This window comes from Akebia trifoliata, chromosome 2 (assembly GCF_017979445.1).
Source record: "Akebia trifoliata isolate Shusen 1 chromosome 2, ASM1797944v1, whole genome shotgun sequence".
Classification (NCBI taxonomy): domain Eukaryota; kingdom Viridiplantae; phylum Streptophyta; class Magnoliopsida; order Ranunculales; family Lardizabalaceae; genus Akebia; species Akebia trifoliata.
The window spans coordinates 5,137,848-5,199,753 of NC_141376.1; the positions used below are offsets into that span (position 1 = coordinate 5,137,848).

General features: G+C 34.3%; 2 protein-coding genes, 1 long non-coding RNA gene and 2 pseudogenes across 4 annotated transcripts; all 5 read right to left on the reverse strand.

Annotated features, from left to right (window-relative positions):
- Positions 1–6,077: 6,077 nt before the first annotated feature.
- Positions 6,078–22,023, reverse strand: LOC147409022 (cytochrome P450 CYP82D47-like; annotated as a pseudogene). Its single transcript, XR_015172369.1, has 2 exons — positions 21,046–22,023; positions 6,078–6,857 (listed from the first exon to the last, which is right to left on the reverse strand). The product of XR_015172369.1 is annotated as a cytochrome P450 CYP82D47-like (transcript).
- LOC147409023 (uncharacterized) lies at positions 10,854–15,040 on the reverse strand. Its single transcript, XR_015172380.1, has 5 exons — positions 13,986–15,040; positions 13,731–13,800; positions 13,049–13,198; positions 11,567–11,701; positions 10,854–10,990 (listed from the first exon to the last, which is right to left on the reverse strand). It is a non-coding gene; the product is annotated as an uncharacterized LOC147409023 (long non-coding RNA).
- A 5,390-nt stretch (positions 22,024–27,413) lies between the features above and the next one.
- Positions 27,414–28,429, reverse strand: LOC147409024 (tropinone synthase-like; annotated as a pseudogene).
- A 2,585-nt stretch (positions 28,430–31,014) lies between these two features.
- On the reverse strand, positions 31,015–44,694 carry LOC147409025 (cytochrome P450 CYP82D47-like). The gene is made up of 2 exons (XM_086424710.1): positions 43,713–44,694; positions 31,015–31,804 (listed from the first exon to the last, which is right to left on the reverse strand). The coding sequence occupies exons 1-2, from the start codon at positions 44,664–44,666 to the stop codon at positions 31,181–31,183; spliced, it is 1,578 nt and encodes a 525-aa protein (XP_086280836.1). The 5' UTR covers positions 44,667–44,694; the 3' UTR covers positions 31,015–31,180.
- Positions 44,695–49,471: 4,777 nt separating this feature from the next.
- Positions 49,472–53,608, reverse strand: LOC147409026 (cytochrome P450 CYP82D47-like). The gene is made up of 2 exons (XM_086424715.1): positions 52,624–53,608; positions 49,472–50,333 (listed from the first exon to the last, which is right to left on the reverse strand). Exons 1-2 carry the CDS (start codon positions 53,575–53,577, stop codon positions 49,710–49,712), a joined length of 1,578 nt encoding a protein of 525 aa, XP_086280841.1. The 5' UTR covers positions 53,578–53,608; the 3' UTR covers positions 49,472–49,709.
- Positions 53,609–61,906: the final 8,298 nt, after the last annotated feature.

Sequence of the window (61,906 nt, forward strand, 5' to 3'; positions counted from 1 at the left end):
TTAATTTCTTAATTTATTTATCACACCTTTAATGAAAACACACTTTTGAACCCATTACAAAAGTTTGGTTCATGTTATTACATCAACGTTACAAATTGAAACAATCATTTAAAATTAGGGTTAGGCTCATGTAAAATCCTAAATCTAACAAATAGAAATCTTAAAAAAAAAAAAAAATGAGAGAGAGAGAGAGAGAGAGAGAGAGGAGAGAGAGAGAGAGGAATTTATAGAGGCACATCAAATTTACTTATTTCAACCATTGATTATTTATTTTCATTCTAATTAGGGGTGTAAAAAGTAAAAATTGGAGTGCCAATATCAAATTTCTAGAAAAATCCCAAAATAATTGGTGGCTTCAATCCATTTATAACTCTGCTTTTGATAATATTTGTTTTTTTTTCCTTCTTTCCGTTTTGAAGCTTCTCTATGATAAGAAGATCGAAGGGCGCCACAAACATTCATAACTTCATCATTGAAGTCTAAAATTATGGTTAGACTTGTGTAAAATCCTAAATCTAACAAATAGAAATCTAAACAAAAAATATAAAGAGAGAGAATTTATATAGGCACCTCGAATTTTACTTATTCTAAACCATTGATTTATTTATTTTCATTCTAATTGGGGTGTAATAAGTAAAAGTTGGGGGTGCCAATATTAACTCTCTAGAAATATCTAAAATTGGGGACTTCAATCCATTTACAACTCTGCTTTTGATAGTATATGTTATTTTTTTTTTCCTTCTTTCCATTTTGATGGCTTTCCCACAATAAAGAGATTAAGGGGAAATTATATAAAATAAAATAAAAAACCTAGTAAAATTAAAAAAAAATAACAATAATTTGATAGAATTTGTCAAAATGAACCAAAACCAGTCTTTTAAGGGCCGAATGTTTTTTTAAACTAAAAAAATAAAAAAATTGACCCTTAAACCGTTGGTTTTTTTATTATAAAAAAAAAAAAAAAAACTGTCGGCCTTTATACCCTCGATTTTTTTTTTCTTTTAACTTGAGAACCATTGCAGTTGAACTTCTCATTTTCTATAATAAATTTTACTGTTTAACGCACGTGATCTCCAACTGCACAATGTTCTATAGAGTTTGAGCAAAGGAATACAACACATTAATACAAAAAAATTATGGTTTGTCTTGTCAACATAAAATTGTATATATTATACAATTACAAGTGCAAAGGTAATAAAAAAACTATGTAATGACATGTGGCATGATTTGGAACATAATACATGAGTTTTAGCTTAAAAAAGCTAAAACATAAAGCATGGTATTAAGATATTAAATAGGATATCGTGTTAATATCAATGTCTAGGATTTGTTAGGTGGTTGCAATTGTAGACTTTAAAAAAACATTATTTAAAAATTATGATCGAAATTATAAATTAAAAAAGAAAAAAAATCTACCCTTAAAAGGTCGATTTTGATTTCTTTTGACAAATTTTAAAAAATTATTACTTTATTTAAAAATAATTTTTTAAATAAATTATATATATATATATATATATATATATAATATATATATATATATAATATATATATATATAATTTTCTTAAAGATTAAATAGCAATAAAGAGTTACTTAACTTCATCATTGAAGTCTAAAATTAGGGTTAGACTCATGTACAATCCTAAATGTAACAAATAGACATCTAAACAAACAAAAAGAGATAATTTATGTTAGCACCTTGAATTTTACTTATTTTAAATCATTGATTTATTTTTCTTCATTCTAATTGGATTGTCAATATCAACTCTGAAGAAAAATCCACACAAAATTGGGGACTGGAATTCCTTTACGGCTCTGCTTTTGACAATGTTTGTTTTTCTTCTTCTTCTTTTCATTTTGATGGCTGGTCCATGATAAGAAGATTAAAGAGCACTAAACAATTCCTTAACTTCAACATTGAAGCCTAAAATCTAAAATCTAAACTAAAATCTAAATTATCCATATTAGCATATTTCAAAGTTCGGGACTAAATCTAAATTATCCATATTACCTAAAATCTAAAATCTTTGGTCAAATTTGTTACGTGCACAATCTTTGGTCAAATTGTCCATGTTAGCATATTTCATAGTGTTGAGATAGTGACATGCGAGAGAGGAAAGTTCTAGTATATATGAGTCATTAACATCCTGACTCAACCCTAAAGAGATGCCCTGCACCCTAGCCTTGCTTTAACCTCATGAAGAGATTAAACCCTAATTAGTTGGACGTTGGGTTACGTGGTCTTGTACTTTTCATGATCAGTAGGGTTATCAATGGGGTAGATCAAATTCAAAATTTTTAGTAGGATGCGATTGATATATATATATATATATATATATATATATATATATATATAATATATGGATCGGGTTCCTACGACCCTTATTATGACTCACATTGCGACACCATATTTTGTCTTATATGGGTAAAAATATTTAAAATGGGCTGATTTTTTGTGAGGATGATCTCTATGGTGAGGAGATCATCCTTGCCAAAAATCAGCTCATTATGAAACTTCTAGCCCCATGTTTACAAGTTGAAAAATTTTAGACCGTCCAATTTTTGTAAATCAATTTTGATGGGGTTAGAAGTTTTGGAATGAGATGATTTTTTGCAAGGATGATCCCCTCATCATAAAGATCATCCTCACAAAAAATCAGTCCATTCCAAACCTTTTTACCCATATAAGACAAAAACGATGTCACAATGTGAGTAGTAATAAGGGTTGTAGGAACTTGACCCTCTCTCTCTCTCTCTCTCTCTATATATATATATATGGGTCAGGTTCAAGGGCCATATGAGAAAACATATGTAAAAACTTTCGTTTTTAATAAAATTTTAAAATATAGGTTAGAAATTTTGGATTGAGCTGATTTTTTTGTGAGGATGATCTCTATGATGGGAAGATCATCAAAAAAAAAAAAAAAATCAGCCCAATCTGAAACTTCTAACCGCATTAAAAGTGATTTAGAATGTGGACCATCGATTTTTTACCAATTTTTATCACTAATTTGTAAATCACTTTTGATGGATTTAGAAATTTCTGATTGAGCTGATTTTTTGTGAGGATGATCTTTTCATCATAGTGACCATCCTTGCAAAAAATCAGCTCAATCCAAAACCTCTAACTCTTATTTTGAAAAACGAAAGTTTTTTCATATGTTTTCTCTTATGACCCTTGAACCGCCTCCTATATATATATATATATATAAGGTCACGTTCAATGGCAAACTTTTTGGTTAAACATTTTTCAAAACATGAGTTAGAAGTTTTGGAATGGGCTGATTTTTGGTGAGGAGATCATCCTCACCAAAAATCAGCCCATTCCAAAACTTCTAACCCCATAAAAAACAATTTACAAAAAATGGACGGTCCCCGATTTTTCAACTTGTAAAGATGGGTTAGAAGTTTTGAAATGGACTGATCTTTGGTGAGGATGATCTCTTCATCATAGAGATCATCATCACCAAAAATTAGCCCATTCTAAAACTTCTAACTCATGTTTTGAAAAATGTTTTGTCAAAAAGTTTGCCATTGAACGCGACCCATATATATATATGGGTCGGGTTCTTACGACCCCTATTACGACTCATATTGCGACACACCATTTTGTCTTATATTGGCAAAAATGTTTGGAATGGGCTGATTTTTTGTGAGGATGATCTCTATGGTGAGGAGATCATCCTTGCCAAAAATCAGCTCATTATGAAACTTCTAGCCCCATGTTTACAAGTTGAAAAATTTTAGATCGTCCAATTTTTTTAAATCAATTTTGATGGGGTTAGAAGTTTTGGAATGGGATGATTGTTTGCCAGGATAATCCCCTCATCACAGAGATCATCCTCACAAAAAATCAGCCATTCCAAATATTTTTGCCCATATAAGACAAAATAGTGTGTCGCAATGTGAGTCGTAATAGGGGTCGTAATAACGCTGTTCTATATATATATATATATATACACGACCCTTATTATGACTCACATCGCGACACCGTTTTTTCTAGGAATACTCAATTGCATATCATCATAATTATGTGTAGTGGAGTATCCTAAGAAAAAAGATCCATGTTTCTATGTACTGCACCATGACAGTAAGTTAGAGCAAGAGTCAATAAATCATTATTCAAATAAAAAACATAATCTATTGACGTGGCATGTGCACCGAGAATCATATATTTTTCCTCGATGTACACAAAGGAAAAATGTATGGCGTTGTTTATCTAACATAATATGACAGTTTACCTTGTCATGGCAGTCAGGTTTGTCTCTCCTTACCTAAGGAAGAGTAGACGCTCCGCTCACTTGCCCGAATTATGCCAAGTGGAGCTACTGTGCTTCATGGGTAACACAGGTCTCGGCTGTGTTAGATCAACTCGGTCATCGAGCCTCTCTTAGATCCAGACATGTGTAGGATATCTAGATTTAACTCCAGATTTACCCTATACCAAAACTAAGGTAATAGAAAAATAGTTAGGCTAATGTGACTAATTTAATAAGATTTCAAATCTTACTAAAGTCGTTGAACCCACATGGGTTGCCATGTTGGCAAAATAACACTGCAGCCCTCTAGAATTGGCATGGATCATATTTAAACAAAATTTAAAAAAAGAATTTTTTATTTATTTTAATCTTGATCCAAGTTGAAAATTAATAGCCAGGACACTTCCAAATTTAAAAGTAAATAAAATCCAACTATGGGAAATGACCTTTTTTTAATTTCTTTTTCAAGTTCTTGAAATTTGGTGGAGTCATGCAGTGACCTCAAGATCGACTTCATTTCGCACTTTCTTGACATGGAGGTGTGTATGAACCATAGATGTTTTACATATTGATGAAAAAATCCATGATTTATACACACCTCCACGTCAGGAAAGTGCGAAATGAGGTCAATCCTTGAGATCACTTTAGCATTATTAAATTTTGTGCTATACATGTAACACCTGATTATGTTTTTGTATTCAACATGGATGGGTGGTAAGGAAAGTTTTTTCATAGAAAAACTACTCTTATTCACGAACTTATATTTAAAGGCAATTCTTAGAAAGCCTCCCAACTTGTCTGTGAAGTTCTTGCTAATTTTATGAGCATAATTATTTAAGGGAAGTTTTAAGATAAATTAAGAATTAAGTCGTGATGAATGCACGCAATTTTGGTACACAGCTGACATGGCAAGGGCATAGAATCGTAGATGATTTTCATCGGGATACACAAGAAAAAGATGTGTGGTTATGTGCCCTTGCCATGTTAGATGCATATTAAAACCGCGTGCATTTATCATTATTCTTATGAATTTTCATTAGAGTTGTGATAAACTGAAAAAAAAAAAAAAAAAATTAAAAAAAACCAACCACACTTGACTGACATGACATGTGCACACAATCAAATATTTTTTCTTTTGAGTCCTGATAATATGACTCGCCAGGTGGCATACTCAAAAGACTCCATGACGTTGACAAGTTTGGATACTGTAGATTTTTACGCTTTGGGATACACGGTTCACTTGAGATACACTTTATTATGGGAAAGTGCGATGATGTATCCCAAGGTGTACAAATCTATGGTACCCAAACTTGTCACGTCATGTAGTCATTTGAGTATGCCACATGGTGAGTCATATTATCACGACTCTTTTTCTTTTTCCTCAATATACACACGAAAAAAAATCTATGGTTTTGTGCACATTCCACGTCAATTGAGTATCTTTTTTGAGTTAATTTATCATTGTTATTCTTTTCATTAATGTATACAGTATGATAAATGTTGTTATTACTTTTGATTGAACAAAAGATGTACAATGTTACTCATGTTTATTTTATAAGAAAATCTTATTTACTTTATGTGAAAAAGGGTAAATTCGATGCCATTGGTACATCAAATTTGCTTAAATTTAGCCAAATTGTACGGAACTTCATGTCAAATTTACCCTTTTTCACGTAGTAAAAAATTGAGGTTAGTTTTTGGGATCAGGATTTTATTGAAACTCAAATTCTTGAGTAATGTCCCAAGCAATTAATCATCAGAATATATTGAAATTTTGGGTCTAATCAAATAGATCAACTGCCCTAAAATCGCCACCAGCATTAGATAAGCATGTAGAGTTCTCTTTAGAGATAAGATCATCTTTTATTACATGCTACATTGTTTTATGGAGCTCATACACAACATAGGATTTCTTATACAGGTACATACAGCAGGTATCACAACCTGTCATCTGTCCCAGTATTTAAATAATTTAATTAATCATAAAGTTTAGAAGGGAGTCGTGGGGTGATTAGAACTTCAAGTGGGGTAACTTTGAGATTAGTGAGGCCGGCACTTTCAGTCATATCTACTGGTGCATTAGATGGGGTCGCAAACTCAAACGCGTGCAACAAACGTGCTAGAGTCAAGTGCACTACTTGGAGACCGAATGAGATCCCTGGGCACGCCCTTCTGCCAGACCCAAAAGGGATAAGTTCGAAATGCTGGCCCCTAACGTCCACGTTCGCTTGGCTTGTGAGAAATCTTTCTGGTTGGAACTCAGTAGGGTTTGCCCATACGCGTGGGTCTCGCTGAATTTTCCAAACATTTACTATTAGGCGTGTGCCTGCAGGGATGTGGTAGCCAGCTACGGTGCAATCCTCAAATGCCTCATGTGGTGCAGACAATGGAGCGGCCGGGTACAAGCGCAACGTTTCCTTGACAATGGCTTGGTGGTACACTAGTTTCTTTATATCTGCTTCATCCAAGGATCTATCCTTTCCAACATGGAAATCAATCTCATCTTGGGCCTTCTTCAGTATGTGACGATTGTTCAGTAGTAAAGAAAGTGCCCATGTTAGAGTGATCAATGTGGTATCGCTCCCACCAAGGACTAGATTCTGCAAATCCAACAAAAACAATGCATGAAAACAAAAGAAAATAACATAGCATGGGTTGGTTGGTATAACAATTCGGTTAGTCGAGATATATTTTTATATTTTTTCCCTTAATTTATTTTATTATAAGAATGGTACACCATATTTAATTATATGCCTTATATAAATTTTGAGAGCTACTATTACCACACCAACTTTTGCTAATCACCAAAGAATTGCACACAGTTGGTGTAGCTTTAACAAAAGTTGGCATGGCAGTAGCAACTCTCTAAATTGTTCTTTGGACAAGCCCTTTACAAAATTTAATTTCTCCGAATCCAAATCGTTAGCGGTGTCAATGAGTTCACTGGCCCATTATTACTTCGGCCCATACCATCTGGAATACAATGGCGAGGGCTTTATTTTGAAAGAATATATATTAAAAAATTATTTTTTTTATTGTTAAATTTAATTTCAATTTTGGGAGTTTGTAATGATTCATTTTCAAAAGCTTGGGTCAAGTCTACAATTTTATTTTCTCCCTTTTGAATATGAATTTTTTTTATGAAATCTAAAGGTTTGTGTTGTTGGATATGATGAATCATGTGGACTGAACGACCTTTCGTAAGAAATCTTACAAAGTTAGTTAGGATAACCTACCTTGTTTATAATAGGAATGGCAATGATCTGATTTTTATTCGGCACTTGATTTGAAAAAATAGGATTCAGATGTAGAAATTAGTATTTTGAATCAAGTTGGAATATAAATTTAAAAAATCTAATAAAATTTTGGATCAAATTCGAATTAACCTTAACCTAATCCGATGTTTTATTAATACAAAGCTACTCTCTTAAAAACTCCCTAAATCCCATCTTCCTCAACCTAATAAATTCTTCCAAACCTTTTCCCCAAATCCATCATCTTCATCGATTGTCCTCTCTCTCTCTCTCTCTCTCCCCCCCCCCCCCCAGGCCCTCTTCCTAAAATCTAATTTTTGAAAAGAAAAAAAAACAGGTGTCGGATTGAATGGTTTTGGGTTGAGTGAAATTTTGATGAGATCAAAGATTCAATTATCTAATTGGATCAAATCTGGATAATAGGCCAAAAATTTCGGATCGGTGACGGTTTTGTATTGATCTGATATTGAATCAATCTAATCTAGCCACTACAACATTTTTTATATTACAGCGGCGGATTTTTTCGCCGCTAAAAGGTAATTTTTCCGCCGGTAAAAGCTATTGCGGCGATGAGCAGCGGAACCAAAGATCCGTCGTTGTTTCCTCCGTCGCTAACTATAGCAGCGGATAATGTATTCCGCTGTTGCAGGTAGTATATTTAGCGGCGGATATTAAGATCCGCTGCAATAGGTCGAATTTTTAACAAATAGAATATAATACATGTAGCGGCGGATATTAAGATCCGCTGCAATAGGTCAATTTTTTTAATAAATAGTATATAATACATATAGCGGCGGATATTAAGGTCCGCTGCAATAGGTCAATTTTTTTAAAAAATATATAACACATATAGCGGCGGATATTATGATCCGCTGCAATAGGTCAATTTTTTAAAAAAAAAAATATAACACATATAGCGGCGGATATTAAAATCCGCTGCTATACACTCTTTTTTTATAAAAAAAAAATTATTATATACCCTTCAAAAACAATATATAAAGATGGAATTTGTATCCACTACTGTAATTTTTTTTCATATATATATATATATATATACATTTAACCTGTGTCCTCCAACCTGTACAAATTGAAAACTTTAAAATAAATAATATAAGAGAGCTGCTATTGCCACACTAACTTTTAATACTCCCGTACTAATACATAAGTAAATCACCAAAGAACTGCACATGTTTATAGTTTAAACTAACATCTTTATTCAGGAGTCAAGACTATATTGACAAAAACAAATTAGTTTTAAAAAAATAACAACATTAGAGACAGTTCAAAACCGCCTCTAATGTTATAAAAAAAATTATAAAATATTCATTACAAAATAAAACCTACAATTATATAAAGAAAAAAAGCTGTTATTGGCACTACAAATTTCACTTATCACTTGTTTATAAAAAAAATACCACAACCTGTAAATGAATATTTTACCAAACATAAACTACAATCTACCAAACATGCATCTACGAAATCGAAAAACAAATTACGCATTCACAAATATTTTCACTATAAATGCATATATGAATGTATGGCACCATAAATAAAATACAGATAATGTAATATACTATAAGCTTGCAACAGTAAGCTTATCATATTCACAATGTTCCGAAAAGCTTGTATTGACTATAACCAAACATTACAGGTGAATACTTAGATTTTAAGGTTATCTAAGCAGTCACCTAAAAAGTCAAGTATATAACCTAAGTTCCATAAAAAAAGCAGTCACCTTTGACAACACAGTTTCTTTTTATAAGCAAGCATGTTTAGTGGTTAGGTTAGTCATTAGTATGTGAAGGCAGGCATTGAACCCAGGTCGTGGTATCAACCCTCACATACTTAAACCAACTTTGCAAGTTGACGCATTCACCTTCGACAACACAGTGAGAAAAAATAAAGATTGACCTGAAGCCAAATATTTATGTTTCATTCAAATGTCAAACCAACATACACCACTAACAGACTCCCCTCCTTGGGAAGTTGGAAACTTAGAATGAAAAAAAAAAAGCATTATATTTCAAAAGAGGGCATGCATGCATCATTTCCTCTCTCTAGTTTCTTGGGTAGAAAAAGAAATCCATCAAAACTATAAACATGAAGAAAGAGATATCTCACCTGGTCCATCCCACCAGATTGTATTCCAATGTGGCGTTCACATTCACATGTAAGCTGGGCAATCTCTTTCTGTAAAATAAGGAACAAGTGAATTAATGGAAGTAGCAGGAAAGTAATGGGACAACAAGCAATATACAGTTGTTAACAAACTTTCAAATTACATGATGTATTTAGAATAAAATCCTACAAAATCTTTACATTATTTTCATAGTTTCCAGGAAAAAGAAAAGTAACAATAATAAATTAGTGCTCTTTTCTGACATTGGATACACGTGCAGGATCAATAATCTGAGACATTGAATCCTCTATATAAAACTAATAATTCTATTTTGTATATATTCAATCTTCTTTGGTAAAAAAATCATATAAAAACGAACTCTACAGCTCATCTTGTGGTAGACACACTCTCCTTCTCAAAGCAATGTAAAGAGGAGAATTTTACAAAAAAAATTTTGAAAAAGGAAACACAAAATAGAATAGGATATATAATATAGACTTACTCTTCTCCCACATCTCTGAGGATGTTAGTAAGTTGATTATCGATACCTAAATAGAACGCAGCTTCATAAATTGTGGATAGAAGTTGGAGATTCAAGTGCAATTCCCATAATAGGAACACTCATTAGGCCAACCATTCTAGCCACATAGTTGCAATAGAGATAAAGCTCTTGAAAATTCTGGTACCAACATTTCCTTGTATCCATTCGCAATCCTTCGATCATGTCCTTGAAGGGCTACAACACTCAAAATTTTAACTTCTTGTTCAGTTTAGAGTAATCTTTGTACAATGAAAAAAGATATTAAATTAATTTATTAGTACCTTGATGTCTATGGGGAATTGTTAGACAATAGCAGTTAATGTAGCATCGAACATATCGTAAGGGCGTTCATTGAAGATATCGTAAGGGCATTCATAAGGGCATCATCTTATTTATTTATTTTCTTACTAATTTGAACACAATAGGCAATTTTGATGGATGTGATAATGCATGGAAGTTTGCACACCACACTCCCCAAGCTAACTTACCATAAGTACATCTTTGTAAGCATCAAGGCTTTGGAAAGCCCCAAATGCTCCAAAAATCCCCTTACTTGGAGAATATCCTAGTAGTTTTTTCTCCATACAACTCTTCCACAAACTACACATGTAGTCAAGTTCACACCCATTGCATGTAAAAAACAAGTTCATGAGATTAAGAGCATGAGACGTACCATACACCAACTACAACTACAACGCCATGGATTTCTCAACCTGAGGGCCCAAATTTCTGGCTGCAAGTCCTTATCATCGAAATATGGATTTTCACTTGGGATCGAATAGTTTCCCCATAGACCAAGGTCATCTATTTCACTGGCACCTGAATATATGCATGACAAGGATGGAACACAAAAAAGGATTATAAATGATAAGTTAAGTAAGTAATAAGCATACTATTCCAACTTACTACAAGGAATGAGAATACTAATGATGTTTCTTCAAGCACCTACAATAAATATCCAATGCAATGTTCAAGGAATGAGAATACTAATGATAAGTTTTAATATAGTGCTCTGCAGACTTAACCCATCTTTGATTTCATCATCATTGAAGCCTAATAGATTTGGGATCAGCTACACAAATCCTATTCCTCCATTCAATTATGTCCAGAGCATTGCCTTCTGTAACATAACAAAATGCTAATTAACACAGATATTTAAATTATTGGAAAGAATCTGGTATCAGGTATTTTACAAACTTGTGCTGGGAATTAGTTGAATAGGTGCATCTGTAGTAGCCAACAGTATTCAAGCATTCAGACAAAAAGAGTTATATTTGCCATGACATATTGTGGGTGAAATTAATGTCCTTCAATGATGTTCATAGGTTATAAAGCCAAATGGTAAGTTTACATCTTTTCATAGAAGGAATTTTAACATGTGCAGCAGAATCTTACCATGAAGGAGGCCTTGCCTTAAGGTATGTTGAATATGACTGAGGAGCATCATCAATACATCCTTTGCTTTAGGATAAGTTTCATAATCCAGTGCACGATCAGGAGAAACTCCATTTTCACATATCCAAGGATGGCCTAAATTTTAGAAAGCCAACATAGTATATCTTAGAGAGGGTAATAGAACTCCAAGCAAGCATTTTAACTAGACCTAACAACACTTATTACCCAGGTCGAATTTAGAATTTATTTGAATTTTGTGACTTTTTATATGATGTGATAGTATTAGTTTTCCTCAAATTAGGGGATAAAACATGAACATAGTAGGTGGTGAGGAGGCACAATTGGCTAATTAAGCTTAGGGACCTACACCTCATAAAGCATCACATGGGTTTTCTCATTTAGTGTTCTTATCCATCCATCAATTGATGTTGCATCAGAACCACTTATGCATTTGAATTCATTAATCAAATAAACATTAGAGCTTCATAACAAATAGATTAACTTATAACAACAAAAAACCGGTAAATGTGATGGTGTTGGGTGTACAAACAAAATGACCATGAAGATGATATGAGCACGGGCCTACATCTAAGATTCCAAAAAAAAAATGGAAACAGAACAATAAATGCTTGTATTGTTCTAACATGGCATGATGAATTTGTATATTAGCACAAGTTATTATGTTAAAAACAACTAAAGGGCTGTAAAAACATCAACGCCCCACCCACTAAATGTTATCAGAAATTCTATTCTCTTCATCTTCATTTGATTTTGATAGTCGGGATACTTTTTTGCTCATAATTATTACAAAGAAAAGTAGTTGATACAGGTTCAATCATTGTTAGTGTTTTATGACCAACCATCCATAGTCTTACACTTCCATTCAACCACCATTTCTCATGTCGGAGACAAAGATACATTTCTACACTGCAAATCATCGAGAACATGATGCTTATATGAACAGAACATTTAGATCATCATTGTCGTCAAATTGTTAGCCCGCAAAATTTAGTGTAATGTAGATCAGAACCCAATTTCACAACAAGAAGGTGATATAAATAAAAGGAAACATGAAATGATTTATGTTGTTTGGCAACACCCAAATCCATAGATGAGATGAGAGTGATTTACCATGTTTGGCAAAGAAATTACAGCCTCTTGCATGTAAAGCTATAACATGCAAGAGACAAGTCTTTGCCACACTTCCAACGATGGAAACATAAATTCTAGTATTAATTATTCACGACTTTAAGTGCTTATTATGCACTCTATAATAAGGGGTAAGATCATAAAATCCTAGACTACACTTAACAATGCATCCTATTGTAAATGTGCAGAAAAATACAGATATCCATCAATATTTTTTACTATGAACCTACACCACAATAGCTAAATTTCTGATATTCAATGCACATGTTGCATTAATAGTAGTATAAGCATTGATCCCTCTGAAATTTCAAAAATGTCAAGATAAATACTAACCACAATCTGTCGTCCGGTACCGGTTCCAGGCTCTGCATAAAATCAGAAATGTTTATACTTTGGTCCCTTGAGAACTTTTTGGTTAGCTTAAATTAGCACCCGATCGGATTTTTTTTATATGGTTCACTGTTCCTTTCGCTCTAGGATAACCTTAGCAATGCGTAGAAATGGAAGCAAATTAAAGATAATCTTTAAAGTATAGTTGATAGGAATCAACACACCATAGGTTACCTCACGGAAAATGAATTTGAGGTATACAATCAAGAAAGCAACCATCTTGGGTAATAGGTAGTGAGTAATCTATATTTTACCACAGAGGAAAGTCTAAATGCCTCAAAGAAGGCTACTATCACTAACTATTTTATGTTTTTTGGGTAACTCAAGGTGTCCCCACCCCTTACGAAGCGGGACTATTCCCTGAGGATGCACATTGACCGCCAACAGACCCCTCACATCAATTTCATTCAGGGAGTGGTATTGAACTCACGACCTTGGACAAGAAGTCCAATGCCTTGTGCCAACTCCACCGTCCCCTGGTGGGTCGCTACTATCACTATAGTTCTCAAACAAATAAAAAATAATGCACACATCATGTATGCATATGCGACAGTAAGGGAATACATAAAAGTAAATCAATATTGATAGGTGTGCATCTATGTGATATATTAAGTTTTAAATGTACCAATTCTCCAGCAAATATGGTTGCGAACGCATCAGCAATTTGACCCGAAAGCATAACAGTTGATGCATCCCTATAGAATAAAACAGGGATTTCAAAATACAAATCTCACTTACCTTCATCAAATAATTGATAATTTTTTTCTTTTTGTACGAAACACTAATGGGCTTGTGTTCTATGTAAACTCTTAACAGGAAAATAATAAAAAAAAACAGAGGCATGAATGTCAATATGTGCAATGGCTAAGAAGCACAGTACCTTGGGGACCCAAAACAGGAGCTTTGCATTCAAGATAGAGATCTTGGTATCGAAGCCACACAATGGGAGCAACATAAAGTGTCAAAGTCATGCTGAAGAGAACAATCATGAAATGATATACCATCTCAAAATCAAGTAGTCAAGATACGGGACCATAAGCTTCTGTTTGCAAAAAACTACTCATTATTGCAAAAGACTCCCAAACAATAACTTAACCAAAGATCGATAGCTAGAAAAGAAAATTCAACTCATAGGTACAAAAGAAGTCCACTCTATCTAGTTAGAAAATAAAAAATAAAAAAATCCAAATGAAAATTCCTAAAACATTATGAATCCTAAGATCACCTATCGGGTGAGGCTGATAATCACCCATAAAAAACTACTCATATTGCATTGCAAAAGACTCAAACCTAAAAGCAATTTAACCATCTTATAATTCAAATCAAACTAATAATTATTAATTTCCTAATTCCAACTTTTCTTCTATAACTAAAATGGGTCCTAAGACATTGAGATCTTTCTAAAACTAATAATTCCACCTTATAACTACAGCTTATATATTTGATCATAACTTGCTCCATCCAAGTCCAAATTGTGTAATTAGTCACGTTGAAAAGCTAATTGAATAAACTTTCCAATATGCCAAAAGATAAGCATTTAAAAATCTATTGAACAAAAAAACAATGGATGTAAATAAAGTGGCGAGATCATAATTTCAGACAACTCAACCTATGGCCAATGAACCTTGAGTTTGACCCAAAGGTGGAAAGGTGAAACCCAACATTAGGCACTTATTACCATTGAAACATAGATATCCTCCCCAATTGGACTTCCAACTCATTGAAACATAGATATTTGAATGATGATTAGGATTGACCAATTAATGAAAATTTCAAAAAAAAAATAAAAAACAAATAAGGCACTCCCATTCTTAGCACATCTCTATTTTTTTTTTCTTTTCTTTGCTAAGTAGACAAGGGATTTTATGATATAGATAGATATAAGTGTGTGGGCGTGGGCGTGGGTGTGTGTGGGGGGGGGGGGGGTTGTTGGGGAAATTCAAGACAAGAAAGCAAAACATCAAACAAAAACATATTCAACAAATATGGAGACAGCAGATTAAAGCCACAAAAAAGAAGGCCAAAAGGTGAAGTAAAAGTAAAAGAGAAGAACTTACAGCCTCTTCAGCTTGAAGTTTCTCTACCCATCCATTCAAAGTATATGGATCATTCACAACTATACAAATTACGGAATTGATACCTTTGGCTTTGAATTTATCAATATTGTTCTTGTAACTTGGTACATGTTGTGCTGAACAAACACTAGTGTATGCACCCTATAAAATGACAAATGCAAGCATACATAAATAAAATTACACAAAGAAAGAAAATAATCATCAACAACTTTGCTTAATGGGTCAACAAAAAATAAGGCTTTTTCCATGATAATAATAATAATAATAATAATAATAATAATAAAGACCTTATGAAAACATTGAAATTTTGAGAAAGAAAACAACCAACCGAATTACATCCAATTAAAAAACAAAGACAAAACATTAATGACTCCTTAAATTCTCAATTATAACATTAGTTGATATTGACATAAATCAACAGATACCCATCAACAATAGCTAATAAAATCAAATTCACAAAATCAAATCTAATAGATAATAATACCCAAATATTTTCCAGTCCTATGAAACCATAGATGAAGACAAAGCATTAAAATGGAATGTAGATTGATTTTCATCTCTGCTCGTGGGATGTGCAGAATAAATTCTTTTCACACCCTAAAATGGTGTGTTCCAAATCTGGATGGTAGGAAGATGGCTCATAATAATTCTACAACAATAATAACAACACCTTATCCCAAAGATATAAACAAATCATGTTCTTCCATGTAAAGAAAATTTAAAAATAAAAACAAGTTCATATACACATAATGAAGAAGGGGTTACAAAAAAAAAGGATACCTTAAACAAAATTCCCCTCCTTTTGAGTCCAAAAAGGATTCCCTTGGATTGATTGTAAGGTTTCAGGTGTTATGAGACGATCCACATATAAAACCAAATGATCACCCATTCCCTCAACAAAATTCCCCTCCTTTGAGTCCAAAAATTTCTCTTTTTGACCTCTAATTACTAATAAGCAGATAGAGAAGATGAATGCTTTAAAACCCCTATTATAAAAAACTCAAATTCTTCGTTCCAACAGCTCTGTTGAACCAGAAATTAAATCAACAAAGAGCAACAACAAAAAGCCTAAGAAAATACTTCAAATCCATTATAAAACTTTCAATACATCTAATTTGATTCTTTCAAATCCTAAAAGACCCACAATTTTAACCAAAAAATTGATTTTTTTCTCCTTTCAAAACAAGAAAAGCTCCACAACTATACAAAGATTTTTAAATAAATGTAAAAAAACCATAACACAACTCAATCATGAATATCAAACCCAATAAATCCACTATTTAGCTGAAAATCAGAGCTAATCAAATGAATCCTTCTAGAGAAACAATCACAGAAAGAGATTCAAAGGAAAAAAAATTGAAAATTGCATCAAATCATCTAATGTACCTTAAACGCTCTTCTTCGATCGCGTGGTTGGTCTTCATTTTGAGCTTCAAAGAAAGAACTCAGCGATGCTTTGAAGCCCGTCAAATACGAAGAGTTCAATATATACTGAAACATGAGAGAGAGAGAGAGAGAGAGCTCTTACCTTACAATCCAGCTTGTCGAAGAAATCTCACAACCATTCACAGATGAGAGAAAACGGGAGAGAATGATAGAGAAGTAAGAATGAGGGGGAAAACGAGGGAGGGAAAAGGATTTTCGCGGCTCTCTTTCACAAGTCAAATTTTGGTCCGTAGGTTAGTACATTTAGTGGCGGATTTTATTTTCCGCTGCCATTACTAAATAAACGCATTTTATTTTCCGCTGCCATTTCTAAAGAAATTGAGTTATGTATGAGTCCCTGTAACGGCGGATATAGTTTTCCGCTGCTATATGTATTGGATAAGCTAGGGTGAATTTTTGGTGTGTATGCATAGGTCCTTATAGCGGCGGATACAATTATCCGCTGCACAAAATTCACCTATAGAGGCGGATAAAATTTTCCGCCGCAACAAATATACCTATAGAGGCGGATAAAATTATCCGTTGTTATAAACCGTCGCTGTAGATAAAAATGTTGTAGTGAAACAATTAAAATAATTATTTTTTAGTGGCGGATACCCTCATCCGCTGCTATATTAATTTAAAAAAAAAAAATTAATACAGACGAATTCATAAATCGAATTTTTTATATTAAAAAAACTAATTTTTTAGTGGCGGAACTATTTATCTGCTGCCATACTCAATTTTAAAAAAAAGAAAATAATTTTTTCACTATTTATCCACTCTCAATAAAAATGAATTATTTTTTTTTTTAAATAAAAATCATTCTGTAGCGGCGGAAATAATAATCCGCTGCCATATTCAATTAAAAATAAATTGATAAAGAGCTCATCAACATAACTTTTTATACTTCAAAAAAATAATAAAATAAAATCTGATTTTTTAGTGGCGGATACATTAATCCGCTGCTATAGTAAATTTTCATTAAATATTTAAAATAGTCATTCTATAGGGGCGGATATCCAAATCCGCCGCTATATTAAATTTTATAACACATTAATAGATCGTTTTATATTAAAAAAATTTGAATTTTTTACTGGCGGATTCTCATATCCGCTGCTATATTCAAATAAAAACAATTTTATAAGCAAAACTCACTAAATCGAACTTTAATATAAAATAAAATTTGGTTTTATAGCGGCGGACATACTGGTCCGCTGCTATAGGAATTGAATATACAAGGTTGGTATTTGCTTGGGTATCTATTGAGGCGGATAATTATATCTGCTGCAACATGTATATATATAGAGGCGGATAAACGGATCCGCTGTTATAAAACGCCGCTGTAGGCCAAAAATGTTGTAGTGAGCTCTAGTCTATTCTCAAGCCAAAATTGAGATGCTTGGATTTCCAAGAAAATACATATCCTTAGATGACTTGTACTAATCCAGAGGATTACCACAAATCTCTAGAAATTCTGTGTTTTTTTTTACTTGTCCTCCTATAGTTGTAAAGAGGGGTGAAAAGTAAGAAAAAGCTGCGATGGGAGGTAAGGACCGTTTTTCTAGAGATGAGTATCGGTCCCATAAGGATTAGAAAAAACTTTGAAGCGGGCAGCCTGCTTCAAAATGTTGAAGAAACCCTCTCCATTGGATGACATGTGGCATTCCCTCTCTCAAGGAGGTGTTTCAAATTTTGATGAAAATGTAAGAGTGTAAAATTAATGCAAAGCACCACGTGTCTGATATCGAGGAACGTTTCTTCAAAATTTGATTCAGGCTGCCCGCTTCGAAGTCGGACTCATAAGGATCCGTGGTCCTCAAGTCCTAACTAATCCCTGTAGGCACGTGTAGGGGTGCACATTGGATTGGGTAAATCCTAGAACCGAACCAATCCGAAGCTTTTGGATTGGATTGGTTCGGATTAAACACACCCACGGTTCGAGTACGGATCGAAAAAAAAAATCCGGTTAATTTGGTTCGGTTCCAGATTAAGAATATAACAAACCGAACGAATCCAAAATCCGAACCAATATATATATATATATATATATATATATATATAATGATTTTAAAAAAAAATTTCTTTTCTTTATTTCTCTCTTCTCCTTCGAATCGAAGTTGGGGGAAGTCTGAAAATCGCAAAACCTAGCCGCCGTCGTCTTGGTCGTCTCCCTCGCTCACCTCGTCGGAAAACACAGAGGTCTCTCTCTCTCTCTTTCTTGAAACCACGCCGCTGTCTGTCCATTCTCGGTCGTCTCCTTCGCTCACCTCGTCGGAAAACACAGAGGTCTCTCTCTCTCTCTCTCTCTTGAAACCTAGCCGCGGTCTGATCAATTCTCGGTCCTCTCCCTCGCTTACCTCACTTCGTCGGAAAACATAGAGGTAACTCTCTCTCTCTCTTTCTCTTGTTGCCGTCGTGCTCGTTCGTTTCGAAAACGAAGAGTTTCGTTCGGATGTGTGAGATTCTCTATAACTTGAATGGAATAGAATATAGATTTTTGATGTTCCCTTCTATTCGAACATAAATTTTAGTAAAAGAAATTTTAGAACATAAAATTTATTTTTAATTTTATTCGAACATAAATTTTTAGTGTTCCTGTTTATTTGAACATAAATTTTATATTAGAAATTTCAAACATAAATTTTTAATTTTATATTTTCGATGGATCAGAGAAATGGAGAGGTGGAATAAAATAGAAACTTCTGATGTTCATTTTCATTCGAACAAAAATTTTAGAATAGAAATTTTATTTGTTGTTTGATACTATATTATATTTGTTTTTGTTATGCCTTTTGATTAAAATCATTGATGATTGTGAATTTATTTATTTATTTAATGTTTTTACTTTATGATATTTAATATTAATTAGCATAAATGCATAATTGTGTTCTTTATGTTGTTGTAGATTGATATATTTTCTTGATTGATGATGAATTTGACTTTAAATAAGCAACATGCAACAAGCAACAAGCAACATTTGATTTTAAGCATGCCTTTGATCTTCGATCATCCCTTACAAGGTAAGTGTTAAATGATTTTTATTTTCTAATTGTTTTCATGATTTTTATTTTTAATGTGTTAAAAATAATAAGTATTTTGGATTGGTTCATGATTTTTATTACTATTGGATTAGTTAATTATTTTTTAATGATTTTTATTACTATTGAAAATATTAAGTATAAGAACCGAGAACCGATCCGAACCAATCCAAACCAAGATTGGACTGGATTTGTTTGGTTCCAAAGTTGTAGAACCGATCATGTTTGGTTCAGTTCCAATTTTGCCAAAATCCGAATCATGTGCACCCCTAGGCACATGTACTAACTAGAACGTTCCCAAAAAAGGAAAGAGAGAGCCACTATCCAAAATCCGTAAATATTGAGTGATTGTTTATTGACAACTCAACACTAATTTGACATGTGGTGTTGATACGTAAGTAATAAGACAAATTTTCTCTCTCCACTGTTTAGAAACCTTAATTTTTTACATTTCAAATCTTAAAATGTACTATGAGATCAACATGGATCATTAAATTGGCAAGCAAATTCGACAGCCTTTAAGATTTCAAAACTTACAATAGAAAAAAAAAGTTTTTTACATTTGATCAAAAGTGTGAAAAATGAATGATTACTGAGCACCCAAATTTAAAATTAAAATTTAACGATGGAAAATAACTTTTTTAATTCATAGAATTTCATCTTCTACGACATTGTGGTAAAAGATCATGTTTTTGAATAATACAAGATGGTATAATTAGGAAATTTCAATTTTTTTCATTATGATGGGAGAGAGAAAAGTTTTTCTCTTATTACTCATGTCATCAACACCACGTGTCAAAATAGTGTTGAGCTGTGAGTAAACAATCACTGATCCTTCAATTTCCCAATTATTAAAAAAGAGTAATGATTTTCGTACTCCACCACGTGGCATTCTCAAAATACTCTCCTGATTTGGCATATGTTACAACCATAAATCTTTTTCTCAAGGGATATACAATTGCACATATTTATGGGGATGCATATCCCAAGGCATAAAATCATGATTTTAGCACATGACATGTGACAAGAGTATTTTGAGTATGTCACGTGGGGGAGTCATTTATCACGACTCATTAAAAAATGAGTCATGATTTTCTAATTCTCCCCTTTGCCAAACTCCCCCCCCCCCCCCCCCTTGACTTTGCATAGAACTATAGATTTTTTCCTAGGGATACACAACTGCACATTCTCATTAATGTGTGTAGTTGTGTGGCCTGAGGAAAAAATCTATGTTTTTTCATGGTTCTATGCACTGTAACATGAGGAGAATTTGTATAGAAGGAGTCAATTTATCATTATTCTTTAAAAATAGAAGAAAATTCTTATCCTCAACGGCCCCCCTGAAATGGGAAGCATTACTTAGAAATTCTGTAGCGAAACTAATTCGAGTTAAACGTACCAAGCTCGTGGACTTGATCACAACATCGGCCTCGTAACCAAAGAGCTTTTCATCATTAAGAGTTGAAAGCATCACATCCATGAAGTCTCTATCGCTCTGTGTCTTAGTTGACAATTTGTTTCATCGATGCTCCTGTAACCATCTCTCAAGAAGATCATCTAAATCTTTTGCAGCTTTCTTCATGGTTCTTTTGTGACCTTGCACGTCCAACCAGCCTAACCATGGCAAGTAGTCCGACACCACGAACAATCCCACCAAGTAAAAAAAATCTCTCATGACTTTTTGACACCGCCGCGCCTCCTCCTCGTCTGCACATGCAGCACTAGCACCAAAATAGCTCTTCCCAGCAACCATTCTAACAACCAAGTTAAGTGTCATGTCACCCAACCATTGCTTCATCTCTACCAAAACACCATTGCCTTTGTTATTTTTCGCCCACAATTGGTACAACTCCTTTATACACATATCAACCTCAGAGACCCGTACATGCTTCAACAACTCAAGCCTATGGTTCGAGAGAAGCTCGATCATGGCTATTTTGTGCACTTCGCGCCAGTAAGGCCCGTAAAAACCAAAGCCAAACATGGCGTTGTTGTAGCCCATAATCTTCATGGCCATGTAGCTTGGGCGGGTGGCAAATACTTTATCGTTGGTAGTGAAACATTCCTTTGCTACCTCCCAACTGCTCACCACCAGTGCTTGACACACACCTAGCTGTATCATTAAGGCCGGTCCGTACTTGTTGGCCATGGTCCCCAACCTAAAGTGGGGTGGTTGGTGATCTCCTAACATAGGAAGGTGACCGATGATGGGCCACGCTCCACCCGCTTCGGGAGCCATTTTACCCTTACCAATTGCACTTCTTCTCCATGAGAATAAATAATAGAGAAAGAATAAGAAAGCAAAGATGGTGGTAATAGTAGCCGGGGATGAGAAATATTGAAGGGACTCCATGGCTTTCAGTTTTCGTACTACTTCAATATGGCACAACTTTACATTCATTTATAGACTTGGGAAATAATTATACTTAAGAAAAAAAAAACATGGAAAACAGTAATCTCCATACAAACGGTTGAGATGGAACAATAGTAAAGCTGTAATTAGCCCTTGAGTCGTGATGAATGCAGGTGGCCTTGGTACGTGACTGACGTGGTAAGGGCATAGAATCATAGATCGTTTTTGTCGGGATAAACAAGAAAAAGATGTGTGGTTTTGTGCCCTTGCCATGTCAACATGTATCCAACTGCATATCAAGATTGCGTGCATTCATCATTATTCTTATCCCTTTAAATGTGCTGGTCTCTATCGGTTACTCTCTATTAAAGAGTCGTGATAATCGGACCGCCCCACGTGGCACACTCAATCAGTCTCCTAACTTGAAAAGTTTGGGAGCCGTAGATCTGTAAGCCTTGGGCTACACAGTTCTCTCGGGCTACACATTTTTATGAGGAGGTGCAGTTGTGTATCCCAAGGCATACTGATCTGCGGCACCCAAACTTGTCACGTTAGGAGAGTAGATTGAGTGTCACCAGTCACCACAATCTCCTGGATTTCATGAAAACTCAGATTAAAAAAATAAAATTCAGGAAAAAAAATCTGTTTTGATATTTATCTAAGGTGTTGAAAATAGATGATTACCGAGCTCTACAATTTAAAATCAAAATTAAAATATATATTAATGTCCTTAAAATTTTGTGCACTACATGCACCTGAGTAGTATTGTATCATGTTTTTGAATGCCACAATGTGATCTCATGACTCTCAGTAAGATTTGAAATCTTACTAAGTTAGTCAGGTTAGCTTGACTAAGCTATTAAATCATTGTTTTCCACTTATCAAGAAAGTATAATAATCTTTGGAGAATTTAAGAGATTGTGATTACAAATTTCAAAGGTTCTGAAATTATTTCTACAATCCATAAATTATTTCCTATGATGCAATTCACAAGGTACCCACAAACGATAGGTGACGTCAAATTGAGATTTGAAGCCACACACTACTGAACCTTATTTAGTGGAGAGCCTCAGAAGTCTTTGTGTGGTCAGTATTTTACCTTAACAATTGCTATCCAATCGCTTTTTTCCATCTTTCGATTTTGATGGTCAGTATTTTACTTTAACATCTAAATTGTTAGCCATTAAAGTCAAAATCTAAATTGTCCATATTAGCATGTTGTATATGGGACCATAGATAGATACTTGAATGCAGAAATTTCCTTGTCCAGATTTGTTTGGTGCACAATCAGCTCTATGAGATAGTGACATGTGAGAAGGAAAATTCTAATATCAGTCTTAACCTCCTGACTGCACGTAAGTACTCAACTCTAACGAGATGGCCTGCACGTAAGTATGGCTTTAGAAGGGTGATAATCTGACTTACCCACGTGACATACTCAATCGACACTCATGGCATGAATTATTTGGGAATTCGAGATCTACACTCCTCTTGAATAGAATTGTGTTTCCCCATAAAAAGTGCAGTTTTGTATTCTGAAAAGTGCAAATCTACGGTTCTTGAACATGTTTTGCCAGGGATGTTGATTGAGTATGCCACATGTGTAAGTTAGAATGCCACATGAGTAAGTTAGATTATCGTGACTCGTGGCTTTAACCTCTTATTAGGCGCGAACATACCAAACCCTAATTGATTGGCCATTGAGTTACATGATCCTTGTACTGTTTATGACCAGTACTTTATCAATAGGTTAAATCAAATCCAAAATTGGAGTCATTTTCGAATATGGTTCAGGCATTTGGGTTTTGACAATTAAGTATCCAATTTGATAATATATTGGATAGGTATTGGATCAACCATAGTTCTTCCACTTATATGTTTGCCTAGTGCAGAGCCTCAAACATTGCTTAAAATTAGGGGAAGGGAGCTGTTATTGATTCCCTAAATTTTACTTATTACATCATTAATTTCTTAAATTATTTATCACACCTTTAATGAAAACACACTTTTAAACCCATTACAAAAGTTTGGTTCATGTTATTACATCAACGTTACAAATTGAAACAATCATTTAAAATTAGGGTTAGGCTCATGTAAAATCCTAAATCTAACAAATAGAAATCTTTAAAAAAAAAAAAAAAATGAGAGAGAGAGAGAGAGAATTTATATAGGCACATCAAATTTTACTTATTTCAACCATTGATTTATTTATTTTCATTCTAATTAGGGGTGTAAAAAGTAAAAATTGGAGTGCCAATATCAAATTTCTAGAAAAATCCACAAAATAATTGGTGGCTTCAATCCATTTAAAAACTCTGCTTTTGATAATATTTGTTTTTTTTCCTTCTTTCCGTTTTGAAGCTTGTCTATGATAAGAAGATCGAAGGGCGCCACAAACATTCATAACTTCATCATTGAAGTCTAAAATTATGGTTAGACTTGTGTAAAATCCTAAATCTAACAAATATAAATCTAAACAAAAAATATAAAGAGAGAGAATTTATATAGGCACCTCGAATTTTACTTATTCTAAACCATTGATTTATTTATTTTCATTCTAATTGGGGTGTAATAAGTAAAAGTTGGGGGGTGCCAATATTAACTCTCTAGAAATATCTACAAAAAAATTGGGGACTTCAATCCATTTACAACTCTGCTTTTGATAGTATTTGGTTTTTTTTTTTTTTTCCTTCTTTCCATTTTGATGGCTTTCCCACGATAAAGAGATTAAGGGGAAATTATATAAAATAAAATAAAAAACCTAGTAAAATAAAAAAATAAAAAAAAACAATAATTTGGTAGAATTTGTCAAAATGAATCAAAACCAGTCTTTTAAGGGCTGAATTTTTTTTTTTTAACTAAAAAAATTAAAAATTGACCCTTAAACCGTTGGTTTTTTTATTAAAAAAAAAAAAAACTTTCGGCCTTTAAACCCTCGATTTTTTTTTCTTTTAACTTGAGAACCATTGCAGCTGAACTTCTCATTTTCTATAATAAATTTTACTGTTTAACGCACGTGATCTCCAACTGCACTATGTTCTATAGAGTTTGCGCAAAGGAATGCAACACGTTAATACAAAAAAATTATGGTTTGTCTTGTCAACATAAAATTGTATATATTATACAATTACAAGTGCAAAGGTAATAAAAAAAACTATGTAATGACATGTGGCATGATTTGGAACAGGATACATGAGTTTTAGCTTAAAAAAGCTAAAACATAAAGCATGGTATTAAGATATTAAATAGGATATCGTGTTAATATCAATGTCCAGGATTTATTAGGTGGCTGCAATTGTAGACTTAAAAAAAAAATTATTTAAAAATTATGATCAAAATTATAAATTAAAAAAAAAAAAAAATCTACCCTTAAAAGGTCGATTTTGATTTCTTTTGACAAATTTTAAAAAATTATTTTTTTTAAAAATAATTTTTTAAATAATTTTTTTTTTATAGATAATTTTCTTAAAGATTAAATAGCAATAAAGAGTTACTTAACTTCATCATTGAAGTCTACAATTAGGGTTAGACTCATGTACAATCCTAAATGTAACAAGACATCTAAACAAACAAAAAGAGATAATTTATGTTAGCACCTTGACTTTTACTTATTTTAAATCATTGATGTATTTTTCTTCATTCTAATTGGATTGTTAATATCAACTCTGAAGAAAAATCCACACAAAATTGGGGACTGGAATTCCTTTACGGCTCTGCTTTTGAAAGTGTTTGTTTTTCTTCTTCTTCTTTTCATTTTGATGGCTGGTCCATGATAAGAAGATTAAAGAGCACTAAACAATTCCTCAACTTCAACATTGAAGCCTAAATTCTAAAATCTAAATTATCCATATTAGCATATTTCAAAGTTCGGGACTAAATCTAAATTATCCATGTTACCTAAAATCTATAATCTTTGGTCAAATTTGTTACGTGCACAATCTTTGGTCAAATTGTCCATGTTAGCATATTTCATAGTGATGAGATGGTGACATGTGAGAGAGGAAAGTTCTAGTATATATATGAGTCATTAACATCCTAACTCAACCCTAAAGAGATGCCCTGCACCCTTGCCTTGCTTTAATCTCATGAAGAGATTAAACCCTAATTAGTTGGACGTTGGGTTATGTGGTCTTGTACTTTTCATGATCAGTAGGGTTATCAATGGGGTAGATCAAATTCAAAATTTTTAGTAGGATGCAATTGATATATATATATATATATATATATATATATATGGTGACAACCTAATGGTAATTAAGTATAGGTATGCCTTGGGAAGTCTTACATTCCTAAGAAGCAGGGGCAGAGCTAATAGGGAGACATTGTGGGCAATTGCCCCCACTCAACTTTTTAGGGCATTTTAGATACCCTTAAATTTATACTTAAATTTGAAATATCCTTGTATTTTGAACTACTGATATGCCTCGTTTGACCGTGTTGCCTCTACTCCCTCTTCTCCCTCCAATTTTTGCCTCCTCCCCGTCCAATTAACTATAAGTTTGCCCCCTCTAAAAGAAAATCTGACTCCACCTTTGCCAAGAAGACTGTATCTCTAGAAATAAGTTATTAGTCCTTAGAAGATTGTAATTATCGTCTCACAATGTTAGTGTCGGCCCAATAAAGTGCTTTCATTATTGGTGTTCTTTCCGATCTCTACGTAATTCACCATTCCACCAGATATTAATACCCTCTACTCTTATCGTACTCCAACTTGGTAGTTTCCACCGCTTGTCCAGGGTTGAGCCCTGAGATTTAATGATGGACTTGATCTCAACTCAAAACTGTCATGTTGATGGAAAGCCTCAATCATGGTTTGAAACTAGAAAAGGCCAATTTGACTGGATGACCTCGCTAGTTTCTATGAGCATATCCTTATCTTTATTATATTTATGACAGGCAACAATGTAGAATTGGTTCGACACTAAAATTTGGATTCTCAAAATGCCCTTGCAACTTAATATAATCAAAAGTCATTTTGGTCAAAAATCAAGAAAATTACAATGGCACATCCCTATAATGACATTGTATTGTTTTTTTTAATTACAATTTACTATTTAATCTTCAAAACCACTATTTAGTTATATTTTAAATTATAAATATGCCCTTCAGGAACACATGTGTTTGCAGATGCCACCTTCTAATCAGGTTTAAAGATTGGATTGTTGGATCTAATCAGATAGATCAACATCTCTAAAAATCAGATAGATAAGCATGTTGAGCTCTCTTTAGAGATGAGATAACATAATTACTTCTATAACATGCTACATTGATTCATGAAGCTCACATACAATACAGAATTTTCAACATACATGGCATGTAGCCCAATGTGTTTATTCTCGAATAAAAATGAGCCACATAGACACTGTAATTTGTTATAGGTATGAAACATTAAGTTCTAGATCACAACTCTTTAATTAATCATAAAATTTAGAAGGGAGTCGAGGGATGATTAGAACTTCAAGTGAGGTTACTTTGAGATTAGCAATGGTGGTATTCTCGGTCATATCCACTGGTGCATCAAATGGGGTCACAAACTCAAATGCATGCAACAAACGTGCTAGAGTCAAGTGCACAACTTGGAGGGCAAATGAAATCCCTAGGCATACTCGTCTACCAGACCCAAAAGGGACGAGGTCAAAATGTTGTCCCCTAACATCCACGTTTACTTGGCTAGTGAGAAATCTCTCTGGTTGGAACTCAATAGGGTTGGACCAAACTCGTGGGTCTCGCTGAATTTTCCAAATATTTGTAATTAAGCGCATACCTGCAGGGATGTGGTAGCCAACTACGGTGCAGTCCTCAATGGTCTCATGTGGTGCAGACAATGGAGCGGGTGGGTATAGGCGCAACGTTTCCTTGACAATGGCTTGGAGGTACACAAGTTTCTTTATATCTGTTTCATCCTAGGCTCTATCCTTTCCAACATGGAAATCAATCTCATCTTGGGCTTTCTTCAATATGTGTCGATTGTTTAGTAGTAAGGAAAGTGCCCATGTTAGAGTGATCGATGTGGTATCGCTCCCACCCAAGATTAGAGCCTGCAAAGCAAATGAAAATAATGCTCGAAAAAAGAAAAAGAAAAGAACATAACATTTCTTTTGGCACTTCATATTGGTAAAAGAATGGTACATTTTTCTTAAAGTCTTGTCCTTGGTAGTGAAACATTCCTTTGCTACCTCCCAACTGCTTACCACCAGTACTCGATTAAGGTCGGTCCATAATTGTCAGCCATGTTTCCTAACGTGAAGTGGGGTGGCTGGTGACCTAACATGGGAAGGTGACCCATTATGTTCATGCTCCACCCGCTTCGGGAACCTTGTTACAGCTACCACTTGCACTACTTCTTCTCCTTAAGAATAGATGATAGAGAAAGACTATAAAGGAGGGAAGTTACCGTAGCAATGGATGGGTAATGTTGGAGGGACTCCATGCCTTTTCATTTTTCACTACTTCAGGATAGGCATAATTAACTTTAGCTTTAAACTTAAAAAATAAAAAACCTGTTCTAAATTGACTTCCCATGACACTGCACCCCTACACTGAGCTGATGTGGTGTGGCAGTGTGCATATAACCATAGGTTTTTTACTAACACTTTCCTGACCCTTGTTAGCATTTCGGAATACGAAAAAAATTCATTTAGTGAAAAATTCAAGTTCTATTCGATTTTGGATTGTAAAAGTCCGATTTAAAATTCGATAAATGAAAAATATGCGGCATATACTTCATACGTGTATTATCCGTCTCATTTAAAAATTTGGTAATATGATAATGATGTTAACAGTGATGGTGATGATGAAATTGGCGATGGTAATGGTGAAGGTGATGATATAGTGGTGATGATAATAATGATGGTGGTGATAATGAGGGCATTGACGTTATTATTCCATTGATTTATAAAAGAAGACCAAAGTCAAGGGTCAAATCATCAATTTGGAAAATTAAGATGTAATCTCAAATAAATGTAGAGAGCCATGTCATTATTTTTTTAAAGATAAAAGAGGTGCTTGTCACCTAAACAAGTAGATTTCTCCCATATTTTAAAGCATGGGGAGCAGATCCTCTGTAGTGCAGTTTTCCTATAATTCCCTGTAGTGTGGTTCAACGGTTGAGAGAACGTCATTTGTAAAAAGACATCAAAATCCTACTTTTATGTTGATCATTCACTTTCAATGCTTCTGATCAGGTTTTAAAAATATAATTTTTTTTTTCAAAATTAATCTAAATCATGATCATAACATGACTGATCTGTTAGTTTTTATCTGTTAGTTTTTATTTTTCAACATGTATTCTTCACTATTTCAAATGTACTACAGGAAAACTGCATTACAGAGGATCCGCTCCCTAAAGCATGGCCGCTTTAAACCCGACTTGTGTTACACATCACAACTTACAAGTTTACATTTTGCGACATACAACAAGTTACAAATGCATTTTTTTTTTCCACAAAGTTTTATAAAAATCCGTAAAAGAAAAAAAAGAAAGCATTTTAATCTTTTTTAACTTAAAATACGTGAATTATTGATAATAATTCAATGGCCCGGAGAATAATACTTTCATTGAAAAAAAACGAAAAAAATCATGAATTTTTCAAGAATTATACAAGAGATTACTAACAAGGTTCTTGACTAACTTTGTAAGGATAAAAAAAAAAAAAGCCTTGCTAATCTCATCCACCCTCAAAACAAAACCTCTGAAGAAAACGAAAATGTTGAATTGGACTTTCTTTGACACCACGCTAAAAACTGTGCTGCTGTAGCAGCGCAGAAATCCGTTGATTTTCTTCAATGCATCCCGAGAAAAAAGATCAACAATTTTTTGTAGAGTACTGCCACATCAGTACAGTGTAGAGCACAGTGTCAAAGAAAGTCAGTGTAGGACAGACTCAAAAATAGAGAACATTTCTATCATAGCTAAGCATAGAGCTGTCATGGGAAGTCTTGTATTCCATTTTATAATTAATCATGCGCTTAACAAAGTGATTCATGCATGTTCTGCCCATTACACCCAAGTCTTTATACATTTGGGCGAGGAATGAGTAGAACCGCTGGTCTTATGGAAACTCAAATTCTTTGTTAAGGTCCCAATCAAATATGTTGTAATAATGCGATTGCAACTAATCTCAGGGAATTCTGTGGTTTTCCTCAAATCCTAATGGTCATGTTGATGGAGAGCCTCACCTGTGGGTTGAGGCTAGAAAAGTCCGATTCGATTAAGGGTTGTTCGTCCCGTCTGGATTGTTTTGTTGGCTATAACCATGGTTTAAAATCTCGTTTCGATTTCTTCAAAAATAGAAACAAAATCGAAACATACCGAAATATTCACAATAAATAAATAAAAAACATTTTTTTTTTTGACATATAAATGTATATAATCATATTTGAACTGCTGAAATTATAATTTAAAATTAAAAATAATCTTTTTCACATTTACACACTTTCAAAACATTCTAAAATGAATTTATAAATCTTAAAACATTTAATTTTTACATAATTATTAGTAATATTATTTTCCTTGAAAATCGCTGTCTTTTTTACATAGAGTTGTATTTTTTTTATTTTTTATTTGGATTCTCAGGTTTGTAATGGTTTGTTTCGGACGAAACAAACCGATACAAACAATACAAATCGAAACATTGATTGATTGATATATTCTTACATGTTTCGTCTCAGTAATCTGAAATTCCGAAATGTTTTGTACAAAACATTACGAAACGATACGAAATTTTAAACCATGGATATAACAACCCTTCAGAGTTCAAGCATATATATGCTTTAAAGGGGGAAAAAAATCAATTTTCTTCTTAAAATGGACATCCCAAATTATTCCATTAAGAGTGCTATATTAAATTACGCTTAAAATCGAATTTACCCTTTTTTTCACGTAGTAAATTAAGGTTAGTTTTTTGGATCAGGATTTTATTGAAACCCAAATTCTTGAGTAAGGTCCTAACCAATTAATCATCAAAATATATTGGAATTTTGTGTCTAATCAAATGGATCGACCGCCCTAAAATCACCAACAACACTTGATAAGCATGTAGAGTTCTCTTTAGAGATAAGATCATCTTTTATTACATGCTACATTGATTTATGGAGCTCATATACAACATAAGATTTCTTATACAGGTACATATAACAGGTATCACAACCTCTCATCTGTCCCAGTATTTTAATAATTTAATTAATCATAAAGTTTAGAAGGGAGTCGTGGGGTGATTAGAACTTCAAGTGGGGTTATTTTGAGATTAGTGAGGCCGGCACTCTCGGTCATATCTACTGGTGCATCAGATGGGGTCGCAAACTCAAACGCATGCAACAAACGTGCTAGAGTCAAGTGCACTACTTGGAGAGCGAATGAGATCCCTGGGCATGCCCGTCTGCCAGACCCAAAAGGGATTAGTTCAAAATGTTGGCCCCTAATGTCCACGTTTGCTTGGCTCGTAAGAAATCTCTCTGGCTGGAACTCAGTAGGGTTGGCCCAAACGCGTGGGTCTCGCTGAATTTTCCAAACATTTGTAATTAAGCGCGTGCCTGTAGGGATGTGGTAGCCAGCTACGGTGCAGTCCTCAATGGCCTCATGTGGTCCTGACAATGGAGCGGCTGGGTATAGGCGCAACGTTTCCTTGACAATGGCTTGGAGGTACACAAGTTTCTTTATATCTGTTTCATCCAAGGGTTTATCCTTTCCAACATGAAAATCAATCTCATCTTGGGCCTTCTTTAGTATGTGTCGATTGTTCAATAGTAAAGAAAGTACCCACGTTAGAGCGATCAATGTGGTATCACTCCCACCAAGGACTAGATTCTGCAAAGCCAACAAAAACAATGATTGAAAACAAAAGAAGATAATAATTCGGTTAGTCGAGATATATTTTTATCTTTGTTCCCTTAATTTATGTTGTGTGTTATGTATAGATAATGGAGAATCTTCGGATCACCTTCTTCTTCACTGCAAGTTCACGCATGGAATTTGGGTATATTTTTTGAAGTTGTATGGAATTTTACTTGTTTACCTAAAACAATAAGGGATCTCTTCACTTGTTGGTTGTCAATTGGGCACTAGTTTGGTGGCGCGAAGAGATTACTGTGGAGTATTACATCATTGGGGGGTGTGGTTTGAGAGAAATATGCATATCTTTGAGGGAAAACTGAAAGATTGCACATATATATTCATTTTGAGTCTTAGTTTTTATTAGTTAAAAGTTTATAAGGAATTCATGGGGTTTTCTTTCGAAGATTTTATATATAATTGGGATGGGATTCATTGTATTTCTTGTGAGTAACGTCTTTTTGTAAGGTCTTGCTAGGTTGGTCATCTCGACTGGCCTAGTTCTGTCTTATGCATGAACTGCTATTTATCAACAAAAGATAAATAAATAAATAATGTTTAGTTATATGCCTGAGATAAATTTTGAGAGCTACTATTGCCACAACAACTCTTGTTAATCACCAAAGAATTATATACAGTTGGTGTAGCGTTGAGTTCACTGGCCCATTATTACTGCGGCCCATACCATCTGGAATACAAGGGTTAGGGGCTTTATTTTGAGACTAGAAAGGTAAGGTTGGGCTAAAAACAATTCAACCCATTAAATCTGGGCCAAAATAGGGCTAACAATTGCCACACGGTCCAGCCATATATTATGCACAAATAAATGTAACCAAGTCCAAATATTTTTCAACTATAATATATAGTAGAACTCTATTTTAATGGAAAACAACATCCAATGACTCCAAATTATCTTTTAAATTGAATGATTTTTATTTTATTAATATATATATATAAAATCTGAAAATCAGCTTGAACCCATCCAACTTAGGCCTGAACCTGTAGGACTGATTTAAGGTATAGCTTAGCTCTTTAGGGCTAGGTTGGGGCCCAACCAAGCCCAGCCCGAACCATCTGTCCACTAACAAAATTACAAATCGTATCTAAGAAGGGTCGACAACAAGTCGGTAGGTCACTTTACCTTATAATTTCAAGAAGCACAATCCTCAAGTAAAGGGACCCATGAATGTTTTCCCCATTCACAATGAATCTATATATACAAGCAAAAAATCTACTAGATTAGTGAGTTATAGTTGTATGTTTTTAATTAGATAAGTATGGAATTACATAGTATCTGAACCTAGGTCATGGGATCATACTCATAAATCTTTAAGTTAGTGTCGTCCCATACTTATTTATAGAAAAACACTTTCCTTATTGAGAAAAGTGTCATGGCTGCATCACCTTGTGTTATCCAAAAACATGATCGGATGCTACACGGATGCAGAGAATAAAATATGAGGAACTTTGAAAGAATATATATATGGGTCCTGTTCAGCAACAAACATTTTGGCAAAACATTTTTCAAAACATGGGTTAGAGGTTTTGGAATGGGCTGATTTGTTGAGGATGATCTCTACAGTGAGGAGATCATTCTTACCAAAAATCAGCCCATTCCAAAATTTCTAGCCCCAGTTTACAAGTTGAAAAATCGTGGATCGTCCCTTTTTTGTAAATCATTTTTGACGGGGTTAGAAGTTTTGGAATGGGCTGATTTTTGGTGATGATGATCTCCTCACCATAGAGATCATCCTCACCAAAAATTAGCCCACTCCAAAACCTCTAACCCATGTTTTGAAAAATGTTTGTTGCTGAACATTTCCCTATATATATATATATATATATAGGGGGCGGTTCGTGGGATGTCCCCAAAACCAGTTGAGAAACAGATGCGTGGGAGTCGTTCGATACGACGAAAACAATGGTCTGGATCTGTTGAGATGTCAAGTCATTCCTTTTATAACAAATGTAATAAATTTCAAATACCTCATTCTATTTTGTTTTTATGATTTTTTTTAAAAGAAATAAATTCTGTATTCTGTCTCTGTCTCACTGTCTCACAAGAATCAACGAAGCTCTCTCATTCCTCATTCTCTTCTCTACTGATCTCACAAGACTCTCTCTCTCGATCAACGGTTTCAAAGGATGTTGAGGAATCATACAACCGATTGAAAGAAATGAGAAATGAAGGAGTTCGATGACATGAAACTGGAGTGAAAGGACTCGTAGATTCCAGTGTGGTCAAGATTCCTAGGTTCTTCATCCATTCATTAGAAAACCTACCAAAACAGTCCACATTCACTGGTGATAGTAATAGCAACATTCAAATCCCGATCATAGATCTTGGAGGTGTCAATAGTGATCGACGAAATGTGATTGTTGATGAAATCTGTAGGGCGACAGAGACATGGGGTTTCTTTTAGATGGTGAATCATGGGATTCCAATAAATATTCTAGATGAGATGATTGAAGGTATTTGGCGATTTCATGAGCAACCCAATGAAGTGAAGATGGAGATATATTCGAATGGCTTCAAGCAAAACACAATACTTGACAGTTGTGGAGGTCGTCTTTATAAACATGAAGCTACGGTTTGGAAGGATACGCTACAATGTAATTTCAAAGACAATGATCATCAGCTGGACTCAAAGAGAGACTTTGAAGTCGTCGTTGATCGATCGATCGAGAGAGAGAGAGAGAGTCTTGTGAGATCAGTAGAGTAGAGAATGAGGAATGAGAGAGCTTCATTGATTCTTATAAGATCGTGAGAGAGAATACAGAGTTTATTTCTTTAAAAAAAAAACAATTAAAATAAAATGGAGGGAGGTATTTGAAATTTATTATATTTATTATTAAAGAAACGCCTTGATGCCTCAACAGATCCAAACCATTGTTTTCCCTATATCGAACGACTCCCACACATCTGTTTCTCAGCTGGTTTTTGGGACGTCTCATTATTATGCACCCATATATATATATATATGAAAATGTTCAACACCTTAAGCTTTACCCTACACTTTAACATACACTTTAACAAACGTATTTTGTCCTATATGGGTTAGAAGTTTTGGAATGGGCTGATTTTTGGTGAGGATGATCTCTGTGATGAGGGGATCATCCTGGCAAAAAATCATCCCATTCCAAAACTTCTAACCCCATCAAAATTGATTTACAAAAATTGGACGGTCTAAAATTTTTCAACTTGTAAACATGGGGCTAGAAGTTTCATAATGAGCTGATTTTTGGCAAGGATGATCTCCTCACCATAGAGATCATCCTCACAAAAAATCAGCCCATTCCAAACATTTTTGCCCGTATAAGATAAAACGGTGTGTCGCAATGTGAGTCGTAATGTGAGTCTACGGAACCCGACCCTATGTATATATATATATATATATATATATATATATATATATATATATATGGGTCACGTTCCTAAGACTCATATTGAGACTCACATTGCGACACACCGTTTTGTCTTATATAGGCAAAAATGTTTGGAATGAGCTGATTTTTTGTGAGGATGATCTCTGTGATGAGGGGATCATCCTGGCAAAAAATCATCCCATTCCAAGACTTCTAACCCCATCAAAATTGATTTACAAAAATTGGACGGTCTATAATTTTTCAACAAAAATTGGACGGTCTAGAAGTTTCATAATGAGCTGATTTTTGGCAAGGATGATCTCCTCACCATAGAGATCATCCTCACAAAAAATCAGCCCATTCCAAATATTTTTGCCCATATAAGACAAAACGGTGTGTCGCAATGTGAGTCCCAATATGAGTCTTAGGAACGCTGTTCTATATATATATATATATATATATATGGGAAATGTTCAGCACCAAACATTTTGACAAAACCTTTTTCAAAACATGGGTTAGAAGTTTTGGAATGGGCTGATTTTTGGTGAGGATGATCTCTATGGTGAGGAGATCATCATCACAAAAAATCAGCCCATTCCAAAACTTCTGACCCCATAAAAAATGGTTTACAAAAAATGGACGGTTCATGATTTTTCAACTTGTAAACATGGGGCTAGAAGTTTTGGAATGGGCTGATTTTTGGTGAGGATGATCTCCTCACTGTAGAGATTTTCCTCACAAAAAATCAGCTCATTCCAAAACTTCTAACCTATGTAAGACAAAAATGATTGGCTAAAATGTTGGCCAAAATGTTTGGTGCTGAAAGGGACCCATATATATATATAGGGTCAGGTTCAAAGGACAACCATTCTACACACATATAGACAACGTGTTTTGTCTTATATGGGCAAAAATGTTTGGAATGGACTGATTTTTTGTGAGGATGATCTCTGTGATGAGGGGATCATCCTGGCAAAAAATCATCCAATTCCAAAACTTGTAACCCCATCAAAATTGATTTACAAAAATTGGACGGTCTATAATTTTTCAACAAAAATTGGACGGTCTAGAAGTTTCATAATGAGCTGATTTTTGGCAAGGATGATCTCCTCATCACAGAGATCATCCTCACAAAAAATCAGTCCATTCCAAACATTTTTGCCCATATAAGACAAAACACATTGTCTATATGTGTGTAGAAATGGTTGTCCTTTGAACCTGACCCATACATACATATATATATATATATATATATATAATATATATATATATATTATATATATATATGGGTAGCGTTCAGGGCAAACATTTTGGCAAAACATTTTTCAAAACATGGGTTAGAGGTTTTGGAATGGGCTGATTTTTGGTGAGGATGATCTCTACGGTGAGTAGATCATCCTCACCAAAAATCAGCCCATTCCAAAACTTCTAACCCATGTTTACCAATTGAAAAATCGTGGACCGTCCATTTTTTGTGAACTGTTTTTGATGGGGTTAGAAGTTTTGGAATGGGCTGATTTTTGGTGATGATGATCTCCTCACCATAGAGATCATCCTCACAAAAAATCAGCCCATTCCAAAATCTCTAACTCATGTTTTGAAAAATGTTTTGCCAAAAAGTTTGCTAAAAAGTTGGCCATTGAACGCCCCCCTATATATATATATATAGGGAAATGTTCAGCACCCTAAGTTTTACCACACACTTTAACAAACGTTTTTTGTCCTACATGTGTTAGAAGTTTTGGAATGAGCTGATTTTTGGTGACGATGATCTCTATGATTAGAAGATCATCCTCCCCAAAAATCAGCCCATTCCGAAATGTTTAGCCCCATGTTTACACGTTGAAAAATCGTGGACCGTCCATTTTTTGTAAATCAATTTTGATGGGGTTAGAAGCTTTGGAATGAGCTGATTTTTGGTGAGGATGATCTCCTCACCATAGAGATCATCCTCACCAAAAATCAGCTCATTCTGAAACTTCTAACCCATGTAAGACAAAACGCGTTTGTTAAAGTGTGTGGTAAAACTTAGGGTGCCGAACGGGACCCATATATATATATATATATATATATATATATATATTATATATATATGGGAAATGTTCAGCACCAAACATTTTGACAAAATCTTTTTCAAAACATGGGTTAGAAGTTTTGGAATGGGCTGATTTTTGGTGAGGATGATCTCTATGGTGAGGAGATCATTATCACAAAAAATCAGCCCATTCCAAAACTTCTAACCCCATAAAAAATGGTTTACAAAAAATGGATGGTTCATGATTTTTCAACTTGTAAACATGGGTTAGAAGTTTTGGAATGGGCTGATTTTTGGTGAGGATGATCTCCTCACCGTAGAGATTTTCCTCACCAAAAATCAGCTCATTCCAAAACTTCTAACCTATGTAAGACAAAAATGATTGGCTAAAATGTTGGCCAAAATGTTTGGTGCTGAAAGGGACCCATATATATATATATATATAGGGGGGCGTTCAATGGCCAACTTTTTGGCAAAACATTTTTCAAAACATGAGTTAGAGGTTTTGGAATGGGCTGATTTTTGGTGAGGATGATCTCTACGGTGAGGAGATCATCCTCACCAAAAATCAGCCCATTTCAAAACTTCTAACCCATGTTTACAAGCTGAAACATTATGGACCATCCATTTTTTGTAAACTATTTTTGATGGGGTTAGAAGTTTTGGAATGGGCTGATTTTTGGTGATGATGATCTCCTCACCGTAGAGATCATCCTCACAAAAAATCAGCCCATTCCAAAACCTCTAACTCATGTTTTAAAAAATGTTTTGCCAAAAAGTTTGCCATTGAACGCTACCCATATATATATACTTTACCCTCTGTGTTTTGTCCTACGTGGGTTAGAAGTTTTGGAATAGGCTGATTTTTGGTGAGAATGATCTCTATGGTGAGGAGATCATCGTCACCAAAAATCAGCCAAGTCCAAAATTTCTAATCCCATAAAAAATGATTTACAAAAAATTGACGGTCCACAATTTTTCAACTTCTAAACATGAGATTAGAAATTTCGGAATGGGTTGATTTTTAGTGAGGAGGATCTTCTAACTGTAGAGATCATCCTTATAAAAAATCAACCCATTTCAAAACTTCTAACCCATGTAGGACAAAACACGTTTGATAAAGTGTAGGGTGTTGAACATTTCCCATATATATATACAATGTAACATTAATAAATTTTCAAAATATGAGTTAGAAGCTTCGGATTGAGCTGATTTTTTGTGAGGATGATCTCTATGATGGGAAGATCATCCGGAAAAAAAAATCAGTCAAATCTGAAACTTCTAAGCCCATTAAGGGTATGTTTGATTGCATGGAAAGTCACTTTCCATGGAATTTGAAATCCATGGAAAATTAGTTGTGGAAAATAGGTAGGGTTGGAAAATCAAATTCCATTGTTTGATTTCGCATGGATAAAATCATGGAAAAATATAAGAAAAAAGAAAAAGAGGAGAAGGAGGAAGAAGATGATAGGAGGGGGAGAGGAAGAAGAAGATGACGAGGAAGAGGGAGGGGGGAGGATGTGGCGACGAAGGTGGTGGCGACGGTGGCGGCCATGACGACGGCGACGGTGGCGGCCACGACGGCGATGGTGGCGGCGACGACGGCAACGACGGTGGCGGCGGTGACGGTGGCGGCCACGACGGCGATGGTGGCGGCGACGACGGCAACGACGGTGGCGGCGGTGACGGTGGCGACGAAGGTAAGTGAGGAAGATGGGAGGGAGAACGTGGTGGTAGTGGTGGCGGATGAGGTGAGGGATGGAGAAGAATGAGAAGAAGAAAGATAGTAGGTGGTCGGAGACGGAGCCGATGGCGACGGCGATGGTGATGACGACGATGACGAGGTTAGTATAATGGTGATGGTGATGGTGGTGGTGGTGGTGGTGGTGGTGGTAGTGGTGGTGGTGGTGATTGTGGTGGTGGTGGTAGTGGTGGTGGTGGTGGTGGTGGTAGGGAAGAATTGGTGATGGAAAATATGGGTGGATTTCATTTTCCCACCCATATGGGTGGGAAAGTGAAATCCATGATTTAGTGGACTTTTTGAATGGGGTGGAAAATGAATTCCATTTCCATGTGCAATCAAACACTTGAAAAATATCATTTTCCATGGAAATTGATTTTCCACCCTATTTTCCATGTGCAATCAAACATACCCTAAAAGTGATTTAGAATGTGGATCGTCAATTTTTACCAATAATTTGTAAATCACTTTTGATGGATTTAGAAGTTTCAGATTGAACTGATTTTTTGTGAGGATGATATTCTCATCATGATGACCATCCTCACAAAAAATCAACTCAATCCATAATCTCTAACTCATATTTTGAAAAATCATTGTTTTTACATATGTCCGATGAACTGCCCCAATATATATATATAGCAAACTTTTTGGCAAAACATTTTTCAAAACATGGGTTAGAGGTTTTGGAATGGGCTGATTTTAGTGAGGATGATCTCTACGGTGAGGAGATCATCATCACCAAAAATCAGCCTATTCCAAATCCTCTAACCCATGTTTTGAAAAATGTTTTGCCAAAAAGCTTGCTAAAAAGTTTGCCATTGAACGCTACCCTATATATATATATATATATATATATATATATATATATATATATATATATAGGGTGACGTTCAAGGGCCAACTTTTTAGCAAACTTTTTGGCAAAACATAGGTTAGAGGTTTTGGAATGGGCTGATTTTTGGTGACGATGATCTCTATGGTGAGGAGATCATTCTCACCAAAAATCAGCCCATTCCAAAACTTCTAACCCATGTTTACAAGCTGAAAAATCGTGGACCGTCCATTTTTTGTAAACTGTTTTTGATGGGGTTAGAAGTTTTGGAATGGGCTGATTTTTGGTGATGATGATCTCCTCACCGTAGAGATCATCCTCACCAAAAATCAGCCCATTCCAAAACCTCTAACCTATGTTTTGAAAAATGTTTTGCCAAAAAGTTTGCTAAAAAGTTGGCCCTTGAACGCCCCCTATATATATATATATATAGGGTCACGTTATTACGACCCCCTTTGCGACACACCTTTTTGTCTTATATGGGCAAAAATGTTTGGAATGGGCTGATTTTTTGTGAGGATGATCTCTATGGTGAGGGGATCATCCTGGCAAAAAATCATCCCATTCCAAAACTTCTAACCCCATCAAAATTGATTTACAAAAATTGGACGGTCTATAATTTTTCAACAAAAATCGGACGGTCTAGAAGTTTTGGAATGGGCTGATTTTTTGCCAGGATGATCCCCTCACCATAGAGATCATCCTCACAAAAAATCAGCCCATTCCAACCATTTTTTCCCATATAAGACAAAAAGGTGTGTCGCAAAGGGGGTCGTAATAACGCTGTTCATATATATATATATATGAACAGCGTTATTACGACCCCCTTTGCGACACACCTTTTTGTCTTATATGGGAAAAAATGGTTGGAATGGGCTGATTTTTTGTGAGGATGATCTCTATGGTGAGGGGATCATCCTGGCAAAAAATCAGCCCATTCCAAAACTTCTAGACCGTCCGATTTTTGTTGAAAAATTATAGACCGTCCAATTTTTGTAAATCAATTTTGATGGGGTTAGAAGTTTTGGAATGGGATGATTTTTTGCCAGGATGATCCCCTCACCATAGAGATCATCCTCACAAAAAATCAGCTCATTCCAAACATTTTTTCCCATATAAGACAAAAAGGTGTGTCGCAAAGGGGGTCGCAAAGGGGGTCGTAATAACGTGACCCATATATATATATATATGCATCGGGTTCAAATGACACACATTGCAATACACATTGCGACAACGTGTTTTGTCTTATATGGACAAAAATGTTTGGAATGGACTGATTTTTTGTGAGGATGATCTCTATGGTGAGGAGATCATCCTTGCCAAAAATCAGCTAATTAGGAAACTTCTAGCCCCATGTTTACAGGTTGAAAAATTTTAAACCGTCCAATTTTTTTAAATCAATTTTGATGAGGTTAGAAGTTTTGGATTGGGATGATTTTTTGCAAGGATGATCCCCTCATCACAGAGATCATCCTCACAAAAAATCAGCCCATTGCAAACATTTTTGCCCATATAAGACAAACACGTTGTCGCAATGTGTGTCGCAATGTATGTCGTTTGAACCCCCACCCTATATATATATATATTAAAAAATTATTTTTCTATTGTTAAATTTTATTTTCAACTTTGGGAGTTTGTAATGGGTCATTTTCAAAACTTTGGATCAAACCCAAGATTTTATTTTTATCATTTTAATATGAGTTTTTTTCCATGAAATCTAGAGGATTGTGTTGTTGGATTACCAATGTGGTGAATGACTCAACGACCTTTAATAAAAAATCTTACAAAGGTAGTTAGGATAGCCTAACTTGTTTATAATAGGGGACTGGCTATGATCTGATTTTTACACCTGGTTGGAAAAAACAGGATCTGATGTAGAAATTGGGATTTTGAATCAGGTTCGAATATATATCTAAAAAATCCGATAAAATTTTGGACCACATTCGAATTAACCTCAACCTGATCAGATGTTTTATTAATACAAAAGCTACTCTCCATAAAGATCTTATGAAGGTAAATCCTTTCATATATTTCTAGAAAGTAATATATGTTTTTTATTCTCTCTCTCTCTCTCTCCCTCTCCTCCCAACGCTAGGCCTTTCTTCCTAAAATCTAATTTATGAAAATAAAGAAAGAAAGAAAACAGGTGTCGGATTGAATTGGTTTTGGGTTGAGTGAAATTTTGATCAGATCAAAGATTTATTTATCTAATAGGATCAAATCTGGATAATAGGCCAAAGATTTCAGATCGGTAGCGGTTTTGTACTGATCCGATATTGAATTGATCTATTCTAGCTCTAGTCTATTCGCAAGCCCAAGTTGAGCTGCTTGGATTTCCAAGAAAATATATATCCTTCGATGACTTGTACTAATCCAAAGGATTGCCACAAATCTCTAGAAATTCTGTGTTTTTTTTTCCTTGCCCCCTCCTATAGTTGTGAAGAGGGGTGAAAAGTAAAAAAAGCTGCGATGGGAGGTAAGGACCGTTTTTATAGAGATGCGTATTGGTCCCATAAGGATTACTTGTGGGAGCATTTTTGGGGGAGGTGTTTCAAATTTTGGCGGAAATGTAAAGACGTGAAATAAATGCAAAACGCCACATGTCTGAAAACGAGGAGGATTTCTTCAAAATTTGAAGTAGGCTGCCCGCTTTAAAGTCGGACTCAATAAGGATCAGTGTTCCTAACTAAAACGTTCCAAAAAACAAAAAAAGGAAAGAGAGAGCTTAGTATCCAACATCCGTCAATATTGAGTGATTGTTCACTGCAACCCAACATCGATTTGACATGTGGCGTTGAAATGTAAGTAATAAGACAAATTTTCCCTCTCTACTACCCGCACATCCACTGTTTAGAAATAAATTAAAAGAAATTGCTGGAATGACACATGCCTTTTAGTGCGATTCTTACAATTTTGACTTGGGATGTGCAAATAATCATAGACGTATTTTCTTGCAATACGAGTAAAAACCATCTATGATTATGTACGCATCTCCATGTCAGAATTGTGAGAATCACAATAAATCTAGTGTCACCCCAGCACAACTCTAAATTAAATTTCAAATCTTAAAAAATATTGTGAGATCCACATAAATGATCAAATTGGCAAACGAACTCCACAACCCTCTAGATTTCATGAACAATTCAGAATGAAAAAATGTTTTTCGAATTTGATCAAAGGTGTTGAAAATGAACGGTTATCAAACACTCAAATTTAAAATTAAAATTCAATGATGAAAAACAACTTTTTTAATTCATAGAATTTCATTCTCTACGACACTGTGGTAATGAATCATTTTTTAGAGAGGGGTTTTCCTCTTATTGCTCATTTCATCAACACCATGTGTCAAAATATTGTTGAGCTGTGAGCAAACAATCACTAATCCTTCAATTTCCCAACCATTCAGAAAGAGTATGATTTTCTAACTCCACCATGTGGTATACTCAAAATACTTTTCTCATTTGGCATGTGCTAGAACCATAAATCTTTTTTCCTGGCGATACACAATTGCACATATTTATGGGGATGCCTATCCTAAGGCATAAAATCATGGTTCTAGCACACGACATGTTAGGAGAGTATGTTGAGTATGCCACGTGGGGGAGTTATGATTTTCTAACTCTCCCCTTTGACAAAATCCCCTCAAACTCTCCTCATGTGACTTTGCATAGAATCATAGATTTTTTTTCTAAGGATACACAACTGCACATTCTTATTAATATGTGCAGTTGTGTGCTCCACGCAAAAAATCTATGTTTTTATGCATAGTCACATGAGGAGAGTTTGTATAGAGGGAGTCAATTTATCATTATTCTTAAAAAATAGAAGAAAATTCTTGTTCCATGTATCCCTTGAGATGGGAAGCATTCCTTAGAAATTCCACAGCGAAACTAATTTGAGATAAACATACCAAGCTTGTGGCCTTGATCACAACATCGGCCTCGCAATCAAAGAGCTTTTCATCATTAAGAGTTGAAAGCATCACATCCATGAAGTCTCTATCGCTCTGTGTCTTAGTTGACAATTTGTTTCGTCGATGCTCTTGTAACCATCTCTCAAGAAGATCATCTAAATCTTTTGCAGCTTTCTTCATGGTTCTTTCGTGACCTTGCACGTCCAACCAGCCTAACCATGGCAAGTAGTCCGACACTACGAACAATCCCACCAAGTAAAAAAAATCTCTCATGGCTTTTTGACACCGTCGCGCCTCCTCCTCACCTGCACATGCAGCACTAGCACCAAAATAGCTCTTCCCAGCAACCATTCTAACAACCAAGTTAAGTGTCATGTCACCCAACCATTGCTTCATCTCTACCAAAACACCATTGCCTTTGTTATTTTTCGCCCACAATTGGTACAACTCTTTTATACACATATCAACCTCGGAGGCCCGTACATGCTTCAACAACTCAAGCCTATGGTTTGAGAGAAGCTCGGCCGTGGCTATTTTGCGCACTTCACGCCAGTAAGGCCCGTAAGAACCAAAACCAAACATGGCGTTGTTGTAGCCCATAATCTTCAAGGCCACGTAGCTTGGGCGGGTGGCAAATACTTTGTCGTTGGTAGTGAAACATTCCTTTGCTACCTCCCAACTGCTTACCACCAGTGCTTGACGCACACCTAGCCGTATCATTAAGGCTGGTCCATACGTGTCGGCCATGGTCCCCAACGTAAAGTGGGGTGGTTGGTGATCTCCTAACATAGGAAGGTGACCGATGATCGGCCACGCTCCCCCTGCTTTGGGGGGCTGTTTACCCTTACCACTTGCACTTCTTCTCCATGAGAATAGATAATAGAGAAAGAGTAGGAAAGCAAAGATGGTGGTAATAGTAGCAGCGGATGAGAAATATTGAAGGGACTCCATGGCTTTCAGGTTCGTACTACTTCAGTATGGCACAACTATACATTCATTTATAGACTTGGGAAATAATTATAATTAAAAAAAAAACATTGAAAACAGTAATCTCCATACAAACGGTTGAGATGGAATAATGGTAAAGCTGTAATTAGCCGTTAAGTCGTGATGAATGCCGTGGTTGACGTGGTAAAAGGCATAGAATCATAGATCATTTTTGTCGAGATACATCAGAAAAAGATGTGCGGTTCAGCACCCTTGCCATGTCAGCCATGTATCCAACCGCATACCAAGACCGCAGGCATTCATCATTATTCTTATCCCTTTAAATGTGCTGGTCTATACCAATTACTCTTTATTAAAGAGTTGTGATAATCAAACTACCCCCACGTAGCACACTCAATCAGTCACCTGACATGACAAGTTTGGGAGTCATATATCTGTAAGTCTGGGGATATACAGTTCTCTCAGGATACACATTTTTATGGGGATGTGAAATAGTGTATCCCGAGGCATACAGATCTGTGGCTACCAAACTTGTCATGTTAGGAGAGTAGATTGAGTATCACTAGTCACAACAATCTTCTGGATTTTATGAAAAATTCAGATTTAAAAATTTTAAAAAAATGTTTTGATATTTATCTAAAATGTTGAAAATACATGCTTACCGAGCTCTAAAATTTAAAATCAAAATTAAATAATAGTTTTTTTTAATGTCCTTAAAATTTTATGCTCTATATGCATCTAAGTAGTATTGGATCATGTTTTTGGATGCCACAATGTGATCTCATGACCCTCAGTAAGATTTGAAATCTTACTAAGTTAGTGAGGCTAGCTTGACTAAGCTATTAAATCATTGTTTTCCACTTATCTTTGAGAAAGTATAATTATCTGTGGAGAATTTAAGAGATTGTGATTACAAATTTCAAAGGTTTTGAAATTATTTCTACAATCCATAAATTATTTCCTATGATGTAATTCACAAGGTACCCACAAACGAGAAGTGATGTCAAATTGAGATTTGATGCTACACACTATTGAACCTTATTCAGTGGAGAGCCTCAGAAGTCTTTGTGTGGTCAGTATTTTACTTTAACAATTGCTATCCAATCTATCTTTTTTCCATCTTTCGATTTTGATGCCTTGTCGATGATAAGATTAAACGTTATAGTCAAAATCTAAATTGTCCATATTAGCATGTTGTATATGGGACCATAGATAGAAATTTGAATGCAGAAATTTCTTTGGTCAGATTTGTTTAATTGGTGCACAATCATCTCTATGAGATAGTGACATGTGGGAAGAAAAATTCTAATATCAGTCTTAACCTCCTGACTCAACTCTAAGGAGACGGCCTGCACCTAAGTATGGCTTTAGAATGGTGATAATCTGACTTATCCACGTGGCATACTCAATCAACACTCCTAACATAACATGTTCGGGAATGGGAGATCTGCACTCCTCTTGGAATAGAATTATGTTTCCCCCAAAAAAGTGCAGTTTTGTATCTTGAAGAGTGCAAATCTATGGCTCTCGAACTTGTCATGTCAGGAATGTCGATTGAGTATGCCACATGGGTAAGTTAGATTATCATGACTCACGGCTTTAACCTCCTATTAGGCATGAACATACCAAACCCTAATTGGTTGGCCATTGAGTTACATGATCCTTGTACTGTCTAGGACCAGTGGGTTTATCAATAGGTTAAATCAAATCCTTGTACAACTCTTCTTTTGATAGTATTTTTTTTTTTCCGTCTTTCCATTTTGAAGCTTGGCCATGATAAAGAAGATTGAAGAGCACTACACACTTCCGTAACTTCATCATTGAAGTCTAAAATTAGGGTTAGGGTCATGTAAAATCCTAAATCTAACAAATAGAAATCTAAAAAACGAAAAAAGAAAAAAAGAGAGAGAATTTATATATAGGTTCCTCAAATTTTACTTATTCTAAACCATTGATTTATTTATTTTCAATCTAATTGGGGTGTAATAAGTAAAAGTTGGGGTGCCAATATCAACTCTCTAGAAAAATCCACAAAAAAATTGGGGACTTCAATCCATTTACAACTCTTCTTTTGATAGTAATTTTTTTTTTCCTTCTTTCCATTTTGAAGCTTGGCCATGAAAAGAAGATTAAAGACCACCACACACTTCCGTAACTTCATCATTGAAGTCTAAAATTAGGGTAAGGCTCATGAAAAATTCTAAATCTAACAAATAGAAATCTATATATAAAAAAAAAACCAAAGAGAGAGAATTTATATAGGCACCTTGAATTTTACTTATTCTAAACCATTCATTTATTTATTTTCATTCTAATTGGGGTGTAATAAGTAAAAGTTGGGGTGCCAATATCAACTCTCTAGAAAAATCCACAAAAAATTTGGGGACTTCAATCCATTTACAACTCTACTTTTGATAGTATATATTTTTTTTTTCCTTCTTCCCATTTTGATGGCTTTCCCACGATAAAAAGATTACTGGGAAATTATAAAAAAAAAAATCCTAGTAAAATTTTTTTTTTTAAAAAAAGTAGAATTTGTCAAAAGGGAACAAAATCAATCTTTTAAGGGCTGGATTTTTTTTTTTTCAAAATTAAAAAATTAAAATTTTTGCCCTTAAACCATTGGTTTTTTTATTATTAAAAAAAAAAAAACTTTCGACCCTTTAAACCCTCGTTTTTTTTTTTTTCTTTTAACTTAAGAACTATTGCAACTGAACTTCTCATTTTCTAGAATAAATTTTATTGTTTAACACGTGATCTCCAACTGCACTTTGTTCTATAGAGTTTGAGCATAGGAATGCCACACGTTAATACAAAAAAAATTAAAAAATGATGGTTTGTCTTGTCAACACAAAATTGTACATATTTTACAATTATGAGTGCAATGGTAATAAAAAAAAAATTTTGCAATGACATGTGGCATGATTTGGAACAGAAAACGTAAGTTTTAACTTAAAAAAGTTAAAACATAAAGCATGGTATTAAGATATTAATAGGATATCGTGTTCATATCAATGTCTAAGATTTATTAGGTAGTTGCAATTGTTGACTTTTAAAAAAAAATTTTATTTAAAATTTATAATCTAAATTATAAATTAAAAAAAAAATTTATATCCTTAAAAAGTTAATTTTGTTTCCTTTTGATAAATTTTAAAAAATTATTATTTTTTAAAATATAATTTTTTAATATAATTTTCTTAAAGATTTAATAGCAATTTATCATTGAAGTCTAAAATTAGGGTTACACTCATGTAAAATCCTAAATGCAACAAATAGAAATCTAAACAAAGAAAAAGAGTTAATTTATGTTGGCACCTTGACTTTTACTTATTTTAAATCATTGATTTATTTATTTTTCATTCTAATTGGGTTGTCAATATCAGCTCTGTAGAAAAATCCACACAAAATTGGGGACGGCAATTCCTTTATCGCTTTGCTTTTGACAGTATTTGTTTTTTTTCTTCATTCCATTTTGATGGCTTGACCATGATAAGAAGATTAAAGAGCACTAAACAATTCATTAACTTCAACATTGAAGTCCAAAATCTAAATTGTCCCTATTAGCATATTTAAAAGTTTCGGACTAAATCTAAATTGTCCATATTACCTAAAATCTAATATCTTTGGTCAAATTTGTTACGTGTACAATCTTTGGACAAATTGTCCATATTAGCATATTTCATAGTGATGAGATAGTGACATGTGAGAGGAAAGTTCTATAGCATATATGTGTCATTAACATCCTAACTCAACCCTAGCCTTGCTTTAACCTCATGAAGAGATTAAACCCTAATTAGTTGGACATTGGGTAACATGGTCTTGAACTTTTTAGGATCAGTAGGGTTATCGATGCGTTAGATCAAATTCAAAATTTTAAGTAGGATGAGAGAGAGAGAGAGAGAGAGAGAGAGAGAGAGAGATATAGATAGATATCACGAAGGTAGTAAGGAGACATTTGGGGCAATTGCCCCCACTCAACTTTTTGGGGCATTTGAGATATCCTTAAATTTATGCTTAAATATGAGATACCTGTGTTTTGAACTACTGATATGCCCTGCTTGACCATTTTGCCCCCATTCCCTCATCTCCCTCCAATTTTTGCCCCCTCCCCCTCCAATTAACTATAAGTTTGCCCCCACTAAAAGAAAATCCTGGCTCCACCCCTGCCAAGAAGACTGTATCTCTAGAAATAAGTTATTAGTCCTTAGAAGATTGCAATTATCGTCTCACAATGTTACTGTCGGCCCAACAAAGTGCTTTCATTGTTGGTGTTCTTTCCAATCTCTACGTAGTTCACCGTTCCACCAGATATTAATACCCTCTAATCTTATCATATTTTAACTTGGTAGTTTCCACCGCCTATCCAGGGTTGAGCCTTGGGATTTGACAACGGACTTGATCTTGAGTCAAAACCGTCATGTTGATGGAAAGCCTCAATCATGGTTTGAGACTAGAAAAGGCCGATTTGACTGGATGACCTCGCTAGTTTCTATGAGCATATCTTTATCTTTACTATATTTATGACAGACAATTGTGTAGAATTGGTCCAACATTAAAATTTGGATTCTCAAAATGCCCTTGCAACTTAATATAATCAAAAGTCATTTTGGTCAATTAAAGATCAAGAAAATTACAATGGCACATATAATGACATTGTATTGTTTTTTTTAATTACCATTTAATATTTATTCTTCAAAACCACTTTTTAATTATATTTTAAATTATAAATATGCCCTTCAGATACACATGTGTTTGTAGATGCCACCTTCTAATCAGGTTTAAAGATTGGATTTTTGGAACTAATCAGATAGATCAACATCCCTAAAAATCAGATAGATAAGCATGTGGAGCTCTCTTTAGAGATGAGATAATATAATTACTTCTATAACATGCTACATTGATTCATGAAGTTCACATACAATACAGAATTTCCAACATACATGGCATGTAGCCCAGTGAGTTTATTCTCGAATAAAAATGAGCCACATAGACACTATAATTTGTTATAGGTATGAAACATTAATGTTCTAGATCGCGACTCTTTAATTAATCATAAAATTTAGAAGGGAGTCGAGGGATGATTAGAACTTCAAGTGGGGTTACCTTGAGATTAGCAATGGCGGTATTCTCGGTCATATCCACTGGTGCATCAAATGGGGTTGCAAACTCAAACGCATGCAACAAACGTGCTAGAGTCAAGTGCACAACTTGGTGGGCAAATGAGATCCCTGGGCATGCTCGTCTACCAGACCCAAAAGGGATGAGCTCAAAATGTTGTCCCCTAACGTCCATGTTTACTTGACTAGTGAGAAATCTCTCTGGTTGGAACTCAGTAGGGTTGGACCAAACTCGGGGGTCTCGCTGAATTTTCCAAATATTTGTAATTAAGCGTGTACCTGCAGGGATGTGGTAGCCAGCTACGGTGCAGTCCTCGATGGCCTCATGTGGTGCAGACAATGGAGCGGCTGGGTATAGGCGTAACGTTTCCTTAACAATGGCTTGGAGGTACACAAGTTTCTTTATATCTGTTTCATCCAAGGGTCTATCCTTTCCAACATGGAAATCAATCTCATCTTGGGCTTTCCTCAATATGTGTCGATTGTTTAGTAGTAAGGAAAGTGCCCATGTTAGAGTGATCGATGTGGTATCGCTCCCACCCAAGATTAGAGCCTGCAAAGCAAATGAAAACAACGCTCAAAAAAAGAAAAGAAAAAAACATAACATTGCTTTTGGCACTTCATATTGGTATAAGAATGGTACATTTTTCTTAAAGTCCACTACAAATCTTTAGTTATAAATCATATATACACATTTCTTTCGTTATTTTACCAAAATATGCTTTAAAAAGTGAAAAGTTATCAAAATAGTACACTATCCATTTTAATTTTGAATGCAGCAAATTACCATTTTCAGAATTAATATATTTACTAAAACATCATTTTAATACCAAAAATACTAATTTAGCATATTTTAATAAAATAGTATACACATCCCTTGTTTAAGTAAGCAAATGGAAACATAAATGCTTTTGTACAGTGATGTTTTCTTTTAAGATTTAATTTTTATTTCAACACTTGATGACTTGCAGGAAATTTTTTTGCTTCGATGGAGATCTGAAAACCCATAAATCATCATCTTCGTTAACGTTAGGGTGTCGTTGATCTATGACTGAGCTTGCAAATCTAAACCCTAAATCTGTATTTTTGTTTGAAACATGGAATTTGTGGATTTTCAGATCTCCATCAACACCAGAAATTGTGTGTAAGGCTGCCGAGTGCTGAAATAAACTGAATCTTGAAAGGAAACATCACTGTACTTAAAAATTATATTTGTATGTATTAACTTAATAGGGGATATGTATAATGTTTTATAAAACACTGTTTATTTTAAGTTTTACCATTATATTTTAATTTTGAAAATGATAATTTATCATTTTCAGAATTAAAATTTATAGTATGTTGTTTGGATAATTCTTTAATTTTTCTATGCACATATAGATATATGATTTGTGATTAAAATAGCTAAATTATTACATAAATAATAGGTTTACTATCAAATTAATTTAACTTTTTTTTTTCAATTACAATAGATATTTGGGGAAACTATTTAAAAATTAATTTATTTTTTATTATTTATTAAAAAATAATGATTTTTATCTATTTTAAAAAAAAGATACTAACAAGGTCATTGGACCGCCTTTTTATGGAAGAAGGTCGTTTGATCGTCTTATTTGAGAAATAAAATCTTCAAATACAAAAATTATTCTTTGTTTGTATGTTACTTTCAAATAAGGTCCTTTGACCACCTTGTTACATACAAACAATCAAAATAAGGCCCGTTGACTACTTAGTAACGAAAGAAGGCCATTTGACCGTCTTTAAAAAATCTCTTCCCATATTTATAGATGAAAGATGAACCGTTGTACCATTGTAATTGGAAATTGGCCATTAAACATTGAACCGCTCATTTTCATTCAAATTTCTACCTACAATTTTTTTTTTCAAACTAGATCATTTGACCACCTTATTTCAATTTTTTTATTTTAAAATAATTGAAACTAGGTCGTTTGGTCACCTTATTTCCTCTTTATTTAAAAAAAAAATGAACTAGGTTGTTTGACCCCCTTGTATTAAATTTGAGTCCTGATATGACTCGCCAGGTGGCATACTCAATCAACTCCCTAATGTGGATCGTAGATCTATATGCTTTCGGATACACGATTGCACTAACCCATAAAAACATGTATCTCGAGGGAACTGTGTATCCCAAGACATATAGATCTACGCTTCCCAAACTTGTCCACGTCAGGGAGTCGATTGATTATGCCACCTGACGAGTCATATTATCACAACTCTTTAAATTTTTATTAAAAAAAAAAATGAAGTTAGACAGCAAAATGATCTAATTTGATGAGGGTAAATTAAGAAACTTCAACTAAGGTGCTCCAATGACCTAGTTAGCATATTTTTTTAAAAAAATTGAAACATTATTATTTTTTAATAAATAATAATTAAATAATTATTTTTTTTAAACTTTTCCCTAGTTATTTCATATTAGATTATGTTTTTGCTAAGCAAGCAGAAAAGGTTGTTTTGCTCAATCAAAATTTTAAAAATGGGACTTTTCTAGCAGGACGGTTGGCTATTCATCAAACTGATAGTTGAGAATTGAGATTAATCGATCCCTAGAAGGACAGCCAAAGATCTTTAGGAAATTTGTGTTTTTCCTCTCATCTCAACTGTAAATTTGATGGAGAGCTTCAAGCCTGGTTTCACTCTTCCATAGAAAACAACAAATCCATAGTGTGTCCACTGTCCAACAACGGCAGTGAATTGTGATGGGAGAATAAGAATTAACAGTTTTTTCTAATGCGAGTTAACTATGTGTATGTGTCCAAATTAAAGGAAAAACCTGATCTTAGCATATGCTTTTCGAATTAATTAGTGAGAGATAAACGTACCATGCTCGTCGCCTTGTTAACTCTATCAACTTCATAACCATAGAACGTTTCATCCTTAAGGGTTGACAGCATTACGTCCATGAAGTCTCCATCACTTTGTGCCTTACTCGACCATTTTTTTTGTCGGTGCTCACGTAGCCATCTCTCAAGAAGATCATCCAATTCTTTGGCAGTTCTCTTCATGGCTTTTTTGTGGCCTTGCACGTCGAACCATCCTAACAATGGCACATAGTCCGACACCACGAACAATCCTAGCAGGTAAAAAAAATCTTTCATAGCTTTTTGACACCGTCGCGCCTCCTCCTCATCCTCACATGCAGCGCTTGCACCGAAATATCTCTTCCCGGCAACCATCCTAACAATAATGTTAAGTGTCATGTCACTCAACAATTGCTTCATCTCCACCAAAACACCGTTGCCTTTGTTATTCTTCTTCCACAATTGGTACAACTCCTTTATACACATGTCAACCTCGGAGGCCCGCACATGCTTGAGCAACTCGAGCCTATGGTTCGAGAGAAGCTCGAGTGTGGCTATCTTACGCACTTCACGCCAGTATGGTCCATAAGAACTGAGGCCGAACATGGCGTGGTTGTAGCTCATAATCTTCATGGCCATGTTGCTTGGGCGGGTAGCAAACGCCTTGTCGTTGGTGGTGAAACACTCCTTTGCTACCTCCCAACTGCTCACCACCAGTGTTCGATGTACACCTAAGCGTATCATTAAGACCGGTCCATACTTGTCGGCCATGGCTCCCAACGTGAAGTGGGTCGGTTTGTGACCTCCTAACATAGGAAGGTGACCGATGATGGGCCACGCTCCACCCGCTTCGGGAGCCTTTTTATTCTTACCACTTGCGCTTCTTCTCCATAAGAATAGACAATAGAGAAAGAATAGGAAGGCAAAGATGGTAGTTATAGTCGCAGTGACTGATAGATGTTGAAGGGACTCCATGGCTTTTCAGATTTTAGTACCTCAGTATGTCACAACTTTATCTTCATTTATAAACTTATTATTAGGAATTAAAAAAAAAGAAGGAAAATGCTGAATTGGCTTCATTGGACACAGCGTGTTCAACAAGTACTGACGTTGCATGGCACAGATAGGTGTGGCGTTCCTAAGTAAGGTCAGGTGGTACTCCATTTTTATGCCACGTGTCAATTTTTAAAATATCTTTTGAGACCCACTAGCAGAATTGATACGTGGTCCTGATAGGTGATGTGGATTCAGTGCTAATAGCTTTTTTTTAAAGAATGATTCATAATCGCTGGATTTAAACTCTATTTGAAGAGATTAGATTACTTGATATAAGTTATTAAACACTATGATTCTTGATATGTAGGCTGACCAATGGATGGACCGCATATCCATTCGGTCAAAGGGTTTCCAAAATGTTAGGCGGTATAAAATAGAGTGATTGTTTGTCAAAGACCAATACCGTTTGGACATTTTTCACTGTTGTATTATAATTTTAACACTATTAATCAAGCTTGAATTTTTTTATTTTTTACTTTTTATCATGAGGTTTTTTTTATGAAATCTAGAAGATTATAATATTCGATTACAAATATGATAATCCATGTGAATCTCATAATATTTTTTAAGATTTAAAATCTAAAAATAAAAATTTCTAGGCAATGGATGTAAAGAGAAATTACCCTTTTATTACTTACGTCTTCATCATCATATGTCAAAATGGTTTTTGTTGTGAGCAAAATAATTACTCCTTAAAATGGGTTGCAACCTGACCTTTGGGTGGCATTAGCAAAAATTAGTGTGGCAATAGAATCTCTCTTTTAAAAAATGGATAGATTAGACTCAAATAACGTTTGAGACTCTCCATCGACATCGAACAAATGGTTAAGCTGGAATAATACTCCCAACAAGTTCCTAGTATAGTTTATCACTAGGTAATGGCCTCTAGGAAATCATAGTTTTTCCACTTATATTTTTGTTTACTGCAGAGCCTCAAACATTGCTTGAAATTAGGGGAGGGGAGCTGTTATTGACACTGGCAAATTTTACTTATGACACCACTAATGTCTTAAATTCTTTATCACACCTTTAAGTAAAACACACTTGGCAAACATTACAAAAGTTTGGTTCATGTTATTCCATCAATATTACAAATTTAAACAATCGTTTTAAATTAGGGTTAGGCTAATGTAAAATCATAGATCTAACAAATAGAAATCTAAAAAGAAAAAGAAGAGAGAGAATTTATATTGGCACCTCGACTTTTACTTATTCTAAACCATTGATTTATTTATTTTCATTCTAATTAGGGTGTAATAAGTAAAAATTAAGGTGCCAATATCATCTCTCTAGAAAAATTCACAAAAAATTTGGGGACTTCAATCCATTTATAACTCTGTTTTTGACTGGATTTGTTTTTTTTTTTTTAATCTTTCCATTTTGATGGCTTTCCCATGATAAGAAATTAAAGAGCAATAATCAGTTATGTAACTTCATCATTGAAGTCTAAAATTAATGTTAGACTCATATAAAATGCTAAATATAATAAATAGAAATCTAAACAAAAAAAAAAAAATAAGAGAGAAATTATCTTCGCACCTCGACTTTTACTTATTTTAAGTCGATGATTTATTTTTTTCATTCTAATTAGGGTGTGAAAAGTAAAAGTTGAGTTGTCAATATCAGCTTTTTAGAAAAATCCACATAAAATTGGGGACTTCAATTCCTTTACGAGTCTACTTTTGACAGTTCTTTAACTTTAACATTTGAAGTCTAAAATCCAAATCGTCCAAATTAGAATATTTCAAAGTTGGGGACCAAATCTAACTTGTCCATATTACATAAAATCTAAAATCTTTGGTCAAATACGTTAGGTGCATAATCATCACTATAGATGATGAGATAGTGACATGTGAGAGAGGAAAGTTAACTCAACCCTAAAGAGATGCCCTGCACCCTAGTCTGGCTTTAACCTCCTATTGGGCATGAACAGTCCTTAGATGATTGCAATTTTCGTCTCACAATGCTAGTGTCATTTAACCAAGTGCTTTTGATGTTGGTGTTCTTTTCGATCTCTACGCATTTCACCGTTTCATCGGCTATTAATACCCTTTAGTCTTATTGTACTCCAACTTGATATTTTCCACTTACTTGTCTAAGATTGAGCCTTAGGATTTGATGAGAGACTTGATTTCTAGTCAAAATCATCATGTTGATAGAAAGTCTCAATCATGATTTGAGACTAGAAAAAGCCGATTTTTCTGGATTAACACATTAGTTTTCATGAGCATATCGTTATCTTTACTATATTTATTTGATTTATCGTGTGCTTGCCCATCATTTTCCAAAGGGGGAGGGGTAAGAAAATGATTTGCCATTAATGAAAGAAAATAGAGGGTGCTAACAAATCATTTTACTTGTAAATTTAGAGTTTTTGATTCATCAAACATTGGAAAATTGTAATTTTTTTTACAAAACCTCAAATTTTCCTTAATTTTCCATGCAACCAAACATACCCTAAGTTATTATTTCAGATTTTAGTTAGATACATCAACCTTAATATATCTCATCATCAGAAATAGAGAGGTGTGTGGAATTCTCTTTAACTATAAATAATTAAAATGCATGATCTAGCCTAGCGTGACCAACTTAGTAAGATAAGGGTTCAGTCCCACATGGATTGCCATGATGGCTAAATAACAATACAAGTACACAACCCTTTAGAGTTCATGCTGATAAGGTTCCAATAAATCAATTTTGGGACCATAATTCCATAAAGATTATTAACGTATAAGTGTTAGTTCCTTTTAAATAATAGTGAATTATATTAAACTAGATAATTAATGAAGCTAATAGGGATTCCCTACTATTTGCAAGTAAAAAAGGGCATATTTAAATCTAACAATTTATGTAACAATTTTTATTACAACATGCGAGTAAAAAGGGAGTAACCAAACAAAGTTGAGTAGCAAAATTAGCCACGTCACCACACCGTGGCATCATCCTACTACGCCACGACCTTCTCAAGGAATCATACCTCAAGATTCGAGCTAAAATCAGTATTTTGGAGTTCAAATCTCAAGGCAAAAGCATTTTGATCCACTTTGAAATACCCTAATCCTTAACTCATGTTCTCCTCTTATGCAAAAAAAAGTTGAGACTACTTTTTTATTCCTTCTTGATTGTAGTGTGAACATCAAGAGTGTTTCTTTCATCTTTTTTTCTTTAGTTTTATTGTGAGATAATCAAAGAGGAATCAAACTACAACATAGTTCTTCATTTTCTTCTCTTTCACATTTTACTTGCTTTACTATTGCTGCAACTTGCTTCTTGCAATGATTGGCTAGACTCGCCTTAGAGAAGTCAATGACGCCAGAGCGAGTTCATCTTATTATTGCTGTTTTAATTTTATTATTTATACTTTAATTGTGTTCTTGTGAAGTCTCTTAAGGTGAGATTATCCACTTTATATTTTCAATTCTAACTTTGATAATTATTGCTTAGATGAGTTCAAGCTTAATCATGTTTTGTGATGAATTTGAGATATAAGTTGGATAATCTCATATAAGTTTATGATTCACAATTGATATTTTCTAGTTACCTTCTAATATTAATCGATTTATCTTCTAATCCACGAACAATGATTTGTTATATGGATTGAGTTAAAATGAGAATTATTCAGCAATATGATGACTTGCAAATGTTAATTTGAGCTCTCTAAACTCTTTTACATTATTTTACATGTCTATTCTAGCTTTAATTTTATTTCTTAGTTGCAATTTTCAATCTGTTTTAAAATTTATTTTAAAATTCTGTTTTGGTTTCAATTAGAATAAACATTTGAATCACAATTGTCCCTGTGGAATGAATCTTACTTACCCAAGTTTTATTATAATATTTGTTCAATCTACATAGCATCAATGGTATTGCTGCCTGGGATAGCGGTTTGATTCATTTTCAATTCGAAAGAATTCGAGAGGAATTCAAAACAGAATCGACTTCTTTGCCAAGAAAACAACAGAACTTAAACTGATTGTAACTTTCTACTCTGATCTTCGATTAACTATTATAATATATTGATTTGGGGTAAAACGAAATTTTCTTTCAAATTGACAAAGTTAACAAGATTTTAATAAGTCAGAATCAGTTTTTGAGTTTACTATCACTTCTACTAACATATTTGTTCTGTCATTCCTGTGTTTTTTACCCCAGACAAAACTTAAATTGACTATAACTTTCTACTCCGACCTTCGATTAACTATTATAGTATATTGATTTGAGGTAGAACGAAAATTTCTTTCTAATGTGACAAAATAAACAAGATTTTGATAAGTCAAAATCAGTTTTTGAAAAGTCAAAATCAGTTTTTGAATCCGTTTATTATTATTTTTACTAACATTTCTGTTTTGGTACTTGTAGGGATATACATATTTTTTTTTCTTTTCTTTTAATTTCCTTTAATCTTTAGTTTGATTTATTTTTCTGTTTTAAAAACTCTTATATAAGATCCCTTGTAAATTTTTTTAATTATCCAAGAATGCCTGGATTGTAATAATTCTAGGGAAGGACAACAGTGGGATGAAACTGTCTCAGCTTCTTGGATTCGTACACCAAAATTGGTCTCGGTGGCCTAAATCGACTCAAATTGCTCATCCCCCGTCTAGAATGGTCATGCTCCACCCGCTTCAGGAGCTTTGTTACTCTTACTACTTGCACTTCTTCTCCATAATAATAGATAATAGAGAAAGAAAAGGAAGGCAAAGATGGTAGTTATGGTAGTAGTGGCTGAGATATATTCAATGGATTCCATGGCTTTTCAGTTTTCGCTACTTCAGATTCATTGATACGCATTGGAAATAATTGAAAAGGAGAAATTCTATTTCGACACCAACTTTTGCTAATACCACCCCAATTCATAGGTAAATCGCCAAAGAATTACCCACCTTGGGGTGGCATTAACAAAAGTTGGTGTGGCAATATAATCTCTCTTTTTAAAAATGAAAAAATTAGACTCAAATAACGTTTGAGACTCTCCATCAACATCAAACAAACGGTTAAGCTGGAATAATACTCCTACCAAGTTCCTAGTATAGTGTATCACTAGGTATTGGTCTCTAGGAAATAATAGTTTTTCCACTTATAAGTTTGTTTAGTGTAGAGCCTCAAATATTGCTTGAAATAGAAATCTAAACATAAAAACTAAAAATAAAAACAGAGAGAGCTTATATTGGCACCTCGACTTTTACTTATTCTAAACCATTGATTTATTTATTTTCATTCTAATTAGAGTGAAATAAGTAAAAGTTGGGGTGCTAATATCAGCTCTCTTTAAAATTGGGGACTGAATCCATTTACAACTCTACTTTTAACGGTATTTGTTTTTTTTGTTTTTTTTTTCTTCTTTCCATTTTGATGTTTTTCCCATTATAAGAAGATTAAATAGCAATAAATAGTTATGTAACAGTTAAAATTAAGGTTAGACTCATGTAAAATCTTAAATGTAACAAATAGAAATCTAAAAAGAAGAGAGAATTTATGTTGGTATCTCAATTTTTACTTATTTTAAATTATTGATTTATTTTTTTCATTCTAATTGGTGTGTAATAAGTACAAATTGGGATGCCAATATCAACTTTGTATAAAAATCGAGAGAAAATTGGGACTTCAATTCCTTTAGGACTCTGCTTTCGACAGTTTCTTAACTTGAGCATTGAAGTCTAAAACCTATTTTGTCCTTATTAGCATATATCAAAGTTCGAGGCCAAATCTAAATTGTCCATATTACATAAAATAAAAAATCTTTGGTGAAATTTGTAAGGTGCACAATCATCTTCATAAATGATAAGATAGTGACATGTAAGAGAGGAAAGTTCTAGTACACGTGAGTCATTAACATCCTAACTCAACCCTAAAGAGATGCGCCCTAGCCTTGCTTTAATATTCTATTGAGCCTGAACAGTCCTTAGAAGATTGCAATTTTCATCTCACAATATTAATGTCAGTTCAATAAAGTGTTTCCTTTGATGGTGTTCTTTCTAATCTCTACGCATTTCACTGTTCCATTGGATATTAGGACCCTCTACTCCTGTCGTACTCCACCTTTTAGTAGTTTTCACCATCTTTCATGGTGAGTCCTAGAATTTAACAAAGGACTTGATCTCTAGTCAAAATCATCATGTTGATGGAAAATCTCAATCATGATTTGAGATTAGAAAAGACTGATTTGACTGGATTACCACGCTAGTTTGCATGAGCACATCTTTATCTTTATCATAATTATGACAAACAATAGCATAGAAGTAATTCGATACTAAAATTTGAATTCTCAAAATGCCCTTGCAACTTAATATGATCAAAAATCATTTTGGTCAAAAATCAAGAAAATTACAATGGCACATCCCTATAATAACAACGGATTGTTTTTTTAATTATCAAAAATCCCTATATTTTACTAAATCATCATTTTAATACTAAAAATATTATTTTAGCATCTTTTAATAAAATAGTATACACATCCTCTGTTTAAGTAAGTAAATAGAAATAAAAAATGAATATTTAAGACCAAGAGGGATTCAAAAGGTGATGTGAAGAGGTATAAGGTACGTCTTGTTACAAAAGACTTTAACACAGAAAGAAAGCATCAACTATAAAAAGACTTTCTTTCCAATTTCTTGAAAAAACTCTTTTATGATTATAATGGCATTGGTGGCGCATTTCGATCTTGAGTTGCATTAGATGGATGTAAAGACGACGTTTCTCAATGGTGACATTGATGAGATGATCTATATGATGCAACTAGAGAACTTTGTGTTGGGAGACCTAAAGAATATGGTTTGCAAACTTTAGAAATCCATCTATGCGCTCAAGCAAGTATCTCGACTATGGTATTTCAAATTTCATCAAATGATCATCTCATTCGGTTATGAGATGAATTTGGTCGATGATTGCATATACCATAAGTTTTGTGAGAGCAAGTACATTTTTTTGGTTTTGTATGTCGATGACATTTTATTTGCCAACAACGATATAAGCTTATTGCACAAAATAAAAAGATTTTTAGTTAAGAATTTTGAGATGAAAGATCTTAATGACGCCTCTTTTGTATTAGACATACAGGTACACCGGGATTGCTCTCGGGGTATTCTTGGATTATCACAAAAGAGCTATATCGAAAAGGTTCTTAAGAGATATGGCATGCAAGATTCCAAATTAGGTGATACCCCTGTGGCTAAGGGGGACAAGTTTAGTCTCAGTCAGTGCCCTAAGAATGATTTTGAGGAAAAGGAAATGCAAAAGATTCCTTATATGTCACTAGTAGGGAGTTTAATGTATGCTTAGGTTTGTATGCGTTCGGATATTGCTTACATTGTTGGGTTGTTGGGTAAATATTTAAGCAATCAAGGAATAGATCATTGGAAGGCAGCTGAACGGGTCTTACGGTACTTACAAATAACAAAAGACTACATGCTCACGTATCGAAGGTTGGATCAGCTTGAGATCATTGGGTATATTGACTCTGATTTTCCTGGATGTCAAGATAGTATAAAATTTACGTCGAGTTATGTCTACTTGCTAGCTGGGGGTGCTATCTCCTGGAAGAGTGCTAAACAGTCTCTTATAGCTTTTTCTACCATGGCAATAGAGTTCATAACATGTTATGAGGCATCCAAATCACGGAATATGGCTACGGAATTTTGTCAGGAGGCTGTGCATAGTGGATGGTATTGAAAAACCGTTTAAGTTATTTTGTGACAATAAATCAGTAGTATTGTATTCCACTAACAACATGAGCTCGACGAAGTCAAAACATATAGACATCAAGTTCTTAGTTGTCAAGAAAAGGGTTCAAAGTGGACATGTGTCTATAGAGCTCATTGGTACAAACTCCATGGTTGCGAATCTACTTACTAAGGGATTGTCACCCAAGGTGTTTCATGAGCACACTGCTCCTATGGGTGTCATGTCATTTGAGGATATTCAGCTTTAGTGGGAATTTATAATTTATATGTTTATTTTATATAGACATATTTTCAGTTATTTCAGTTTATGGATATTTTGAGGTTATTCTTTGTAGAAATAAAGTTTTGGTTTCAATTTACACTTTGATTTTGGAATGGTTTGATCTCACTATGGTTTAAGGGTGGACCAGTTGGAAATAGGCATGTTAAAATCACATTGCATGAAATTTCCATGCTACACATCCGCATCATGATCCATGTCATTCAATTGTACCGGCATACATGACCATTGATGGGTCAAGTTACGATAGTTGATCCTATGTTGGTATGATTAATGGACTAGATTGGAT

Coding starts and splice junctions, on each gene's coding strand:
- LOC147409025 (XM_086424710.1), bottom strand. CDS start 44,666: ATGGAGTCCCTTCAATATTTCTCATCCGCTGCTACTATTACCACCATC. Junction 31,805..43,712: donor TGATCAAGGCCACAAGCTTG/GTATGTTTATCT, acceptor TTGGCTTTGCAG/AATCTAGTCCTTGGTGGGAG.
- LOC147409026 (XM_086424715.1), bottom strand. CDS start 53,577: ATGGAGTCCCTTCAACATCTATCAGTCACTGCGACTATAACTACCATC. Junction 50,334..52,623: donor TTAACAAGGCGACGAGCATG/GTACGTTTATCT, acceptor TTTGCTTTGCAG/GCTCTAATCTTGGGTGGGAG.